Raw genomic sequence first — 72,089 nt, 5'->3', positions numbered from 1 at the left:
TCAGGATACAGAGGAAATAAGGGATGGGGAGTACAAGAGGGGTAGAGAGATGTGGAAAGTTGGAGATTCAATGATGAGGAGACCAAGCTGGCGGAGAGGGGTGAGGCTGGGCACCCAGCTCCGAATGATAGGATTTACACGACTATGCTTTGTTAAAGGAATACGTTTATACTATGGGGGGTAAATATAGAATAATCTCCTGGAATACTGACGGGCTCGGAACTCCAATAAAGAGAAAGAAAGTTTTTCAACATTTAAAGCGTTTGAAGGTTAATATAGCATGTATTCAAGAGACCCATCTAAATGCCACCGAAAGTGCAAAGCTCTGCAGAGAATGGGCATCAGACTGTTTTTACTCTGAGGCGAAAGGGAAAAAGGGAGGTGTAGCGATTTTAATCAACAAGAATACTCCTTTTACACTGATGAAGGAAATTCGTGATCCTGAGGGCAAATTCCATATTATCATAGGGCAAATAGCGGGGAAAGCTCTCACTGTGTGCAATGTGTATGCCCCAAATGTTCCAAATCCCTCTTACTTTACCAATATTATTACCATCTTATTAGAACATGCCCAAGGAGATTTGATTGTCGCAGGGGATATGAACAGTGTCCTGGATGCATATTTAGATAAATCCCAAACTCCAAGAGGATACTATTTACCGAATAACTCAGGAGTCTCACAGTTTGTCAACAGGCTGGGCCTACTTGATCCATGGAGGACATTAAATCCTGAAACTAAAGACTTCACGCATGTCTCTAGAGCGCACAATACGATGTCTAGAATAGACTATATTCTTCTCTCCACTAATCTTTTTCCTAAGGTAGAAGCGGCGGAAATTAGTCCCATGGCAATAGCAGATCATGCACCTATTTGGGTAGACATTTGGTTTACAACAGATCGTTCCGCAAAAAAACTGTGGCGTTTACCAGGACATCTAGCCACGGATAAGGAATTTCATCAATTCCTGACTGCAAAATGGGAGGAATATTCCCAGAACAATGAACAACATGCAGAAAATCCGCTTCTTTTTTGGGAAACCAGTAAAGCGGTACTCAGAGGAGAAATTATTGCTTTCGCTATAAAAAAGAATAAGCAGTTAAATCACACTATACTTTCTTTGGAAACACAACTACAACAAGCTAAAAGACAATTGGCGGATCAGGTAACCACCCAAAACACAGCTTCATATTGGGCGTGTCTATCAGCATTAAACGAGCATTTGCAACTACGAGCCCAAAGGGCATTACGGGCTTCTGACCACCTCTTTTACAGATTTGGCAATAAGTCCAGTAAATTACTAGCAAGATTAGTGGCGATAAAGAGGAAGAAATAATATATTACTGGCTTGAAAAACTCATCTGGGCAATATGTAACAACGGCTTCAGAGGTTTTGGAAATATTTCGCCGGTTTTATGAAGAACTATATAGAGAGGATAGACAGGGGAACTTCGAAGAGGAGGCAGTTTTCTTTAGTGATTTGACGCTGCCTACTTTGTCTTCTGATGACCAAAAAAAGCTGATTGAACCAATAACCGAGCAAGAAGTTCAAGAAGTCATACGCACCAGCAAAAGTAATAAATCTCCGGGACCTGATGGGTTCACAGCTGAATATTATAAAATTCTGCTATCTCATGCTGTTCGACCCATGACAGCTTTCTTCAATCATGCTTGGCAAGCGGGAGGTTTCCCGAATGATTTCAATAAGGCCTATATCACAATTTTACCCAAACCGGGTAAGGATCCACTTATGGCAGCATCCTGCAGGCCAATTTCACTTCTAAATGTTGACCTCAAATTATATGCAAGGATTTTGGCTATTCGTTTGGGAAAGGTGATACCATCTATTATATCGCCGTACCAAGCTGGTTTTGTTGGAGGAAGAAATGCTGGAGCGCATGCTATCCGTCTTTTAACCGCTATTGAGACGTCACACTATCGCCAGACCCCAGCGATGGCAGTGGGGTTCGATTCAGAAAAAGCCTTCGACAGAGTGTCGTGGGATTATATGTTTTCAGCTCTGCAGCGCTTTGGTATCCCAGATCCCCTTATTAAAGCCATTAAGATTTTATATGCCAAACCAGTGTCGCACATCTCAGCCAATGATACACTTTCAGATGGATTTCAGATCACAAGGGGGGTTAGACAAGGCTGTCCCCTTTCTCCTATCCTATATATTCTGTCATTGGATCCACTGTTACGGAAACTGGCTCTCTCACCTGATATACAGGGGCTGCAATTATCGGGAGTGACTTTTAAAGTAGCAGCTTTTGCCGATGACATGCTAATCTATTTAAGTAACCCCACCAGGGCTCTTCCATCGGTGTTGTCTATTCAAGCTGCTTTTGGAAGATTTGCAGGTCTAAAAATCAATGTTGACAAGTCTGAAGCACTGGATATTTTGGGGAATCTCCAGTCCACTTGGCCGGGACAATTCCCCTTGAAATGGGTTACAAAATCGCTCAAATATTTGGGGATCCACATACCAGCTGACTTGCGCCAACTTTACTCCCTTAATATTACCCCACTAAAACAAAAACTCATTACCAAACTGCAAGCTTGGAGAAACCTACCACTTTCCCTGTCAGGAAAGATTTTACTACTGATACTGATACTATTTAGCCCTGGTACTATTTAGCCCTGTTGCAGGTCCTTAGGCTCTTCATGACACTTTTGGTGCTATGTTGACGTAGTATTGATGTGTTGGCATGCCTTCTGATGATGTCTACCCACCAGTTTCATTAGAGATGATTTAATAGAAAATCCACACTTGGAAGCCCAAAATAGCCTGCACTGCTTCTCCCATTGACTATAATGGTAAATGAATGAACAAATAAAATAAACCAAACAAATGACTATGACCAATGAAGCAAATGAGCAAACTGATTCTGCACAAGCTTATGAGTCACTACCACCCCAAGATATCTCTCATGATAAGTGCACATCAGCATCTTCATCCACTCTGCCACCATCATGAAGAGCTTCTTTGGATTTTTGCATCCTAAATTCAGGCCCTGAACGTTTGTGCATTGAATTTTAACTGCCAAACCTTCAAACAGTCTTTAGGCTTTTTTGGATTATTTTCCATGTTGTCCCTTCATCAGATGTGTCCACTCTGTCACATATCTTTGTGTCATCTGCAGAAAGACAAACTTTTCCTTCTAACCCTTCCACAATATTGCACACAAAAATATTGAAGTGAAATGGCCTCAGGACTGAGCTATGAGGCATCCCCACTAATCACCATTTTCTCCCCTGAGCGATTCTATTCACCACAACTCACTGTTGTCTATCACTCAGCCAAATTCTACCCTTGGAACCCACCTCTAAGCTGCTCAGTTTATTCATGAGCCTTCTGTGTGGTACAGTATCAAACGTTTTGCTGAAATTCAAGTAAACTGCATCCAATGCCCACCCTTCAATTTAATTCTTTAGTCACCCAATTGAAAAAATCAAATAGATTTGTTTGACATGATCTGCCTTTCATAAAAACCATGCTGCCTGGGATCTTGCAATCTATTTATTTTATTTATTTGTTAATTTTTATATACCATTGTTTAGAATGTGCCATCACAACGGTTTACAATAAAGATAAAATAAACATAGGAAAATTATAAACTGTAAAATAACAAATAAGACTAAAATGTAATTAATCAATCAAGATTAAAATACATAACATAAATCATTGCTTCAGAGCTAAATAAAACAATTGCATAAAAGAATAAATAAATAAATATAAGCCTTCAGAAATAAAAAAATGTTATGAGTAACTTATTACGATAAAAATAACATCTAAATATATTAATATATATTTATAAATATATTAATATATTAATCCACTGCACTGAAGTTAGTTCGCTATTCTTTCCTTCGGCAGTGTCTCTATTAATTTTCACAACACAAAGTACATTTTCAAATACTCCTTTTATGAAGCAGGTACAGCATCCAGACCCTTTCAGCATGGGTGATAATATCTCAAACATATATGCAATTAAAAAAAATGGCGAGCTGCCCATATTACTCTTTGCAAATTAACTTGCCCCCAAAGGACTTTCTGCTTAATAACATGCAAAGCATCTGCAAGCTCTTTTTCTTTATTTTTTCAAAAATCTATGTTCCCATAACCTACTGCATAATGTCAAGATTGAAAACATGCAAAAGGTTTTTAGGCGGCTGAAAGTCAACAGCTTGTCATAAAACACATTCTCTGAAGCCAGGCAATCAAACTTGTGGAGACATTGAAATTGCAGGCAGGCTTTAAATAGGTATTCAGTTAAGCCTCAATGATAGCTGGATGTTTCCACCCCCACCCCCCAATCTGCATGTCTTCTCATAGGATGGCTATGCCAATAATAAGTCTTTAAGACTGATATGGACAATAAAATTATGGAAAAAATACCCCAGCAGCAATAACTTAAACTATATCCCCACTAAATCACTTATTCCAGTGAAATATTCTATAAATGAACTGGAGAGCATAAGAAGTGCAATGCTGCTTCAGATCAATGGTCTATCAAGCCCAGCATCCTGTCTCTGACAGTGACCAATCCAGGTCACTTGGAAATACCCAGCAGATCCTAAAGAGGAGATCCTTTCCCTGTTGCTCAGTCCGAGAAGTAAGAGGTGATGATCCTCAAGTACTGTATACCTGTCTATTAATTGTTAATAGACCTGTGCCAGAAACGTATCCTTATTTAATTGTGGCTATGCTACTAGCCACGTCTGCATCATCCAGGCACGCATTTCACAGTTTATTTGAGTATTGACTAAAGAAATACTTTGTTTTAAAGCTGCTATCATAAAGAACCAACAAATTTGGTATTGGCTGCAAGGGTAAACAGAGAAACATAAAATATGAACAACAGAAAAGGACCATGAGGCCCATCTAGTCTGCCCAATTTCAGTGCTGGTGTAATGCCAGAGAACCTAAGTTTCACAAAATGTTGGCACATCAGATCATGGTAAACTGAAAACTAGGCATGCCAATAGTAGTAAAGATACCAGGTTTTACTTTCATATTGCTATTTCAGTTCCATATGGAGCTTTCACCTAAGTAATGAAAAGTTAGACAAGCTTATAGAGCTGAATGGCATAATTATTATTATTATTTTTAGAGTTGCTGAGATACAAATTGGGATCCTTAATCCTCCTGAGGGTCAAAGAGGATTTTTCTCAACTGACCTCCAGTCTCCATAAGTGTGCCATTTTAATTCCCATGGCTAAATCTAGCCACCTTGTAAACCTTGGCAGCTAGACTTTGCTGCTGGGGAAACGTGTGTGTGTGGAGGTGGTGGTGGGGAGGGATGGGGGTGGAAACAATTTTCTCAGGAACTAGGATTGGGTAACTCCTTTGAAAAGTCAAAATGTCTTCATCAATAGGAACTAGTAGACTTTTATTTTAACAATTGCTTTATCAAAGTGGTTTAAAAAAATCATCTTCATTTTATCAAAGTAGAAAATTCTCCTATTGAAGTCAGCGCCCAGTAGCTAGTAAAAAGGGGAAAAATCTTGTTCTATGATCAACATTTTTTATGTACTTCTTTTCCAGCTTGGTTTTTCAATGCCTCCAATTTCTGACAACATCCTAGCTGTCAACACACACAAGTAGTCATTAGTGCTGTTGAAAGATGGTCTACAGAAGGTCAAATAATGGTCCATGACAATGCAATTATGTTTTCTGCAAGAAAGGTCATTCTTAACCATCACACTAATTATCTTGACAGGGCTACATTCATTTCTGTTCCATTCTTACAGAAACTTTTCAAAAGACTTGGTCATTAATGCTTTTGAATCCCGTGTTCTTTCCTTACATCAAGATATAACTCTTTAAAGAAGACATGTAGTCAGAAAACAAACAAAAAAAATCTGTGACTTACTCCAAATTTTTGTAGTTGCTGTAGAGTCTGTTAAGAAAAGACCTGTCCAATGTCAACTAACTGCAGTTACTAATATTCTGGATTGTGCTCAGCTGAGGCTGTAGTTACTAGAGATGTGAATCGTGTCCTCGATCGTCTTAACGATCGATTTCGGCTGGGAGGGGGAGGGAATCGTATTGTTGCCGTTTGGGTGTGTAAACTATCGTGAAAAATCGTTAAAATCGTGAGCCAACCCCCTAAAACCCACCCCCGACCCTTTAAATTAAATCCCCCACCCTCCCGAACCCCCCCCAAATGCTTTAAATTACCTGGGGATCCAGCGGTGGTCCAGAACAGCGGCGGTCCGGAACGGCCCCCTCAATTGAATCCTTTTGTCTTCAGCCGGCGCCATTTTGCAAAATGGCCGCCACAAAATGGCGGCGGCCATAGACAAAAACGATTCGATGCAGGAGGTCGTTCCGGACCCCCGCTGGACTTTTGGCAAGTCTTGTGGGGGTCAGGAGGCCCCCCCAAGCTGGCCAAAAGTTTCTGGGAGTCCAGCGGGGTTCAGGAAGCGATTTCTTGCCGCGAATCGTTTTCCGTACGGAAAATGGCGCCGGCAGGAGATCGACTGCAGGAGGTCGTTCAGCGGCGGTCCGGAACCCCCGCTGAACGCCATTTTGCGGCGGCCATTTTGCAAAATGGCGCCGGCTGAAGACAAAAGGATTCAATTGAGGGGGCCGTTCCGGACCGCCGCCGTTCTGGACCACCGCTGGATCCCCAGGTAATTTAAAGCATTTGGGGGGGGGGGTTCGGGAGGGTGGGGGATTTAATTTAAAGGGTCGGGGGTGGGTTTTAGGGGGTTTTAGTGTGCCGGTTTTCCTGCCCTCCCCCTTCCCCCGATTTACGATTTTTTAAAATCGTAAATCGATAAAATATATCGGACGATATTTTAAATCGTCAAAAAACGATTCACATCCCTAGTAGTTACTTATTCTCTCCATATACTTCAAACTGCTCTTGATCTGGATTTAAATGTACCCCAAAGGGCAGTTCCTTTTGCAGTATAATTTTGGTAAGGAACCTCATCTGCAAATGGTAGGTAAACGCTGTAAGATAACAAAGATGTATAAAACTGTTATGCCAATCTCCTAATGAAACATGCTGTGACATAGCTTTTGACACCATGATGTCATTTTGTTTATTTGTACCATTTCCATTTCAACTATCACTTCTTTGTATCATCTCTAAATCACAGCTACTCAGGATTTCCTTAATGTTGGTTCCTTCTGCCATGTAGTACAGGATTCTAGCCACTATATTGTTCCTGAAGGGAAACTAACCCCTAGATTTATCAAAATGCTATAAATATAGCAGAAACAGCATGCATGATAAAAAAAAGGGGGTGTGGTTAGGGTATTTTCTGTAAGGTGTGATACATTTATCACACCTGCACTAGTTTTTGCTTCATGTGCTGATTAATAAACCGCTGATGCGTTACCAAGAGAATATTTTTATCGAGAGAGAGAAAAGAGTATATCACTCTACTATTTATACCACTGTAAGAGGGGGCAGTTTTAACTCGGAGTGGACTTTGGGGGGTGTGGGGTAGGTTTGGGAGGGTGGTTTTACATACACAGTAGGAGGTACAAACAGCAAAGTACACATCACTGAAAATTTTCTGTCATTTCAATTGTTGAAAGATACAAGAGGATGTGTTTTGTACAATGCACTCTCTACCTAGCTTCAAACAAGCTAGGTAGAGAGTGCAATATACAAATCAACTCCTTTTGTATCTTTTATCTATTGAAATGTCAGAAAATCTTCAGTGATGTGTACTTTATTGTTTGTTCCCCATACTGTGCATGTAACCCCCTCGAAACCTATCCCCCAAAACCAACTCTGAGTTAAAAGTGTTCCCTCTTACAATGGTATAAAATGATAACTGTATGGTGAGTCTCTTTCTCTCTCACTCTCTCTCTCTCTCTCTCATCTTTTATGTTTCTCTGACATATATGAACTTTCAAGATCACAAAGTCTTTTCTTCAGATGAGGCAGCAAGATTTATTTATTTATTTATTAGGATTTCTATACCGGTATTTGGTAGAACCGTCATATTGGTTTACATCATTTCACATTAATTTACAAATAAAAAGCGTAGATCAACTAAAAACAATAAAACAATATTGCTAACTCATTTTTAAATTCAGTTACAATTTGTGTTAAAAAATTCCTAAACAGAAAACACATACCACAACCATTAACAAACCTGCCTTACTCATCATCCATTTTTTCATGTTATCTCCATGGATTAAATACCTGTTACTCATTTATTGTCACCTTCATTAAATGCCTGTTGAAAGAGCCATGTTTTGATTTTTTTTCTTAAACATTGCTATATTTGTTTCTAACCGTAGGTCAACTGGTAGGTTATTCCAGATTTTAGGGCCAGCCAATGACAGGGCTCTCTCTCTAACCGCTGTTAATTTTGCTGACACGATGGATGGAATAGATAGCACTGGCCTTTGTTGAATATATACCAAGAGAGGGGCATGTATCATAAACACTACAGTTCTCATCAATTTCTTATAGCAAAGATCTCAAGTTTTTAACTACTAATACTAAGATCAGAAATAACTGATGAGCGTCATCTTTTCTGACCTTACGTTGGACATTGGGCATCAAACTAGGGATGTGAATCGTTTTCCATATCGTCTTAACGATAGAAATCGTGTGGCAGGGCAAGAAAATCGTCTTAGGCACGATTTTTTAGTTAAAAAATCGTTAAAAATCGTTTTTTCCGATTAGTGCGCACTAACTCGAGTTAGTGCGCACTAACGGGAGTTAGTGCGCACTAACTGGGAGTTAGTGCGCACTAACTGAAAATGATACAATTTGACACTTTTCAGGTCAGTTAAGGTCAGTTTAGGAATGAATATGTATTCCTATTGGCTGCCCTCTTATTTATTCATGTTACCAAGTCTCCTACTGACAGTATATGGGGGATGGGAAATGGAAACAGTTGGTAGCTTGACAAAACAAGTAATGTGATCAGTCAATGTGACTAGAACTTGTGCCCTAACCCTGATACCAGGGGTATTGTGATCTTCCTGCACACAGTGCCCTATCCCTATTAATACCAGGAGTGTTGTGATCTTCCTGCACACAGTGCCCTATCCCTAATACCAGGGGTGTTGTGATCTTCCTGCACACAGTGCACTATTCCTGATACTGGGGGTGTTGTGATCTTCCTGCACACAGTGCCCTATTCCTGATACCGGGGGTGTTGTGATCTTCTTGCACACATCCCGATATCAGGGATAGGGCACTGCATGCAGGAAGATCACAACACTCCTGGTATTAATAGGGATAGGGCACTGCATGCAGGAAGATCACAACACTCCTAGTATTAATAGGGATAGGGCACTGCATGCAGGAAGATCACAACACCCCTGGTATCAGGGATAGGGCACTGTGTGCAGGAAGATCACAATACCCCGGAGGAGTGAGGGTCAGGCAGCTCCCCCCTGTCTGTGAAGCCAGCCTCTCACTAGTAATGCAGGGAGGGAGCTGTCTCAGACTTCACCATCCTCCCCCCCCCTTACCCACACACCATTCACTAGCTGGGACATGGGGGAAGTCAGGAGTGAGGGACAGGCAGCTCCCCCCTGTCTGTGAAGCCAGCCTCTCACTAGTAATGCAGGGAGGGAGCTGTCTCAGACTTCACCATCCTCCCCCCCCCCTCACCCACACACCATTCACTAGCTGGGACATGGGGGAAGTCAGGAGTGAGGGTCAGGCAGTTCCCCCCTGTCTGTGAAGCCAGCCTCTCACTAGTAATGCAGGGAGGGAGCTGTCTCAGACTTCACCATCCTCCCCCCCCCTCACCCACACACCATTCACTAGCTGGGACATGGGGAAGTCAGGAGTGAGGGTCAGGCAGCTCCCCCCTGTCTGTGAAGCCAGCCTCTCACTAGTAATGCAGGGAGGGAGCTGTCTCAGACTTCACCATCCACCCCCCCCCCTCACCCACACACCATTCACTAGCTGGGACATGGGGGAAGTCAGGAGTGAGGGTCAGGCAGCTCCCCCCTGTCTGTGAAGCCAGCCTCTCACTAGTAATGCAGGGAGGGAGCTGTCTCAGACTTCACCATCCTCCCCCCCCCCTCACCCACACACCATTCACTAGCTGGGACATGGGGGAAGTCAGGAGTGAGGGTCAGGCAGCTCCCCCCTGTCTGTGAAGCCAGCCTCTCACTAGTAATGCAGGGAGGGAGCTGTCTCAGACTTCACCATCCTCCCCCCCCCCCCTCACCCACACACCATTCACTAGCTGGGACATGGGGGAAGTCAGGAGTGAGGGTCAGGCAGCTCCCCCCTGTCTGTGAAGCCAGCCTCTCACTAGTAATGCAGGGAGGGAGCTGTCTCAGACTTCACCATCCTCCCCCCCCCCCCTCACCCACACACCATTCACTAGCTGGGACATGGGGGAAGTCAGGAGTGAGGGTCAGGCAGCTCCCCCCTGTCTGTGAAGCCAGCCTCTCACTAGTAATGCAGGGAGGGAGCTGTCTCAGACTGGTATCAGGGTTAGGGCACTGTGTGCAGGAAGATCACAACACTCCTGGTATTAATAGGGATAGGGCACTGTAAGAGATGACTGTAGTAGATTGAATAAAGATCTGATGTTTCTGCTCTCCTCACACCAAACAAAAACAACACACAAGCAGAGAAGCCCTTCTTACAAAGCTGAGCTAGTGAGTTAAGTAGGAGGAAAAGTAAACATACTGGTGCCAGTGTGGCTACTTAAAAAATACACTTACCAACAATCAATTACATATATTTGAACTGTGTACAGTTCCAGCCAGGACCACCATTCTAAAATGCACAGTGATTGGCAAATTCAACATGCACTAGCATTTCAGGTGCCTGCTAACAAAAATAATAAACAAACAAGTTCTAGTCACGTGAGTGCTGATCATTACATTACTTTTTTTGTCAAGCTTCCAACTGTTTCCATTTCACATCCCCCCAACCATATTGGTAACATCAATAGATAAGAGCACAGCCAGCCAATAGGAATACATACATACATATTCATTCCTAAGTGACCTTTACTGACCTGGGAAGTGTGAACACTTTGTTTCATTTTCTGTTGGTGTTCGTTAGTTTCCAGTTCCATTTCCCATCCCCCCAACCATCACCTCAGTGGTAACCTTGGTAACATCAATAGATAAGAGGGCAGCCAGCCAATAGGAACACATATTCATTCCTAACTGACCTTCAGTGACCTGGAAAGTGTTTATTTGTATCATTTTCAGTTAGTGCGCACTAAATCGAGTTAGTGCGCACTAACGGGGAGTTAGTGCGCACTAACTCGAGTTAGTGCGCACTAACACGATTTAACGATTTTTAACGATAAATCGTTAGAATTTCTATTGTATCGTGTTCTATAACGATTTAAGACGATATAAACATTATCGGACGATAATTTTAATCGTTGAAAAACGATTCACATCCCTACATCAAACCACACCCTCCATCAATCACTTTTTCACCTCTTGGCATAATAATCTTATATGGTTAACCATCCAGTTCAATCAATATTTTTGTAACAATATACGAAAGAACTGACTAAGCTTTCTTGGTCTCTTTCACTGATGGTACTTCATTTTCTATATTCATATGAGAGTCAATTTCAGCTTTCCATTTCAGGCATTCTAATTGAAATTAAATGCCAAAATATTCCATGGATTCAATTTCTTTATGCAAATCAAGTTTTCTAAACCTGGTATTTAAGATGTCCTTCCAGCTGCATTTTGGGACACACTTCAGACACAGCCTTTGCTTTGTTCCCTATTTATCATGTGATATATGAAGTAAATAGCTCTAGTATGGTACCTCCCAACAGCATTTCCAGGAAAGTCCATTGAACTTGTTGGGACTCACAGTAAGGTACAATAATGAGTGACCTTCTCTCTGGCCAAAGAATTAATAATGACTGCCCATACAGTAGTCATTTCAATTTGAATGTAGATCTACTGTATAGAGCCGTATGTACAAGGTATTTTTCCCATAGATACAACATAGGAAAAATATTTGCTATATCATGCCCCTTACTGTGGTTGTTATATCAAAACACTGTAAAACCTCATTATTTTCAGAAACTTTATTACTATATTGGCTATTAACCCTCTGACCTTGAGAATACAGATGCCACGATTTAACCTTGTCTTTCAAGCATAGACTGTGTAGATGGGGAAGCTTACTTATAATTAATGGCTATAGTCAAATATATTTTTATTTATTTTATTTAACAGTTTTTTATACCGACCTTCATAGTAAATAACCATATCGGATCGGTTTACATTTAACAGAGGGTATAACTGAAGGAACAATTCAGGTAAACAATAAATAACCATAGATAGGAATAAGTCAAAGTTACAATCAACGGGAGTCAAGAACTTGGAAGCTTAAAAACAAGCTGGAAGGAAGATAAAGGCAAGTATTAATTATGAAAGATACGATAGAGAGAACGGGTTAAAGCTTGAAAGTGCTTTAACCTGGAGGTACCAGAGTCCATAGTTCATGAAAATAAATGCCAAGGCCGGATGAGAGTGGAAGCCATTAGTGATTGTCTGGAGGATCGGAGAAGGCTTGGTGGAAGAGCCACGTCTTGAGTCTTTTTCTGAAAGTTAAGAGGCAGGGTTCCAATCTGAGGTTTGCAGGGATGTTATTCCAAATAGATGGGCCTGCTATCGAAAAAGCTCTGTCTTTGGTCGTGGAGAGACGTGTGGCCTTAGTCGGAGGAAATTGTAGAGAGCCTTTGAGAACCTCTCTAGTTGGTCTGTTAGAGGAGTGGAGTTTGAATGGGATTTCGAAGTCGAGTTGAAGTTGATGATGGATGGTTTTGTGAATTAGGGTGATTGATTTGTATAGGATTCTAAAATTTACTGGTAACCAATGTAGGTTACTGAGGATGGGTGAGATGTGTTCACCGCGGCTGGTGCTGGTCAGCAGTCTCGCTGCCGCATTTTGTAACATCTGCAGTGGTTTGGTGGTAGATTTGGGGAGGCCTAGGAAGAGTGCACTGCAGTAGTCTATTTTGGCGAATAGTAGCGCTTGTAGGACTGTCCTGAAGTCCTGGAAAAATAGTAATGGTTTAAGACGTTTTAGAACCTGTAGTCTGTAGAAGCAATCCTTGGAGGTTGTGTTGACCATTTTCTTTAAGTTTAGTCGATTGTCTAGTATTGCCCCAAGGTCTCTAACATGCTTACAGGTAATGTGAGAATTGTGAGGTGATGGTGGCGGAAAATTGTTTTCATTTGAGGAGATGAGGAGTAGCTCTGTCTTTGAGGCATTGAGGACCAGGTTTAAGCTGTTAAGTAGATTGGTGATGGAAAGAAGGCAGTTATTCCAATGGGTAAGAGCTTTTGAGATAGATTCTGTTATAGGGATTAGAATCTGCACGTCGTCTGCATACAGATAATGAATTAAGTTGAGATCCGATAACAGTTGGCAGAGGGGGAGAAGATAAATGTTGAAGAGGGTTGGAGATAAGGAGGATCCTTGTGGTACACCTACGGTTGAATTTGTTAGGGGAGACTCTTTGTTGTTGATTTTGACCTTAAAAGTTCTATTGCTGAGGAAGGACTTGAACCATTTTTGGGCTGATCCAGAGATGCCGATATCTGCTAGGCGATCTAGAAGGATGGAGTGGTTGACTGTATCAAATGCCGCCGAGATGTCCAACAGGACTAATAGAAAGGAATGTCCTTTGTCTAACCCCATTAGGATATGATCTGTAAGTGAGATGAGGAGGGTTTCCGTGTTGCGTGCTTTGCGGAAACCATATTGCGAAGGGAATAGGATATTATGGTCCTCTAGATATTCAGAAAGCTGGGTGTTTACCAGTTTCTCCGTAAGTTTGGCAACGAATGGGAGATTAGAAATGGGTCTGAAATTCGCCAGAACATTGGGGTCTAAATTATGTTTCTTGAGGAGGGGCTTGAGAGAAGCGTTTTTTAGACTGTCTGGGTAACTTCCTTGAGTTAGAAGGCCATTGATGATGCTTGTCAGAGGTCCTGAGATCGTGTTCGGGATGAGAAGCAGGAGTTTCGATGGGATATTATCAGCCGGATGGCTAGAAGGTTTCTGTTTTTTTAGGAGGGATTCGATCTCTTTGGTGGAAATATATTCGAAACTGTCGAACTTGGGTCTACTAAGGGAGTTGGAATTCTCTCCTGACTTGAGAGGTGTAGTGTTTGGAGGGAGGAGGGCGAGGGTATTTAGAGTTTTCTGTTGAAAAAATGCAGCGAGCTCATTCGCCTTGGTTAGAGCTTGTTCATCTGGAATAGATGGAGGGGTTGATTTAGTGATTTGTGTTACATAAGCAAATAGGGCCTGGGCATCGTACTGGAAGTGGTGTATTTTGTTAGCATAGTATTCCTTTTTTTTTTGTAGAATAGAAGTCCTGTAGTGATAAGAATCCCTTAAATGTTGAGAGGGTAGATGTGTTAGGGGTTTTGCGCCATCTATTTTCTTTATGTCGCAATTCCTGCTTCATCTGTTTTAGTTCGGAGCTGAACCAGGGTTGATTTCCCTTTTTTGTTGGATTGATTGTTTTGGAGACTAATGGGCACCATTTGTTTGCAACTTGTTCAGTAATCTTGTGCCAGGAGGAAAGGGCTGAGTCAGGATTAGATTGGTCTAAGTTAGAGAGTTCTTTGGAAAGCTGCTCACTAAGTATCTCCGATGGACATGCTTTCCTGAATTGAATGGTAGAGAGGTGCGGAGAGGAGAGTGTCTGTTTGCTTGTGGAGAAGGAAGATTCAATCAAGAAATGGTCAGACCAAGGGATAGGGGTACATGTGGGTTCTGTTGTGCAAGAGAAATTGGAGTTGATGAATATTAGATCCAGAGTGCGTCCAGCTTTGTGTGTGGGGCTGTTGATGGTCTGAGTGAATCCCATTGCACTGAGGGTAGTGAGGAGGGCTTCGCAGTTCGCAGAGCGGGGTATAGCGTCGGTATGGAGGTTGAAATCACCCATAATCATTGTTGGTAGGTCTCCATTAATATGTTTCACAATTGATTCTATGAGGGGGGAGGGGTCCGTTTCTAGAATTCCCGGGGGAGCATAGACTAACAGTATTTGTAGATGTTTTGATTTGACTAACCCCAGTTCCAATTTGGAGTCAGTCTTGATTGTATGTGCGGTCAGTCTGAGTTCTTTCTTGGTGGCTAGAAGAAGTCCGCCTCCTCTTTTTTTGTGTCTGTGGAAGGTGAAAATGTCATATGTATGGATAGGTAGTTGGTTGGTTAAGGCGATGTCAGAATTTTTTAACCAGGTTTCTGTGATGGCACAGATGTCTGGGTTGGAATCCAGGAGGTAATCATTGAGGATGTGTGTCTTTTTAGTTAAGGATTGTGCATTGAAGAGGGTTACTGAGAGTAGCGTGAGGCCTAGCAGTTGGTTCAAAGGTGAAGTCATGATTGGGATAATTCTTTTTTGTATGACGTTGGTGAAGTTGGTTGAGGGGATTCTTCTTTGATTGTGGATGATTGGGATGTTGTAAGTGTACATAGTGAGTGGGATTCTGGAGGAGGTTTAGACTGGGAAGCACTTGGAATGAATTTGGTAGCAAACTGGTGAAAGTCTGCAGTAAATAGAGGAGATGTCTGAGGATGGATGAGGGAAAGGTGTTTGTCTGAATGATGAGAGTCCTGGATGAATGCTGAGGGTGGCTGGATGAATGATGAGAGTCCTGGATGAATGCTGAGGGTGGCTGGATGAATGCTGAGGGTGGCTGGATGAATGCTGAGAGTCCTGGATGAATGCTGAGGGTGGCTGGATGAATGCTGAGAGTCCTGGATGAAGATGCTGACGGTGCTGGAAAGAAAGCTGTGGTGGCGTGATGAGTGCTGAGGATTTTGTATGAGTGCTGAAGGTGGGTGGAGGAATGGTAGAGAGGACCTAAGTTAGGAGTTGTAGAAAAAAAATTTTTTTTTTCCTTTATTTGGATCTATTCTGGAGCCTCGCGAGAGGCTAGTTCTGGGTCCTCCTTCTTTGGCCCCAAAAGGCCAATGCTGAACTCGCGGGGGGGCCGATCTGGGTTGATGGAGAAGCGTGGGGTGGCGGCGCAGGTGAAGAGTAATTATGGCTGCCACTTCGAGGTACGCTGTTCTGGTGCGGGTCTGGTGCGCACGAAGGGGCGCACAAAGGGGCTGGCCTCTTTGTCGCGCTCCTTCGTGCGCGCTCCTTCGTGCGCGCTCCTTCGTGCGCGCGACGCCGAGCAGGTCGTCGGATTTTAAAACCCCCGGCTTACCGCTGACGTGCAGGTAGGTTCCCCAATCGTGTGCTGTTTCTCTGAGAGGGGCGGAGCGGAGGAATCGGCCGCGTGGCCGGGGCTGGAGCCTCGGGGTGCTGGGCGTGTTTTTAAGGCCTTGCCCCGACGGGCTTCAGCGCCGGATGCGCAGGCCTAGCTGCCTTTTGTTTCGTGTGCGGCAGAAGCAGCGATCGCGCTGAAAGAGGGAGCCGAGCAGGGCGTCGGATTTTAAATATAGTCTAAAAGCTCACCTTTTAGAGACTATTTTTAAATTCTAATCACTTCTCTACAATAAATACATTTCACATAGCCCCTCATTGGTCACGTATGCTTGTTTTGACTAGATTGTAAGCTCAATGGAGAAGGGATTGTCTCTTATGTATTACAGCGATCAGTATGTCAATAGCATTTTAGAAATGATAAACAGCAGCAGCAGTAGTAGTAGTAGTAGTAGACATAATAAGATCACTCATTCTGGTGAAACAGATCCTGGAAAACTATTATAGTGTTGTAATGATTTAATTAGTTGCGGGCACCTGCGCTTTAAGTAATAAGAATAAAGGTTTGGGACTTTTTTGTTAATGAAAGCTCTCTGGAGTGAGGCAAAGAAAAAACAGGCAGTGAAGAAGACTGCCAAGTGAAGCTACATCACTCAGAAGTCTCAGCAATCAGCTCCTGAAAGTACTGGCAGCAGGAAAGAAAAGGTGTGGAGTGTTCCCTGCTTGTATAAAAATAGAGGGACTGGCAGAACTCAGCAGGAGAGAGGAGACAACCTCTCTCCTGCTGAAGAGAGAGGAGACTCTTCAGCATGGAGGAGGCTGCTGCTGATGAGGTAGGGGTGTGCATTCATTTTCGACATATTGGCGATCTGCAACTTATATGTCCCTATTCGTTGTATTCATGGGGAAGCAAAACGTATCGCGACTCCCCACGAATATAACATATCATCCGCTCCATACATTTGGCGCTGCGTGCTTTTCTTCGCCGCCATTTGCAACCGTGTATCCAGAGCCAAAAACCAGCCCTTTCCTGTGAGTCATCAGTGACCTCACAGCCCTGTCAGAGAGGGTCGGACAGGTTGGCACGGATACCAGAATGCAACGTATCAGCGATAAGATTTTTTGAAATGCACTGAATGCAGCCAATCGCACTGTCATTCAGTGCTCGGTGACACTTTTCCTGATGACCCAGCACTATATATACTTAAGCACGCAGCATGCCACAACTTTCTTTGCAGGGGTGGTGTGGGGAGGTGGTTTCTGCGGAAGGTGGCTGCACTCAAAGCTAGTCTGAGTTCTGAAATCTGTATTGAATTGCTAGCTAGGCTAGTTACTTAAGAGAAAAAGATATTTATTCTTTATTTGGCTGCAGTGCAAAATAGCCCTGTTTGTTATTTAAGCAGTTTATTTAGATGATCTGAGACAGTCTCTCTGTGCCAGGGAGAGAAGCTGCTAGCAGTGCCATTTTGTTTAATTCACCCTCTGGGTTAGGCTGCAAGCAAGCCACATTTGGGTATTGTGGGTGGGAGAGATATATTCAGTTTTTAGCTAGTTTGCTAGAACTTCCATTGGAAAATATATTTCATCGATTTTCCTGCTGTGCCAACAATTCCAGCTTTTTTAAACTTAATTTGTTTAATTGAACTCACTCAGTCTCTCTGTACACTGGGCATCAGTGCCAGAGGGCTGGCAGTTTAGCAGACTCAAGTTTATTATTGGGACAGTCTGAACATAAGAACATAAGAAATTGCCATGCCAAGGGTTCATCAAGCCCAGCATCCTGTTTCCAACAGAGGCCAAACCAGGCCACAAGAACCTGGAAATTACCCAAACACTGATGCAATTAATAGCAGTGGCTATTCCCTAAGTAAATTTCATTAATAATAGTTAATGGACTTCTCCTGCAAGAACTTATCCAAACCTTTTTTGAACCCAGCTACACTAACTACACTAACCACATCCTCTGGCAACAAATTCCAGAGCTTTATTGTGTGTTGAGTGAAAAATAATTTTCTCCTATTAGTCTTAAATGTGCTACTTGCTAACTTCATGGAATGCCCCCTAGTCCTTCTATTATTCGAAAGTGTAAATAACCGATTCACATCTACTTGTGCACACCACACCCAGTGGGCACTGGGTAGTTTAGCAGACTCAAGTTTATTATTGGGACAGTCTGTGCAGTGAAATCCCCAGTCTACCTCTTTTGTAGTTACAAGCAAGCTCTGTATGTGCACATCACACGCATTGCATTAGTGCATATCAAGGCACTGTGACAGTGGGCACTGGGTAGTTTAGGAGACTCAAGTTTATTATTGGGACAGTCTGTGCAGTGAAATCCCCAGTCTGCCTCTTTTGTAGTTACAAGCTCTGTGTGGGCACACACATTACATTAGTGCATATCAAGGCACTGTGCCAGTGGGCATCCAGTAGGCACTAGGCAGTGACATTAAATCCATAATGTCAGGGAAAGCTAGATGTGGTCGAGTGATTAGGACTGGCAGAGGAGGCACTTCAAAACACACTAGTGCCAGCCCCCATTAAAATTAAACAGGGACCAGTTGCAATCTAAACTCTTTGGAGGGGCAGGCAGTTCCATCTGGAAAAAAATGAAATCTAAACAAGATGCATTGCCACCACCTGTTTCTGACCATGTAGTTTTGGAGGTGAGGGAAGGGGAGACTGAGTCATGCTAGACAAAATTTTGACACCCAAAAGCAGCAGTGGGACAGAAGTATCAACTAAGACTTAGCTTTGACAATGTAGCGCAGTCACGGTTTCCTTCTGATTCAGATTAACAATCATCTTGTGTGGGATTCTCATCAAAAATGGAAGAAGTAATAGTTGACGAAGTTTTAGAGGATCAGTTAGTCCTGTGTTAGCCTCCACTTCAGTGCAGCAGGGGAGAGATGAAACTGATGAGGAGGAGGAAGAGCAGTCAGTGCAGGCACAGAGGGTGACTGAGGCCCCTGGCATTGCTTCTCAGTGTGCACCCACTACTTCAGCTCCAGTGCCAACATTCACCCCCAAGGCTATAGAGAAGGGAGGATCACGAAAGACATCTGCGATCTGGAGCCACTTTAAAGTGATGGATGACCCGCATTTTGCTCAGTATAATTACTGTGGCAGGGCTATTGGCAGAGGCAAGCAAATGGGACATCTATCTAATTTTGGCTTGACACATCATATGAAGAGGCAACACCCAACAACAGTACTGCCATCTGGGGATGGTGGCAGTACCAGTCAGAGGACCCCTTCCAAGCAGCATAAAGTGGTTCAAAAGCAGCAGAGTCAGCCCACGCCCTCATCACCTTCTAGCAGTCATTTGGCAGGCCAACAACCCCCTGACATGTGGCAGAAGCGACAACACACCATGGAGGAAATGGGGTGGAGTGCGATAATGCTATCCCGGGGTAGGAGGCAGGCAGCCTCAAAAGTTGTAACCAGGAGCATTGGGGAAATGATTGCCCTTGATGACCAGCCCTTGCAGTTAGTGGAGAATGTGGGTTTCAAGTATTTTCTGAAGGTCATAGTTCCAAATTACAACGTCCCCTCCAGAACCACATTTAGCAGAAATGTCCTACCCAGCCTGTATAAGCAGTGTCGCAGTCGCATCCAAGCGCTGCTAGCTAAGGCAGAGGGGAGTGTGCATTTCACCTGCGATATCTGGACCACCATGAATGCTGCACACTCTTACCTCTCCCTGAAAGCACACTGTGGGACCTGGCTGAGGCAGGGGCAGGCAGCAGCTTATTGCTGAACAAGTATCAGGGTGGAGGTGGGCTTTACTACACTCCCACCTGACGGACCAGGCCCATACCACAGCCAATATTCTAGCATGAATCAGACAAATGCTGGAGGGCTGGCAACTACACCAGCAAAACAGGAATCCTCATGCAGGGTTCTTTGTCACAGACAATGGTGCAAACATGGTTATAGCAATAAACAACAGGCACTTTAAGATCATCCGATGTTTTGCACACACTCTGCACCTGGTAGTGAAGTTAGCTCTGGGGCTGGATTACAATGACCAAGAGAATGAATACCTGCATAGGTTAATACAGAGGTGCAGGAACATAGCAGCACACTTCCACAGAAGTGTGAAGGCGGGGAGGGTTCTCTGACAAAAGCAGACTGATTTGGAGATACCTCACAAGCGTCTCATTCAAGACATTGCCACCCAGTGGAATTCCACCTTTATGTTGCTGGAGAGGTAGTGGAGCTGCAGACACCCCTTCATGAAATTTCTGGTACAATGGACATAGGTGTGCAGCATCCCCTAGGGCATCATGATTGGTTAGTCATGAATCAGCTGGTAAAAATCCTGCAGCCCTTCAAGGATGTCATGGAGGAGCTGAGTTCCAGAAGTGCCACCTTGGCTGACATCATCCCTATAGTTAAATTCCTGGATGAAAATTTGAAGGCCTTTAAATAGGAAGAGGGAATGACAGTTGAGGTGCTGCTTTGTCTGGACATTTTGCAGCAGCAGGTGGAAGAGAGAGATTAAGGCCTTTAACAGAACAGAACACATACATGCTCACCACAGTCTGTGATCCCCGTGTGAAAGGGAAACTCACCCTACAGTGCGATTGTCTCTTATTGGTGAAGGACCTGCTGTTATCAAAAGTCCATGAACAGGAGCACCATGGGCAGAGACAGATTAGGAGTGAAGCAGAGGTGGAAACAGCGGGCACTTCAGAGGGTTGGGGTAGTCCAAGCAGGAGCAGCACTCTGTCAGTGACAGCTAGTACCTCCTCCTCCTCCTCCTCCGCTTCAGAACGCCCAAGGCATGTTGCCCATAAAGATTCATCTGTTGTGCTACGGGCTAGAGAGAAAGCAGCTGGCATGAGTGAATCTCATCCCACCCAAGCAAAGGAGACACCAGCACAGCTGTCAGTGATACGGTATCTCTCAGAGCCGACAGAGAACATGCAGACAGATCCGCTGGCATATTGGGTACACAAGTCCACTGTCTGGCCACACCTAGCTAAAGTGGCTCAGTGATATCTGTCATGTCTACCAAACAGTCTGCCCAGTGAATGTGACTTTTCAATGACAGGGGATATCATGAGCCCTTACCGCTCAAGGCTGGCACCAGAGTTGATGGAAATGTTAGTGTTTTTGAAAGTAAACCTGCCTTTGCTTGGGTTTCCAAATTTTCCCTGTGAATGGTAAGATGAATAAAAGCAATTGAAAGCCTTGCAGCAGCTCCAACTGCCTCCTATGCTCCAGATAATGTAAGCACTGCAGCACATGTACCTGACCTGAAACGCTGTGCCTGTCCATCTAATGTCCAGGCCATACATCCCTACAAGGGCCTGACCTCTAACGCTGTGCCTGTCCATCCACTGTCCAGGCCGTATGTCCCAATAAGGGCCTGACCTCTAACGTTGTGCCTGTCCATCCAGGCCTTATGTCCCTAAGTGGGCTTGACCTCTTTCCTCGATTGATGTGCCTGTTTGTCCAGGCCTTATGGCCCTACAAGGTTTTGACCTCAATTGCTGTGCCTGTCTGTCCAGGCCTTATGTCCCTAGGTGGGATTGACCTCTGTCCTCGACTGCTGTGCCTGTTCGTCCAGGCCTTATGTCCTACATAGGCTTGGCCTCTGTCCTTGACTGCTGTACCTGTTCGTCCAGCCTTATGACCCTAGGTGGGATTGACCTCTGTCCTCAAATGCTGTACCTGTTTGTCCAGGCCTTATGTCATTACAAGGTTTTGACCTCGATTGCTGTGCCTGTCTGTTCAGGCCTTATGTCCCTAGGTGGGATTGACCTCTGTCCTCGATTGCTGTGCCTGTTCATCCAAGCCTTATGTCCCTAGGTGGGATTGACCTCGAATGCTGTGCCTGTTCGTCCAGGCCTTATGTCCCTATGTGGGCTTGACCTCTGTCCTCGATTGCTGTGCCTGTTCGTCCAGGCCTTATGACCCTAGGTGGCATTGACCTCTGTCCTCAAATGAAGTACCTGTTTGTCCAGGCCTTAAGTCCCTACAAGGGTTTGACCTCGGTTGTTTTGCCAGTTCATCCAGGCCTTATGTCCCTCAAGGCGTTGACCTCGAATGCTGTGCCTGTCCATCCAGGCCATATGTCCCTAGGTGGGATTGACCTCTATCCTCGATTGCTGTGCCTGTCCATCCAGGCCTTATGTCCCTAGGTGGCATTGACTTCTGTCCTGACTGCTGTGCCTGTTTCTCCAGGCCTTATGTCCCTACGTAGGCTTGACCTCTGTCCTTGACTGCTGTGCCTGTCCGGTCAGGCCTTATGTCCAGTCCTAACAGCTGAATCCTCATTGCAAAGGGAAACCTCAGTCTCTGGCAAATTCAAACTAGTAATCCTTCACAGCATGGATCCTTAAATAAAACAAAGTTTTCTTTAGTTTCAGGGCAGAGAAGAGAACTTCCTCCAATTTCTGACGGTTTTGAAAATATCGTATGATGTTTTCAATCGTCAGAAGCCCGATTCACATCCCTACAGAGAAGGGTTACCAAAATGATAAGGGGAACAGAACAGCTCCCCTATGAGGAAAGGCTAAAGAGGTTAGGACTTTTCAGCTTGGAGAAGAGACGGCTGAGGGGGGATATGATAGAGGTGTTTAAAATCATGAGAGGTCTAGAACGGGTAGATGTGAATCGGCTATTTACTCTTTTGGATAATAGAAAGACTAGGGGGCACTCCATGAAGTTAGCATGTGGCACAATTAAAACTAATCGGAGAAAGTTCTTTTTTACTCAACGCACAATTAAACTCTGGAATTTGTTGCCAGAAGATGTGGTTAGTGCAGTTAGTATAGCTGTGTTTAAAAAAGGATTGGATAAGTTCTTGGAGGAGAAGTCCATTACCTGCTATTAAGTTCACTTAGGGGCGGATTTTCAGAGCCCTGCTCACGTAAATCCGCCCAAAACCGGGCGGATTTACGCGAGCAGGGCCCTGCGCGCCGGGAAGCCTATTTTACATAGGCCTCCCGGCGCGCGCAGAGCCCCGGGACTCGCGTAAGTTCCGGGGTTCTCCGAGGGGGGCGTGTCGGGGGCGGGCCCAGTCGTCACGGCGTTTCGGGGGCGTGTCGGCAGCTTTTTGGGGGCGGGTACGGGGGCGTGACTATGGCCCGGGGCGGTCCGGGGGCATGGCCATGCCCTCCGTACCCGCCCCCAGGTCACGGCCCGGCGCGCAGGAGGCCCGCTCGCGCGCGGGGATTTACTTCTCCCTCCGGGAGGCGTAAATCCCCGGAGAAAGGTAAGGGGGGGTGTAGACAGGGCCGGGGGGGGGGTGAGTTAGGTAGAGGAAGGGAGGGGAAGGTGAGGGGAGGGCGTTAGAGGATTCCCTCCAAGGCCGCTCCGATTTCGGAGCGGCCTTGGAGGGAACGGGGGTAGGCTGCGCGGCTCGGCGCGCGCCGGCTATACAAAATCGATAGCCTTGCGCGCGCCGATCCAGGTTTTTAGCAGATACGCGCGGCTCCGCGTATCTACTAAAATCCAGCGTACTTTTGTTTGCGCCTGGAGCGCAAACAAAAGTAGGCTATTTGCGCGCCTTTTAAAATCCGCCCCTTAGAGAATAGCCACTGCCGTTAGTAACGGTAACATGGAATAGACTTAGTTTTTGGGTACTTGCCAGATTCTTATGGCCTGGATTGGCCACTGTTGTAGACAGGATGATGGACTTGATGGACCCTTGGTCTGACCCAGTATGGCATGTTCTTATGTTCTTATGTTCTTGCTTGTTAAGTCATGATCTGGTGGCAAATGCTTAAATCCTAACAATTTGCATCATTATACACTCTAGGGGCCAACCAATTCAGGGAGCCTTTTCCTGCTCAAAGGAAAGGGAACTCTCCCTGGTGTAGCAGCCTATCTCTTAGCACTTGTTGACCCATCTTCAGAACGAGAAAAGAGCTCCAAGGTACTTAGACTGTGGCAAACACAGTGAGACCATGCTCATAGTGATACGCTGCTCCAGGTTGCCTTGCTTTGAAGGCTCGTGCTTCACTTTAGGGGCCAACCCATTCCAAGGAAGCCCTTTCCTGCTCAAAGGAAGGGAACTCTCCCCGGTGTTGCAGCCTATCTCTTAGCACCAGTTGACTCATGTTGAACCGCTCTTCACACGGCACCCTGCTCCACGTCGCCATGCTTTGAAGGCTTGTGCTCCACTCTAAGGGCCAACCTATTCCAGGGAACCCTTCCTGGCTCAAAGGAAAGGGAACCCTCCCCGGGTGTAGCCAGTCTGTATCTACCCTCTGACCCATGTTGAACCACTGTTCACATGCACCCTCCTCCATCTCTTATGTTCTTATGTTCTTATCTCGGCCTTGAAAACTCTCGTTTGTATATCAGCTAAGTCCACCAGATTTTAAAAGACCAGCGAAAGCTCACTAGATGCCAATGGAAACACACCATTCTAGGGGGCAAACCCATTCTAGGGAGCCCTTTCCTGCACAAAGGAAAGGGAACTCTCCCTGGGTATAGCCAGCCTGTATCTACCCTCTGCCTCTGTGCCTTGCTGCCATAAACCAGATGACTCACTCAAGTCCTTGTGGTGTTCTTGCCATTATCATGGTTGCTCAGTGTGTTGTGCTAGTCTTTCTGCTTGCTATGTTCCCCCTTTATTGTGCTGTAAGATGTTGATGCCACTTGTCTTGCCACTTTGCCTGTCATGCTGCCTTCGATGGTTCAATCATCTCTTATCGGTGCTCTCTTTTGAAGTTGTGATGTGTTTTTAACACTCTCGCTGCTGCTTTGCTCCTCTATTAAAACACTCTTCTTGCCACTCCTGGTACTCCTTTGCCCCTTTAAAATACCTTACGCTATTCATGCCACTTTGGTGCCACTTTGCCACAGTCTAAGTACCTTGTAGCTCTTTTCTTGTTCTGATGATTGCTCCTCAGAAATTTCATCAAAATTGATAATAAAACCCCAATTCTGCAGCCAAAAATAGGCTGTAAATACTTCCCCCATTGACTTTAATGGGAACTGGAAAATGAATGCACATATCAACGTATCGGGGTCGCCATTGAACGAATGCAATATATTTGCCCACCGACGAATACGAATACCGAATCGGACAAATCCGTACCCTCTGCACATCCCTATGATGAGGAAGAGCTGGAATGGGACCAGGGACAACTCTAGCCTAAAAGATAAGCTTAAGAGTTTCTTTTTCTTTAAAATGTATTATGAAGAAGCCATGATATGTTGCTAAACTGTAATTCGTAAAAAGGATTGTTTGCTTTAATCTGAAGTCTCAAGAAGGGAAGAATAAAGGCTGCAACTTTGCAAAGTTTTTATTTTTTATTTTTGCTTAAATTCTGGCTTAAAAAAAAAAAAGACCCTGTCTGAGTGGTGATTGTGCTGCACTTCAGACCTACCTGCAGGCCAATTATATGAGACAGAGAGAAAGAGAGAGCAGAACACTGCAGGAAAGCCACAGTATTTCCAAAGGTTGTTTATTTGGTTTGTTTAAACCCTGGCTTAAGAGATTGTGTCCTGAATGGTGTTCCATTAGCAGACCGATACAATAACATGTGCTCAGGCTAGCGCACAGGTTAACCTGCTGTTGGAGACATGTTTTGTAGGGGTGTGCATTCGTTCCTTACGAATCGGGAATCCGCAACATATAGGGCCCTATTCATTGTATTCGTGGGGAAGAGAAACGTATCGCGATTCCCCACAAATACAACAAATCTTTGCCGAATTATTTGGCCGCCTAAATGAGCCAATTTAAACAAACCCCCCACCCTCCTGACCCCCCTAAGACTTACCAAAACTCCCTGGTGGTCCAGCAGGGGGTCCGGGAGCCATCCCCTGCACTCACACCCTCGGCTACCGGTTTCAAAATGGCGCCGATAGCCTTTGACCTACTATGTCACAGGGACTACCAGTGCCATTGGTCAGCCCCTGTCACATGGTAGGAGCACAAGATGGTGCTGATGGCCATGTGACAGGGGCTGACCAATGGCACCGGTAGCCCCTGTGACATAGTAAGGGCAAAGGCTATTGGCGCCATTTTGATTACTGGCAGCTGATCGCCTTTGCCCTCACTATGTCACAGGGGCCAACCGTCGGCCCCTGTGACATAGTGAGGGCTAAGGTGATCAGTGCCATTTTGAATACTGGCAAGTCTTGGGGGACCCTCCTGACCCCCACAAGACTTGCCAAAAGTCCCTGGTGGTCCAGCGGGGGTCCAGGAGCGATCTCCTGCACTCGGGCCATTGATTGCCAGTAATCAAAATGGCGCAGATAGCCTTTGCCCTTACTATGTCACAGGGGCTACCGGTGCCATTAGTCAGCCCCTGTCACATGGTAGGAGCACAAGATGGTGCCGATGGCCATGTGACAGGGGCTGACCAATGGCACCGGTAGCCCCTGTGACATAGTAGGTCAAAGGCTATCGGCGCCATTTTGAAACCAGCAGCTGAGGGTGTGAGTGCAGGAGATGGCTCCCAGACCCCCCGCTGGACCACCAGGGAGTTTTGGTAAGACTTAGGGGGGGGGGGTCAGGAGGGTGAGGGGTTCTAGTTAACTTAATTTTTGCGGGGAAATGAATAGGAATTAATGGATATAAGTATTGGGGGGGGGGGGGGGCCCTTGCCGAATGCAACGTATCTGCCCCCCGATGAATACGAATCCTGAATGCAATGTATGGCGTCCCTCTGCACATCCCTAATGTTTTGGATGTGTGTCCGTAACCCCTGATGCAAGAAGGGAATCATTGCATCCAAAAGGTGCATCCAAACTAGGGCATAGCTAGCTAATAGTGCTCATCACATGTAAATTCCATGTTAATGAGGCTATTAGGTATTACCCCCCCCCCTCCCCAGGTAAAAAATAACCATGTGGCCAATGGTCACATTTTAACCCTCAAAAATTAATGCCAGCCCCGGAGCTGTTGTTAAGTTTTGAGTAGCCCCCAAAATTGAACAGAAAAGCAGAAAATACTTTTTCTCTGTTGTTCCTCTTACTTAATATCATGGCGATATTAATTCAGAGGAACCACAGAAAGCAGCAACTTGAAAAAAAAAAAAGTCTTGATGGCAGTCAGGTTAGGAAATGGATGCTCAATTTATAATCATCCATTTTCCTAACTTGAAGCTGTGTAGGGGTTAGGAAAACAGATGCTCTTAAAATTGAGCACAGTCACTTCTCCTGGGTACCTGATGCCAAAGAGGCGCTAAGGATGCACAATTTCCCCTAGCCCCTTCTTTTTAACGCAGCGGCTCATTTGTCTACTGCATAGCGCACAGGCACGCCTTAGGAAAGCGAGCGCTCATGATTGAGAGCCCGTTTTTCCCACACAGATATTGCATCGGCTTGTAAGAAAGTGACAGTGAGAGAAGCAAGCTGCAGAAAAAGCCAGAGCATTAATGCAAACTGTTCTTATCTTCTGGGATTAAAAACTAGCTGTAAAGGAATGTTTTGAGCTGTGTGTGTCCTCAGCTGCATGCTCCTCTGCAAGCCAATTAAGTAAGAGAGAGCCTACTGGGAAGCCAGAATACTAATAAAAGATGTTCTGTATTTTGGCTGATTTAGGGCTGGCCTGAGTTATGCATGAACTGAACTGTACACTCCCTGCAAGTTAAGAAAAAGAGAGAGATGGCAGGAGAAGACAGAGCACCCAACTAAAAGTTATTTGGTTTTGGCTTACATGTGTGAGCTTAAAGGGACAATGTCATGAACTTTGTATGGTCTAGACTGCCTACTCACCTGGAAGTTATTTAAGAGAGAGGTGCAGGAAAGACCACATTTTAACCACAGTGGTGCTAGGCTTTCTGACTCTCTACCTGGTCAGTACTGGAATAGAGGAATCTTTTTCCTGATTAAATGCTTCTGAGTGCTGTGGTTTACTTCTTTATTATTACTGAAATTTGGGGAGTTATGCAGACAGCAGTTTGTCCTTATAGTATGCTTGAGCCATGAGTGTCTCTAAGAAACCTGGTAGAAGACTGGAATGAATGCTGAAGTTCCTGGTAAGCTGGGCAAACCTCACCTTCAGCAACTGAATGAGTAATTTCTACACTAACCCTGAAGAGCTGGAAATGGGGCTTGTTGGGTTTGCTTTTTTATTTTAAAGGCTAATCAAATGGATTGTAATTCCCATCTTGGGGCAAACATAAGACCCTCTGATAGAAGGGAAAATCAAGGAACTTATGTAACTGGTCCTCAAGTTGAATGCTTTAACCTTCACTTTGGGGTGGTAAGGGTCCAGATTCAGTCTGAACGGGGAGGAAGAATAATCCTCTGGGGCCCTCTGGTGTGTCTATCTATGCTTTACTTTCAATATCCACACTAAAGGTAGAGGACATCCAACAGGTGCCAAACAGTTCAGAATAACAGTTCAGAATAACAGTTCAGAATAACAGTTCAGGCAATAACAGCAACAAGGTAGGAAAATCAGGAGTAATGTTCAAATAAAATAGTCTTTACTGCAACTTAAATAAAATAATCCAATCTACAATGCCAAAAAATGCATCAAACAGAACAGTATCAAAAATATAATAGCAATGAAGTTGATTGTTAATTTGTCCATCTTAGGCGTTACCTCCTTCTCACTTCTCTTGCACCATTATCCATGCAGGAAAACTGCTCCCCTTGCAATGTAGGAAAACTGGAATGGGATTCCAGCATAAAGTCAATCAGCAAATAGAAGAAAATCCCCAATCACAAAAACTGCAGGACAATTGTCCCCACGTACAAAAACATCCAACTGCTATTGGTCCACATTTAAACTTTTCTTCAAACTGGAAAATAAACTGTATAACTGTCTCAATGGGTTTAGCCCTTTGAATCCTTGTATCAAAATCTTCTTATCCTTACTTCTTCTCATCACTCAGCAATCAGACTCTTGTTTCAAATCCTCACTCTTGTACCAAGTTCTTAAGGATACCGGGGATATGCTCTTCCCTTCAAACTGGTCAAGTCAAAGACCCAAAAAATCCTTCAATCCCAACTCTTTCACTGTTCAACTACAAAACCTGATGAGCAGAGGCCCATCCAGAAAGTACTCAGCACTTTTCCTTCTGAGACCCTGTGGAGTAGGGGATCCAAAGCTATCCAAAAAGTATTTGAAATTCTGGGAGTATATATAAAAATACTAACTCCTTTGCCTTGAAACCTTGTAGAAATCGCTAGTTGCTTTCCAGTGGCGCCTTCAGCCCGGTCTAACCCTCTCCTGAGAGCTAGGAATGAAACTCAAGCTCTGTTCTCTTCCTGTTCACCTTCCTTTGAAGTTCTGGGCATGCTCCTAAGCAATATATATCCCAGAAGCCATACCTTCCAAAAGATGGGGATATCACACAGGGAGGAATCCAAAATATAAAAACCCCTCCCAAAGCCATTAAATATTCAAATGACAAGGACAATATTAGTGACCGCTTAGACCCCCATCACACTTACAGGTAGACTGTCTTGTGTGCTTGGAGGAAAAAATAAACTTATTATTGTTTGGAAGCATCTATTTGTTCTGGACTCTAACTAAATTCTAACACAGAGAGGTAAATTTGAAGAGCCACGTGTGGGCGCACATGTGCACGCGCCAATGGCCTCAGCCATTTTATAACATACATGTGATTATGCATGTTATACACATGTATGTGCACCCTAGTTTATATGCATGCGCGCATGTGTGCGCAAAGGCCGCCTGGACTGCGTAAATGGGGGGAATTTCATTAGATACGCATACCAACGTTAGAGCCCATTTTCAAAGTTCGTTCCTAGTTCACCCAGTTAACCAATTGCCCTTCCTAATCTCCCCTGTTAGTTAGCCTACATTTTACCCTGTTAGGCCAGACCCCCTAAACCTCGCTAAGTAGCCTATAATGTTTTATGTTCTTACACACCATCCATAGCAGAAGAAAAGTTACATGTTAGGGGACACCAGTGCACACTTGTGCACATAAATTCGTACGCACAGAATTCATTCCTCTGCCCCTGGCCCGCCCCTTTTCCCAGAAAACATTTTTGTGTGCGTAACGGGAGATAGTTGCGTTGTCTTGGGCCTTTTAAAATCCACGCATGCAAGACTTTTAAAATCGACCAGTAAGAGTACTTCTTTTCTTAAGCCAAAATGTTTTGGAGGAGAATGGCATTCCTAAGGGCCTACACAGAAGTACACGTGGGACAAGGCACACGAGGGAAAATAGAAATGCTTAAACCAAAACCATAGCCCTAGGCAGGGGTAAGGAAGCGTTGATGAAAGGATAGAGGGCACTGGTACCTCCTGGGCTGTCTGTTTTCCCCTCAAGATCTAGAGCACTGGATGTGCACAACCCCAACCCTAAACATCTCAGCTTAATGAAATGTGACTACCAGGTTGTTTTCTCCCTCAGGAATAAGCCTTACACAAGTGGCCCAGTACGCTAGTAAGCAGGATCTCTGCAGCTGTCAGTGATAAATCCGATAGTAGATAAAATGATCTGTTCTTTGGATGTAAAAAATAAAATCCTTTTCAGGCCAAATTAATTTTGCTATAATGTTCCTCCTATTGGTCCCTCAGTTAGGTTTGAGTAGGGGAAATACTCAGTTTGTTTAACAGTGAAAAGGAGCACCTAACTTGCTTATGAGAAGTCAAACTTGCTGTTTCTCCAGTATAGACGGATAGATTGATTTCCTTCTAGCAGAATAACATGGCAGGAGGCTTTGATCCAAAATCCTTGGGAAAGGAGACTGGGGTAAGAGTGGAGCTGGGTAGGTAAGGGGATGGGAAAAGAAAATGATGTTTCCCAGTAACTATGCCTGGATTTCTAATTAAATTCCTGACACAGCAAGCTTGAAAGCACATTCATAATTACAGTCGACCTTTAAGACTGAAGGAAAAATCAGGTTAGAAGAGAAGCAGTCTTGGTTGACTATGAATAAAAGAGATAATTAAATGGTAAAAATGGATTATTCATGTTACATGCTTTAATTATTTTTAAAAAGTATGAGATACAAAAGCCATTAAATACAATTATAGAAGAGTAAGACGGTATTATGGTGGGTGAACAAAGCAACAATGTTCAAAGTGAATTGGGACGAGATTAGAGTTCCTCTCCTAAGCTTGGAGCCAGGAAGTAAAATGGTGAATGCAGGCACTCTTGTATGAGTGCAGATCAATAGAAGAAGCAAGCTTCACTGATTTTGTCCACAAATTTTCCCTAGAGGATAACTTTAGGGCTAAGTAAAAATATATATATATGTGTGTGTGTGTGTGTGTGTATATATACGTGTGTGTATACATGTCTGTGTGTGTGTTTATATATATATATATATATATATATATATATATATATATATATATATACGTGTGTGTGTGTATATACATGTGTATGTGTATATACGTGTGTGTATACGTGTCTGTGTGTATATGTTTATATATACACACACACACACACACATAAACTGCTTTCCTTTCTGCCCCATTAACAGGGGAACCAAACCAGGGATCTTTGGTGGCTTACCAGCTACTCCCTGGCTTTTGCCATCATTCAGGCCCCACCCACCAGTAATATCAGTAGGCAGCAGAATAAAGAATTTGCTTTCTTGGAAATAAATTAGTTCTTAATCTTTTCAAAACTGAGGTTTTGCTATTGTTTCGTCAGGAAACTACTAATATTCTAGCTAACTTTATCTTTGAAGATACTGTGATACCTTAGCAGTATTGGTACATTTCATTATGGCCTTATGTGCTCTCCCTGGCTCAGAAGTCATTTTTTAAACTTCAGCTTTTACAATCCTTGAAGCTTTTTCTACAGATCTCTTATTTCTGTCTAGTCACTCAGTCGCTAGTCTTGACCTCCTTGGACTATTGTAATTCTCTTTTTCTGGACCTTCCAAAGGTAACCTTGAAGGCCTTACAATTTATCCAAAATTTGGCATCCCATTTAATTTCAGGAGGTTCAATGTACGATCACATCTCCCTAGTTCTGATCAATCTGCACTGGCTGCCTGTCATTTGGAGGGTCCGATTTAAGATCCTGGTATTGATTTTTAAAGCTATCCATGGTCTGTCCCGTAGTGTGTTGGTTATATTATATGTCATCACCATCCTTCTTACAATCTTCATACCTTGGAACTTTTGATTCCCATTTACCCTGATAATGTGGAGGATTAACCGGAGGGGGGAGGCAGGGGGATCCGCATACACACAAACTTTCTTACATACAAATCACATTAACATACTCACATGTTCACTTTTATACTTGCTGTCACAAACATACATGCTCATTCTCATACAAATACTGCAAATATTATAACAGACTCTAGAACACTAATACACCACCTACGGGGAAAACAGACCACGCCGTACTACAAATCCCTACAGAGAAACCACATGCTAATGGAAATATTGCACCTCAGTCATACATGCAGAATACAGAGTGACTCTTACCGAATAACTGAAATGGAAAGCTCGAGAAACCAGACTGAACAGTGGAATTCTGAAGAAAGAGCAAAATATGAATATATAATGCACATTTCCAAAGATAGCATATGGCAATTACTATAAAATCAAAATAAAATGAGTTTGTTTTTTTTTACCTTTGCTGTCTAATCTTATTTTTCTCATCGGTTGGTCCTGGCCTATTTTTTCCATCTTCTCTTCTTGTTCTTTTCCCAATTCCTTTTTATGGGTCTTTTTTTCTTTCTGTTTCTTCTTCCCTTTCTCCCTCAAACATACACACAGGTATTCACTCTCACATACAGACTCTCACTTACACACACACACACACACACACACACTCTCACTCTCACTCTCATATGCTGTCTCCATCTCACACACACACACCAGGCTCTCTTTCTCACATGCTTTCTCATACACATACAGGCTGTCACCCTCATATGTTCGCTGGCTCTCACAAACAAGCATTCTCTTTCACACACACACTAATTGATTCCCAGCCTCCCCCTTGCTTCTAGGCCTCCTTCTCGAGCCACCATGGGATGAAGTCCATGCTGGCCCTGCTGCTGGACCTCCTTTTCTGGGCTGCCACATGATGGGCTGCTACAGGGCTGTTTCTTTGGACATCTTATAGAACTAATTGGGTGGACCATGGCCTACCCCATGGCTGCAGAGACACTGACCCTCCTTCTCAATATGGGGCCAATGTGCCATTTACTTCCTGCCTGCATGGGGCCGACACGCCTCTTACTTCCTGCCTGAGCAGTTCCTGCAGTCTTTTTCCGGGGACTGTTTCTACAGGAAGGAGCACCAGGAGTTTTCAGATGTTGGCCCAGAGACCCAGCAATTACTGCAGAATTCCAGAGTATCCGGGCCAAATCTGAAGAGTTCCCAGGTATGGCAATCATTGATCCTCAAATATGGGGCTATTGGAAGTTCCATCTCTTAAGCAGTTTCACCTGAAAACTTCGTGCCAATGGACTTTTGCAATAGCAGGACAAAGTCTCTGGAATGATCTTCCAGAGACTTTAAGAAAGTAAAACTATTTGCTAAGATTTAAAAAGGCTCTTAAAACCCATCTTTTTTTCCTTGGTCTTCAGGATAGATTAATGGGGCAATTATTTCCTGTTTTTTTCCCTGGGTTTCTGGATTTGTTTGGGCTATCTTGGCAGGGTGGAGGGGAGTGGGTTAAGCTCATTTAAATAATATGTGTATATTGTTTCATGATCAATGATTATTAAGTATGTATCCTCTATTCCTTGCTGAGGATGGTAGATCAGTGGGTTATAAATGTTATAAATAAATAAAACCAGCTGAACATCAGAATTGACAGCTTCACCAGCAGCTGTCATTTTTCTTCTTCTAGTAGCCTTGCGCAGAAGAACTTAGTCAGGGATCCTTGAGGGCTCTCCACCAGCCCTGAGGCTTCCTCTGGCTGCACTGTGACTTGCCTTTGAGTCAGTGGTGGAGTGAAGAGCTGGCTGAACACCTGAGGCAGCAGTTTCACTAGCAGGCTCTTACCTCTTGTCTGCCAGTGACCTTGTGCAGAGGTACCCAGCAAGAGATCTTTAGAGAATCATCACCAACCCCCGGGCTTTCTCTGATGACTCCATGGCCTGCAATCATCCAGAACCTGCCCACAGGTGATGTCAACTGGTAGTGAGATGAAGAACCGCTGAATGCCAGAGGTGGTTCATGTCAAAGGTACGAGTCTAAGGGGATCACCCCTCCGAGAAGTCTCCTTGGAGAGTGCGCCATGAATAGGAACTACGAGTTCCCTGAATGATCCCTTTTTCTGGTTCATCGAAGTGATGAGAAATAGGAGATCTTTTAAAATCTTTTCAAGCATTTGATTAATTGAATAACTTTGATTTTATTTGGTGTGATTGATTCAAATCTAAATTTTGTGTTTATACTGACTTATTATACATGGATAGTATATTAATCAGTGGAGAGTTGACAAGAGAATTTTGGACTTAATTTTACATGTAGTTTTAGACTATTTTAATCATTGTACTATTTTAATGATAGTATTATATATTTATTATTGTTTTGATGTCTCAGTAATGCTAATGTCTATTGACTCCAGCTTCTTATCATAGGCTTCATTATTGGAATGGTTTAATTCCAGCAAACAAAATTGCTTTGTTAATTTAGGTGGTTTGTCTCATTGTTCAACCATCATTCTCTTTATGGGCTATTGGGCTATCTGTACTATGGGCCTGATTTTAAAATGCATTTACATGCTTAAAACTGGATTTCACACTTGTAAATTCACTTTATCCATGTAAATGTGAAAATTGCTACAATATATGCCTTTGAATTGCCCATGTCATACTCACGTGTAAGTGCACTTTACACACATACATTGATTTAAAAAATTGCTATATGTGTCACTCCTTTGAAAATTATCTCCTATATCTTTAGTATATTTAACAATGAGAGTTTTATGCATAGAGGGAAGTATGCAAAAAATTCAAATTCTTCCATCTGGAATAGAGAGTGGAATAGGCCTTGTCCTGTCAAGATTCCTTACACAGACCCTATGTATAACCAACACTCCTGTAACCCACCAGATCTGTTCCTCTTATTCATATTGGCTCTGTTTATTTACAAATTGCTATAAAAATTAAGTGTTTACTCTTGGTGTGTTGATTGCATATGGTATATTGTGAAATAAATGAGGGGGTTACCCAAGAAGGGGCACCAGGTGGGTATTGGGGTTGGGTACTCACTTACCTCCCCCCTCCCCATCCAAGGCAGGAGACCCCACAAGTGTTTATCACGCTATTACATCTTTTGTTAACTGCCTCTCCCTTAGCCCGGGTAACTTAAATTACCTTGGGTAGGAGGGGAGGGAAGAAAGGTTCACACATGTATTTGTATGTAAGCCTACATACATGCATATGTTGTGGAGTTTATGATATGCGCAAGTTTTTAAATACTTGCGTAGATCTTCTCGCGGGCCTATACACACTTAAATGCTGGTTGCGCATTTCTTCGAAAGTTTTCTTCAATGTCTCCAGCATGGTCAGTTCTTTCTGCTCTCTTTTTTACACTTTTCTCTTCTTTATAATATCAGAAATTAACTTTCTCAGGGGCGTAGGGTGACTGCTGTAGTTGGTGGTGCACCAGAAAATTTGAGGCTGCAAGTTGCCCTAGACATGGGCGGATTGCAGGAAAATATCAGCCCGGGGGATTTTTTCAAAACTGTCCCATGGGGTATCTAACGCACTCATGCACTTTCCCTGTAGCACTTGTATCTTCTGGCTGCGGCAGGATGGGCTCTGCCTTGGCCTTGCAGGCCTCCAGGGCCGGGGCTAGCTTTTTTGCTGTCTTGTGCAAACAACTACTGTGCTGACCCCCCTCACCCCTGACATCATTCGGTCTCTGGCCTGTACCCATCAAAAAAAGCCCAGCTCCTTCCAGCAATCTATATATTTAAAAACTTACACCCCCAACCCAAATGGAACCCATGGTCAAGAGAAGGGTATTAAGTACTAGAGATATGATTTGGCCGAACCTTTTGATTTGGCTTTCGTTATCAGCCCGCCGCAGGAAATTTTGTTTTCTGTGGTTTGGGCCGATTTTTTTTTTTCGGCTGTCCTGATCCGAAAAAAAAACAACACCCCAACCCTTCAGATGTAATTAATTAAAATTCACCACCCTCCCGACCCCCCCAAAACTTGCCTAAAGTTACTGATGGTCCAGTGGGGGTCCTGGGAGTGATTTCCCGCTCTCGGGCCGTCAGCTGCCAGTAAACAAAATGGTGCCAGTGGCCCTTTGCCCTTACCATGTGACAGGGGCTATTGGTGCTATTGGCTGGCCTCTGTCACATGGTAGGAACAATGGACAGTCAGTGCCATCTTAAAAAATAGTGTGGTCCATCCATTTCTTCTACCATATGACAGGGGTCGGCCAATGACACCGATAGCCCCTGTCACATGGTAAGGGCAATTGGCGCCATTTTGATTAGTGGCAGCCGACGGCCCCAGAGGGGGATATCACTCCCGGGACCCCTGCTGGACTACCATGGATTTTAGGCAAGTTTTTGAGGGGTCGCGAGGGTGGGGGATTGTAAGTAATTAAATTTGAAGGGTTGGGGTGAGTTTGTTTGGGGTTTTTTTGTGTGCCCTTTCTCCCCCCTACCCGAAAATGATAAGAAAACCACATGAAATTTTGTGGGTTTTCCTATCGTTTCAGGGACCCCCTGAACCACGACGAAATAGGAAATATCGTCTATATTTCCTATTTTGTCGCAAACGAATGCACATCCCTATTAAATACCCTAAGCAAACCTTACAGCTTTGCGCACGCACGCACACACAAACACATACACTCTTCAATTATGCATTTATAACAAATTTTACATGAAAAAAGAATATTCAAAAGTACAGTCTTCTGAGGCAAAATATCACTTACAACATGCATATTATATTTACATGCACTGCTGTGATGCCAACCAGAAAATCCTACAGAAAAAGACACTTGGAACTCCTATGGAATTCCATTTTTTGTAATGTGTGCTTGGTGTGGGCTTGGCCCTCAGAAAGCCATGAATAAACAGAATTATCATTACAATATAGTAAACTCAACAACTCAACATGAAAAAAGTATGTTCAAATTCTGGGGTTACATCACAAAAAAAAAAGTCCCCCTCTAATGCTAAACATTTTGTGAAGAAACACAAACCCCCTGTAAACAAAAAAAACAAATAAAATGGTGCCTAGAACCATGCCATGCCATATAACAGAACTAACTCTCAGGACTCAAATAACAGCAGCCTTATGAAAAAGAAGCAATGCAAATACTACACCAGGCCTTAGAGCATTAAGATACCACCTACTGGGATAAAGAACAAGCCAGATGGCTACAAATCTCTAAAGAGAAACTACATGCTAGCAGCAATACCGCACCTCAGTCACACACAGGCAGAACACAGACCGACCCTTACCTAATACAGAAATAAAGGACTACAAATTAGAAATAGAAACATGCAAAGCCAAAATAGAAAGCCGAGAAACCAGACCCTGAACAGTGGAAGGCTAAAGAGCAAAATACAAAATGATAAGAAATGCAGACATATTCCAATTACTAAAATCTCAAAAGATTTTTTTTACCTTTGTTCTCTGCTCTTTTTATTTTTCTAATTAGTTGGTCCAAGCCTCTCCTGCTGCTTTGCTGCTGCCACCCTCCAGCTGTGCCGGGAAGTTTAAAAAAAAAAAAAATCATATGATGAGAGCGACTGGCCCACTGGGAGAAGCCTGGTTAGGGCAATCTGTCCCTGGCCCTAGAACACAGTCCACCCCCCTACATTACCCTGTAAGCACTACTTTCTTTGATGCAAAAAGCCTAGCAATTTTATGCCTACAGCAACCCAGTCTTTAGAGGGAAAATTAGCTAAAACTTAGCCATCCCTTAAAATAATCATCTAATCTATCACCATCAGTTACAATAAAATATGTGAATGAAAAAATATTTTCAACAAGAACATTCAAAACCATTTTTCTGCATGCAAATGAAATTAATAAAGAGCATAAGAACATAAGAAACATAAGAAAATGACATACTAGGTCAGACCAAGGGTCCATCAAGCCCAGCATCCTGTTTCCATCAGTGGCCAATCCAGGCCATAAGAACCTGGCAAGTACCCAAAAACTAAGTCTATTCCATGTAACCGTTGCTAATGGCAGTGGCTATTCTCTATGTGAACTTAATAGCAGGTAATGGACTTCTCCTCCAAGAACTTATCCAATCCTTTTTTAAGCACAGCTATACTAACTGCACTAACCACATCCTCTGGCAACAAATTCCAGAGTTTAATTGTGCGTTGAGTAAAAAAGAACTTTCTCCGATTAGTTTTAAATGTGCCCCATGCTAACTTCATGGAGTGCCCCCTAGTCTTTCTACTATCCGAAAGAGTAAATAACCGATTCACATCTACCCGTTCTAGACCTCTCATGATTTTAAACATCTCTATCATATCCCCCCTCAGTTGACTCTTCTCCAAGCTGAAAAGTCCTAACCTCTTTACTTTCCTCATAGGGGAGCTGTTCCATTCCCCTTATCATTTTGGTAGCCCTTCTCTGTACCTTCTCCATCGCAATTATATCTTTTTTGAGATGCGGCGACCAGAATTGTACACAGTATTAAAGGTGCGGTCTCACCATGGAGCGATACAGAGGCATTATGACATTTTCCGTTTTATTCACCATTCCCTTTCTAATAATTCTCAACATTCTGTTTGCTTTTTTGACTGCCACAGCACACTGAACCGATGATTTCAATGTGTTATCCACTATGACACCTAGATCTCTTTCTTGGGTTATAGCACCTAATATGGAACCCAACATTGTGTAATTATAGCATGGGTTATTTTTCCCTATATGCATCACCTTGCACTTATCCACATTAAATTTCATCTGCCATTTGGATGCCCAATTTTCCAATCTCACAAGGTCTTCCTGCAATTTATCACAATCTGCTTGTGATTTAACTACTCTGAACAATTTTGTGACATCTGCAAATTTGATTATCTCACTCGTCGTATTTCTTTCCAGATCATTTATAAATATATTGAAAAGTAAGGATACCAATACAGATCCCTGAGGCACTCCACTGCCCACTCCCTTCCACTGAGAAAATTGTCCATTTAATCCTACTCTCTGTTTCCTGTCTTTTAGCCAGGTTGCAATCCACGAAAGGACATCGCCTCCTATCCCATGACTTTTTACTTTTCCTAGAAGCCTCTCATGAGGAACTTTTGTCAAACGCCTTCTGAAAATCTAAGTGTACTACATCTACCGGTTCACCTTTATCCACATGTTTATTAACTCCTTCAAAAAAGTGAAGCAGATTTGTGAGGCAAGACTTGCCCTGGGTAAAAGCCATGCTGACTTTGTTCCATTAAACCATGTCTTTCTATATGTTCTGTGATTTTGATGTTTAGAACACTTTCCAGTATTTTTCCTGGCACTGAAGTCAGGCTAACCGGTCTGTAGTTTCCCGGATCGCCCCTGGAGCCCTTTTTAAATATTGGGGTTACATTTGCTATCCTCCAGTCTTCAGGTACAATGGATGATTTTAATGATAGGTTACAAATCTTTACTAATAGGTCTGAAATTTCATTTTTTAGTTCCTTCAGAACTCTGGGGTATATACCATCCGGTCCAGGTGATTTACTACTCTTCAGTTTGTCAATCAGGCCTACCACATCTTCTAGGTTCACCGTGATTTGATTCAGTCCATCTGAATCATTACCCCTGAAAACCTTCTCCATTACGGGTACCTCCCCAACATCCTCTTCAGTAAACACCGAAGCAAAGAAATAATTTAATCTTTCCACGATGGCCTTATCTTCTCTAAGTGCCCCTTTAACAGCAAACCTGTTTAAAATAGAAATGAGAAAGAGGACCATAATGCCATAAAAACCAGTGATAAGTACCATCATTTTCACAGCAAGAATTCAACTTACAGAAGAACTGAACCTTTAAAATATAGACAAACCCTCACCAAATACAAAATAGAAATGTGCCACAAAAAACTGTACTGGAAATTAGAAGCCTGACTGTATTATTATTCCTCGCAAAACATCAAGCATTAAAATCAAGAAATATAAAACATCATTCATAATATTAAAACCAAGATAATAAAAAGAATAAATGTCAACACAGCTGAAAAACATCCAATAATTGTAAAAAAAACTTGCATAAATTAGTTCTAATATTTCTGAAACATCAATAAAATATTTCAAAACATCTGATGAATAAAACATCCAATAATTTAAAAATGTTTTAATTTTTCCCTCAAAAAAACAATAAAATGTTGACACATGCCCTTTCTTACAAGCAGGCTCCCACTCCCATACATACATACACACATGGGCTCTCATTCTTACGTGCAGTTTCCCACTCCCAGATACCCATACATTCCCTCACATCCACACACAGGCTGTCACTCCCACTTTCTCTCTCTCTCACAATCACATCTAGGCTCTCACACACACACACACACTCACTCCCAGGCAGGCTCCCATTCTCATACATACACACAGGCAGGTTACCATTCACACACACCTAGGCAGCTTACCTTTCTCTCTCTCTATCACACACACACACACATACCCTGAGATAGGCTCCGCATCAGGTGTTGAAGGCCACCAGTACCAAGAAGAAGAGCCGGCGGCCGAGAAGAGGGAATCTGTTCTCCTGCTGCTCCTCATGTGCCTGCTCCGCGCTATTCAAAACTCGTGGTTTGAAGGCCGGCCACAGAAAAGTGGGAGAACTGGCTTCTTCCTTGTCTCAGCCACTGGCGAGATGGAGTTTGCTGATGGCCTCCCGGATCTCTTCCTCTTCCTCTTCTCGGCTGTCGGTGAGATGGGGTCCACCAGCACCTTCGCCTCTTCCTCTTCTCAGCCACTAGCCAGATGAGGTCCTCCGGTGGCCTCCCTGGCCTCTTCCTCTTCTCAGCCACCAACGAGATGGGGTTCGCTGGCCTACCAGGCCTATTTATCTTCGCAGCCACCGCTTTCCTGAGTTGGTGGTGCCTGTGCACTACTGTGCACCATGAATGCTACGCCCATGCACTTTGTAAGTATAGATCCAGAAAATATGCGATAGTTACTAATTTCTTAGAGACTCTGGCCAATCTGGAATTGTTTTTTTTTAAAGTATATCACTGCTTTTCAAGTAGCAGAATGTTGGAATACCTCAGTTTCACCATATGTCCAATTACTTTTAGAGGGCATTCCTTGATCCGGAACCAGCTTGGCAGACTCCCTCCTTGGGCAGGCTCCATTGGGCCTTGTATACTTGGCACCTGCTGCCTCCAACTGGGGAAGGTGTTAGTGGATGGGATTTCCCTCCCTTCATCCCAGGAAAACCCAAAAAACAGATGAGAATGTAAACAGATCTGTTAGCATTAACAAATATGTACAAGCTTTATAAAATTACATAACTATATATATATATATTTCTACAAGATATCACACTTAAATTACTAAGGCATATTAGTCCCTATAAATTATCACAATGCAGAGGAGTAAAACCCTTCTGGATTCCCCTTATCCTGCTACATGGATTTTCTTCCCCCTTTTTCCCTTTCCCTCTATGCCTCAAGTTTCACCCATGCGTAGGTATGCAGCTGGGCCAGCAGATGCTGCAAGTCATATGGAAAGGATCTGTTGTGTTCACTCTGACCCTTGACGTCTGGTCATCTCTGCTCCACTGCTGGGTCCACATTCTCCTGGGGAACCAAACTCCACCTCCAGTCAGCCACTTACAATAATTTATGTTGCTGGGGATTATAGCTCAGCTAGGCTTGTCCCTTGCTCAGTGATTTTAGCTCTCAGAAATTGTAGCTTGGTTATTTCCATAGCCTGTTGACAATTTTTCCCCACAAGGCTGAGATATAGACAGGATGTGAGGGGGGGGGGGGAGAGAGAGAGCAGGTGCTTGCCTTCCTGTGTTGCCAAATATCCAAGTTGTTTAACCCTCGCCATTCCTGTCCCCAGTTATTTCGGGTGAGATCCTGTCTGCATGATACAATTGCCAACTCAGATTCCTGTTTTAGGCAAAGTCCTATAGCTTGGTACTTTTCCATTACTTGTTTGTGAAGTGATATCTGATTATAATTCACCAGTAAGTGTCAGGGGGTTAGCCTTATGCAAATCCACAGCTTTATACATCTTCAGGCTTCAGAGTAGGGTTCTGGTCACCTTTTTCCTCTTGTGGTTTTCCCAGGTTGAGTGCTCAGATTACACTGCCTCTTATTGCACTTCATTTCAATGACAGGATGCTCCCTCCCCCCTCAACCCTGGAAAGGGGGGAGGGGAAAGGGTTCACGAGCAGTGGATACTATGGCATCTATAAAATCTACATATTTCAAACAGAGTAAATCAGCCCCCTGTTATAATGAAGAACTTCTGGTCCACAAAAAGGCAAGGTAGGAAACTTGAGAGGATTTGGTGGAAAACATAGATTATAGAATAAATCTAAAAGAATACATTAAGAAAATCTGTGTGTAAAAAAATACCTGTTTTTCAGAAAAAAATCTTCTGATATTAAATCAATGGTTATTTTTGCAGCAATGAACACATTTAAATAGGGAACATAGTAGGACACAATGAATATAGCAACTGGAAAGCTGTCAGCAACTCCTTTAGCAAATGCCTTTGTGTAATGTTTTAAGATGAAAATGTAGGACTATTAGAGACAAATCGGATAGGTCACTTATTGATCCTTTAGAATCTTTTCTTCACTTAAATCTCAATGCAGATGATTCTTCTATCCTTTGATCCAAAAACCGGAGGTACAAATGATTATTTTTAAACCCAGAATTTGCTTTTATGACTCTGGTCCGGCCTAATTAATTAAAGAATGAAGTAATGGCCTAATTATACAACTTCAGCATATTGTTAAAGAAGAGGGGGTTATGTTTCCCCATAGAATGTAAATAGGAACATTATAGAGCTAGGTTAATTCAGGGGAAGCAGCATCACTTAAGAGTAACAGGAGCGTCCATCCCATAAAGAGTGGATCAGTAGGCTACCACTGTAAATGGTGACTCTGTGAATCACTGTGAAGAATTCTGAGAAGGAAAAGAGGCGTCAAAAGCTTGGAGGGAGCTGGTAGAGGCAGCTAGGGGGCTGCACTCAGCCTGAGCTCCATTTGGTTCCACAGGAGAGGAGTGTTTTCTCCTGGCAGTGGCAAAGGACACAACCCTGGAAGAGCCTATCCTTAGGTAACAGGGAGAGGATTTGTTCTGGACAAGCCTGCCAGTTCTGTATGTGTAATTTTAGGCCACAATAGGAGGATTACTATTTTCTTGGGACTAAGAGGCAGAGGGTTTGGGCAGAACATCAAAAGATTCCAGTGTCCTTGAGTAATATTTAAACTATATAAGGAACTAATCTGCTTTATGGTGAGAGCTGGAATTTTAAGAACTGTTTCCTGCTGTGATTTTTGTAATCTGGATTATGTATAATTTTGTATGTGTGCTGAACTGTGATTTTCCTTCAGTAAAATCTATTTTGGCGTACAACACATGTACAGGCTGAGGCAATAAGACGCTTGTTAAAACGGGAGCTCATATTTATTTATTTATTTAAAAGGGTTTATATACCGCTTTTACAACTAGGAAGTCAGTCAAAATGGTTTACATATGATCTATTCTTCCAAAAAGGAAATCAAACCTATGAATCTCTCCAAATAGCCACTCACAATTTTTGTAAAAAGTGAATCTTTTTCAATAATATAGAAATTTTAACTTCTTAGTGTGTTTCTTATGGCCGCATCATCAAGCCTGACAACGTGCCTACCTGATGTTCAAACGGAGGCTGTCCGGTCTTATAATCATTTGCGGTCAAAAGCATAAGAAATAGAATTTTAGCAATACAACAATTGTTTCTTCACACGGTGATATTTCATTTATACAAAACTTTTTCAGCTCGACAAATGGCCGATGTTTCGCAGGACTCTGCTTCATTAGGAGCTGACAAGGTTAGTATTTATGTAATGGTTTGATCACTGGTTCATTTTAACTCTGTTCATATACCTATGTTACACAGAAAGATATTGTTACCATGAGATCAATATTCTAATAAATCACTTATCTGCTGTTGGCCATCAAACTCCAACCTTTCATCCAGACCAGTGTGGTCTCACCAGCTTCACAAAAAACGAAGGAACAGAGCCCATGTAAACGTCGGCTGTCAGCTTAAAACTCCTCAACCATCCAATCAGGGGATACATTAGCGTCATGACGTGAATCTGACGTGTTATGAGCTGTCAGTCATTCATAAAAAAAAAACATTCAATTCAAGCTCTGCATTCAATCCTTTCGAATGCAAAGTGTCAAGTTTACGTATCCACTTTTGTTCAGCTTGCAACAATTTATTATTTAAATCTCCTCCCTGCCAATGTGGAAGTATCTCTTCAATCACACAGACTTTCAATTCATCAAAAATATGTCCCATTGAGCTGGGGGCGGAGTCAAGATGGCCACTTGCTAGCAGCGCACGTCGGAGCTCCCGCTTTCCTTTTTTCCTAGAGAGAGAAAATTTCATTTAATATGCCCCTGAAGCAAAAGGGGAAACTGAGGACATATCCCTCAATGCCCTCTTTCCCCGCGGGACAAAGAAAAATATTTAAAAATGGCGCGGGCCATCCAGTGCTCTTACCATGTGACAGGGGCCGGCCAATGGCACGGATACCCTGTCACATGGTAAGGGCAAAGGGCCATCGGCGCTATTTTGATTAGTGGCAGCCGATGGTCCAGGAGTGGGAGATCGCTCCTGGGACCCCCACTGGACCACCAGGTACCTGTAAAATGGTTTTGGGGTGGTCAGGAGGGTGGGGTGGGTTTAGGGGTTATTTTTGTGTGCCGTTTTTCTCGCCCTCCCCCAAAACGATAAGAGAACCCCCACGATCAATATTGTGGGGGTTCTGACGATTTTGAAAATATCAACGATATTTTCAATCGTCCGAAGCCCGATTCACATCCCTAATGTATACTACCCCAGTCAATTTATAAGTAGTGTATTGTCTCAGCATTATACTAAGTCGAGGATTCCTACATTTAATGCTATTGGTTGTCATCATGTTTGGATATAAGGAACATGATCCGCATGCTTTATGTGAGTCATCTTTTTGTCTCAATGGCTGAATGGTTGAGTCTGAGTGTACCAATTGGTCCTTTAAACTAGAACCTTTAGAGGTATATTTTAAAAACATACGTGCGCGCGTACTTTTGTTCGCGCACCAGGCGCGAACAAAAGTACGCGCTGGATTTTATAAGATACGCGCGTAGCCACGCGTATCTTATAAAATCTGGGGTTGGCGCGCACAAGGGGGTGCACATTTGTGTAACTTGCGTGCGCTGAGCCCTGCGCACGCTGCCTGTTCCCTCCGAGGCCGCTCCAAAATCAGAGCGGCCTTGGAGGGAACTTACCTCCCCCCCCGCACCTTCCCTTCCCTTCCCCTACCTAACCCATCCCCCCCCCTACCTTTATCGGAGAAGTTATACTGCCTCCGGGCAGTAGTAACTTACGCGCGCTGGCGCGGCAGGCCCCGACACGCCCCCGGACCGCCCACATGCCCCCGGACATGCCCCCGATCCCTAACCATGCCCCCTGGCCACGCCCCCTACCACCCCTTTTTGCAAGCCCCGGGACTTACACACGTCTCGAGGCTTGCGCGCGCAAAATAGGCTCGGCGCATGCAGGGGGGTTTGGGGTAGGTTTTCGGGGGGTATGCGCGTATCTTACGCGCGTACCCCTTTGAAAATCTACCCCTATGTGTAAGTAAATCTTGGTCTAGATTCAAATTTGGCATAATTTTGTTAAATGTGTCAGTTCTGAAAAATCACATCTCTCATCATTGGCGCCATATGAGAGAAGGGTACAACACAAGTTAAAACCTCTTCTTCATCTTTGGTGCACGGTAGAAACATCCAATCTCGATTTGTAAATTTGGCTCTCAAAAAAGCTCATCTTACACAACGTTTCAGATATCCTTGTTCTAAAAACCGACGACTCAGATTGATTGCTTGATGTTGATATTCTTCCATTGTAGAACATAAATGACGAAGCCTAAATAATTAACCCACTGGCAAATTCTCTTTCAACCTCTGTGGGTGGACACTGGAGAATTGTAATAGAGTATTGCTACTCACCGGTTTACGGAACAAGGTGGTTTTAAAACCTTTTTTTTTTTTTGAATTGTTATATCCAAAAATGTGATTTGTTGAATTTGAAATTCCACTGTGAAACGTAGACAGGGATTACAAGAATTTAACCACTCTAAAAAATTGTTAAAAAGTTCCCGAGTTCCTTGCCAGATCAACAAAATATCATTGATATAGCGCTTCCAAGCAAAAATATATTGAAAAAAAAGTTGCGTGGAATTGATCCATTTCTCTTTAAATACACCCATGAATAAATTTGCTAAATCCGGGGCCATGGTGGCACCCATAGCAGTGCCACAAAATTTGTGAGTGGCAATTTGGAGAGATTCATAGTTTTGATTTCCTTTTTGGAAGAAGTGATTATTTTGAGTGGGAATCACATTGTGCTCTTTTGGTTTTTTGTTACATATGATCTATATATAATTAAAAATTTACAAAAGAACATAACTATAAAAACAAACACCAGGAAGGAGAATTAACATAAAAATATAATTGTAAAAACATAATACAAAGATGGTGAATTAAATTTAAAAATTAAGTCAAGCTGTGAAAAAGAAATCAGGGAGGAGGAATGCGCCAGGGATGGTAAACAGTGAATAGATAGTGCCTAATGTTGAGTTGCGAGAGAGCTAAAGGCCATGGAGAAAAGGAATGTCTTTAATTTTTTTAACTCATTGTGTGATGTTATTTGCCTTAGTTGATCTGGGATTGCATTCCAGAACGATGGGCCAATGAAGGAGAAAGCACATCTTCTAGTGATGTCTAGTCTAGCTAGGTGGACAATTGGTATTTCCAAGAGATTTTTATGTAAGGAACACAACGGTCTGTTGTGGACATGTTGAGGAGTCATTATGAATTAGATTGAGTGTAATGGTCAGAATTTTGTATTGTATTCTGTATTTGACCGGAAGCCAGTGTAGCGAGTATAGGATTGGGGGTATGTGTTCTTTTCTAGAGGTACCTGTCACAATGCATGCAGCAGTGTTTTGGATTAATTGTAAGGGGCGGAGTGTATTTTTATGAAGGCCAAGATAAAGGGCGTTGCAGTAGTCTATACCTATGAGGATAAGGGATTGGAGAACAGTACGGAAATTGTTGGTAAATAACATAGGACAGAGACACGTTATTCCCGGGGCTTTGAAAAAGGGGTGGGAAGGGGCGGGGTCGTGGGTGGGGCGCTGGTCCGGGGGTAGGAAGGGGGCATTGGCGTGGGCGGGACATTGGTCTGGGGGTGGTCCGGGGGCGGGACCAAGGCCTCCGGCACAGTGAACATGCCAGAGGTTTGTGTGCAAGCAGCCAGCCGGCGTGCGCAAATTACACCTGCCCAGAGATAGGGGGGGATTTAAGTAGGGCTGGGGGCGGGTTGGTGAGAAGCTTTCAGTGTTTCTGTCTTCAGTTTCTAGTTTAAAGTGAATTGTTTAACCATTGTGGATGGTGTTTATGATGCTTGTGGGTTGTAAGATTTCTGCGATCTTTCTAGTTACTGGGTAGATTTCTTACAAAAAGATAAGATGGATATTTGGAGTAGTTGTGAAGACAATAGTCTGCATGAGCCTCCTTGCAAAAGCCTATTTGGGCAAAACAGAGCTTTAATCAGATAGTTACAGAGCTGTAAGAAAATGAATTGAATGCAGGGTCGCTGGATGATTGTATACCTGTCAAAGGACAAACTGGCACTGGGATGGCTGCTTAGTTATAAAAAGACGTCAATATGAAAAAGCTATAAAAAGATGTACTAGTTAGTAAAGTTATAACAAGATGTATTAATGTATGTAATAATTTTTGTATTGTGGCATGGTTGTATGTTATGTAACCCAGACCACTTTTAGGGTTACCAAGAGGTCTTGTAACAGTCTAGTGCAGTTAGCAAACTAATTAGGGGAGTATCCATTCATGGACAGCCCTCCCACAGGCATGAGCTGCAATGGATACCCTTGGTCCTGAGATTCTATAGCAGAGCTCTGCAATAGGTTCTGGGGGCAGTATTATTTGGAAGCCAGAGAGAGAGGTTGTATTTTCCTAAATTGGATTTTGGGCCTACCTGGAGCCTCAGAAACCCTCCGAGGCCCCTTCAGGATAGGTCAAAGGGGCTCCACTGCTGTACTCTCCCCATGAGGTGCAGAGTAGCTGCTCTGGAACTAATTTTTGGGATTTTGAATCTTCATTTACAGGAGCCCTGATGAAGGCCTGACCTTTCTGAAGCCAAGGGAATGGGGATCCCTGGGTTGAAGATGCCCAGTGTTTAGAGAAGATCTGCCTAACAAAGGTGTTGACCCGTTGCAGCAGATTCCAGCAATTATCTAAGTTGGGGAAGAAGATTTATTTTCCAACATCTGGGAGGAAGTGTTTTTTCTGCCCCTCTTCCTGCCCATCAAGGGGATTGGCAAGAACTGCAGGGATCCCACCAGGGATCCCACAAGAAGATCAATCTACTAACTGTGAGTAAAAGATCTACATTCAAGGGAGGACACCCAACTGGCATCCACAGCAAGCCCTGAGGGATAGAGATATTAACTCTGTACCAAGATAAATCTTTGTGCCATTGGGAGGGGTTTCCCATCCATCCAAGGGAGCCTAGCCCAGAGGGACCACTGCACAATCTAATCCAGAAGTGTGGATGGATTCTTGGCCTGATAAAGACTAATGCAGAGATAAAGGAAAAAGAGCCTGTAATTAAGAAATTACAGAGACTGTGGTGATGATTTCTCATATTTAATTGTGCCATTCACCAAAACTGTATCAGTAAAGCATTATTTTGGACACTGCCTAGATGGTCTGAGTATGGTTTGTTTGGCAGACAGCAGAATGAGGGAGCTCCATCACAGTTCACTAGTCACCCTGTACTGTGACTGGAGAGGACTCCTTTCCACCCCAGTCTGAAGGACCCTCATCTCGGGATGGGAGGAGAAGTAAAAGCTATCCAGGGTCCCTGCTATGAAGAGCTTAGAAATAACTTTATGTCCCCCTCCTTACTCGACTTGTACTTTAAGGAGTTGTTACAGTTATCAGAAGATTCATTGATTATGATGCTATATGTGTTGCGCTGGAGGTGGACCCTTGGCCTGGTGCAGGATTGGTATGGCCCTCCAGTCGGACCCGGATAGCGCCTGCCACCAGGAGGCGGAGCACAGGAGGAGACAGAGGCTAGCTGGAGCTTCACCAATAGCAACCTGGGGTTCCCTCAGGTTGAGTCCTTGGTTACCCGGGCCGCCTGGTCGTAGGTGGGCCTCACAGGGTCACCTAGAGAGGAAGCGCAGGGGCGTGCCCACTACAAACAAGGGTGCACTGGCGATGTTCAGAGCAGAAGGTCAGAACAGAGAGTCCGAGTTTATAGCGAGTATCAAGGCCAGAGAATCAGTCCAAAATGGCGGTCCGCAAGCACGTGCCTAGGGGCGGGGCCGATGCCACAGAGGACGCCGAGCCCCTCCATGAAGCCTGGTAGGAGCTGGAAGGCCCGGCAGTCGCCACCGCGGGATGCCACGGTCGAGCCGAGCTAGCAGCAGCAGCGGGGGAGGATGACCCAGGTCCCGTCGGAGCTGGGCTGAGGTGAGCACGCCTCGGTCGAGGCTTGTCTGGGTGAGCCTGATGGAAGTCTCACAATAGATTCTTATCGAGGATATTCTGTGAGGATTCCCAAGAGTTCTCTTCAGCCCCAAATCCCTCCCAGGCAAGAAGATATTCCCAGCGGCTTCGACGCCAATGGACGTCGAGGAACTCTCTTACCTGGAGGGTAGCGTCAGGTTCAGCGGAGACCTGCGATGGAACTGGTGGACCATGACAATACCTGGGGCTTCAGGAGAGACACATGAAATGTACTGTTGATACCCATATTGCGAGGAAGCTGAAGCTGATAAGTTACTGACCCTATACGTCTGAGGACCGGGAATGGGCCTATGTATTTCAGGGCCAATCGCTGGGATGGAAGCTGTAGTTTGATATGTTTGGTGCACAGCCAAACCTTCTGGCCAGGTCGGAACAAGGGTGCAGTGCGACGATGAGCATCCGTGAATCTTTGGGCACACTCTGCTGCATGGGTTAATCTTTCTTTGACTTGGTTCCATAAGCGACATATTGTCTATGCTGTGGACTGAGCCACAGGAGAGGGAACTGAAAGCGGCACTGGAAGAGGCAGTGTGGCTGATGGCCAAAGACCACTGAGAAGGGTGAAACATCAGTGGCAGAGGCGACATGAGTATTGTGGGATAACTTGGCCCAATCATTCTGTTGATCGTTGATGTAGGACTTCAGGAACGTTTTCAGTGAGCAGTTCGTCCTTTCTGCTTGGCCGTTCGCTTGAGGGTGATAAGCCGACGTCAGGTTCAGGGTCATGTCAAATTTGGTACACAAGGATTTCCAGTATTTGCCAGTGAATTGCGGTCCAGGATCAGAAACAATTTCTCTGGACAGCCCATGCAAGCAGAATACATTCTTTAAGAAGAGCTTTGCCAATTAAGGAGCTCAGCAGAGGTACGAAGTGACCCATTTTCGAAAAACGGTTGATAATAACCCAGATGACCATGTTGCCCTTCTAACCAGGGACACCATTCTTGAAGAGCGAGCTTTACAGCTAAGAGTTCACGGTCCCCAATTGTGTAGTTTTACTCTGCGGGGGAAAATTTGTGTGAGTAGAAAAAGCAGGGTACTAAGACCCCTTTGGAGGAGTATTGGCTCAGGACTACCCCTGCCCCAATGGCAGAGGTGTCAACTTTGACGACGAAGGGGCGGTTAGGATCTGGATGACATAGACAGGGTCTGGTGCAGAAGGCTTCTTTCAAAGCATGGAATGCCGATTACGCCTTGGGACTCCAAACTTGAAGGTTAATACCCTTCCTAGTCATGGCCGTGAGTGGAGCAACTAGCGTGGAGTAGTTAGCGATGAAGTTCCTGTAATAATTCATAAATCCTAGGAATCTTTGTAAGGCACAGAGGCCTATGGGCTGGGGCCAATCTCGAATTCCTTGGAGTTTCTCAGGATCCATGGTAAAACCACGATTGGAGATGATGTAGCCAGAAATGGGAGATGAGTCTGTTCGAAGATACACTTCTCTAATTTCGCGTAGAGGTGATTGTCTCTGAGGCGTTGGAGGACTGTTTGAACATGTAAGCGGTGACTTCAGGTCTTTGGAAAAGATCAGTATATCATCTAGATATACCACGACAAATAAATATATTAGGTCCCGGAAGATCTCATTCATCAAATGCTGAAAGACCATGGGGGCGTTACAAAGTCTGAAAGGCATTACATCTTACTAGAGATGTGAATCGGAATCGGAATCGGTTCGGATTCCGGTTCTGATTCACATGTGGGGTTTTTTTCATTGGGCCCGATCGCGGTTTTGTTTATCAGCTGCGCCCGAGCTGATAAACAAAAAACCCACTCCGACCCTTTAAAACTAATCCCTTTGCTTCCCCCACCCTCCTGACCCCCCAAAAAACATTTTACAGGTACCTGGTGGTCCAGTGGGGGTCCCGGGAGCGATCTCCCACTCTTGGGCCGTCGGCTGCCAATAATAAAAATGGCGCCGATGGCCTTTGCCCTTACCATGTGACAGAGTATTCGTGCCATTGGCCGGCCCCTGTCACATGGAGGGAGCACTGGATGTCTGGCGCCATCTTTAAAAATGGTGCGGGCCATCCAGTGCTCCTACCATGTGACAGGGGCCGGCCAATGGCACGGATATCCTGTCACATAGTAAGGGCTAAGGGCCATCGGCACCATTTTGATTAGTGGCAGCCGACGGCCCGGGAGTATGAGATCGCTCCCGGGACCCCCACTGGACCACCAGGTACCTGTAAAATGTTTTTTGGGGGGTCGGGAGGGTGGGGGAAGCAAAGGGATTAGTTTTAAAGGGTCGGGGTGGGTTTAGGGGTTATTTTTGTGTGCCGTTTTTCCCACCCTCCCCCAAAATGATAAGAGAACCCCCATGATCAATATCGTGGGGTTTTCCTATTGTTTCGGGGGAGCCCCCGATTTCTGACGATTTTGAAAATACCGACTATATTTTCAATCGTCCAAAGCCTGATTCACATCCCTACTACTTACTCATAGTGGCCGTCCCTAGTATTGAAAGCGGTCTTCCAGATATCCTCTGGCTGTATCCTTACCAGATTGTATGCGCCTTGGAGATTTAGCTTTGTAAAGATCTGAGCTCCTTGTAGGCGATCACAAAGTTAGCTAATGAGTGGCAGAGGGTAGCGATCCTTGCAAGTCACAGCGTTCAGCCCACGGTAGTCGATGCAAGGATGTAAACTGCCATCATTCTTCTTCACGAAGAAGAATCCGGCTCCTGCCAAGGAATTGTAGGGTCTTATGAAACCTTTACTCAGGTTCTCCTTAATGTACTCAGACATTGCTTTAGTCTCTGGCAGCGAGAGAGGGTAGTTTCTGCCCTTGGGAGGTGTGGTGCCTGGTAGGAGCTCAATGGGACAATTGAATTCATGGAGTGGAGGCAGGATGTCAGCATTCTGTTTGGAGAAAACATCTTGGAAATCTGAATATGGAGCAGGTAATCTGGTAAGGGTTGTAGACTTCAGAACGGTGACTGCTGGGGCCACCTGTCATAGACAGCGGTTCTGGCACTGGGATCCCCACTGGATCAACTGGAGCCACGGAACTCCTAGGATTACCAGATGCGTAGAATGCTTTAGGACGTACAATGAGATCTCCTCTTCATGAAGGGTTCCCACGGAGAGGCGGAAGGTCACGGTGCGATGAGTGATGTGTCCGTGGATGTGCTCTCCCTGAATGGATGTGATATGGAGGGGTACCTCCAGAGACATAAGAGGAATCTGGAGTAGTGTAACTATATCGTCTAGAATGAAGTTGCCACTCGCTCCAGTATCCACGAGCGCAGTTGTGGCAAAGGAACGTGATTCCCTGGAGAGAGACACATAGGGAGTAATAATTGGGGGCCAGTAACAGTGGTGCCCAAGCTCAAGACCCCCTCCAGGTTCAGGCTCTGCAGTTTCCCGGACGTACAAAGCAGGATTGTTGGAGATGGCTGGAACCACCACAATATAGGCAAAGGCCTTCCTTCTTGCGATGAAGGCGCTCTTCAGGAGACAAGCGCCTGCGATTGATCTGCATCGGCTCTTCTGGTGAAGGAGGAGGTGCTGGTAAGGCCTTCATCTGAGTACTCATAGAACGAACTGGGCATGAGGCCGGTGGCTGGGAGACCTTTAACTCCTGGTGTCGCTGACTAGGGCGATGATCAATCTTGCCAACCAGGGAAATCAAGTCATCTAGAGATGTGGGAATCTCACGAGCAGCCAGCTCGTCCTTGAGGGCAGGAGACAAGCCATCCAGATAGATTGCCCATAGGCAGTCCTCTTGCCATCCCAATTCGGTGGCTAGTGGCTTGAATTCCACTGTGAATTCGGTGAGCGAAGGCAAGCCTTGACGGAGGTGGAGAAGCTGATGACCCACAAATGCCTGTTGGCCGGGGTCCTTGAATGTCCACTTAAAAATGGTCATGAAGTGGGAGAGATGATGGAAGATGTCATCAGAATGCTCCCAAAATGGAGAAGCCCATGCCAGGGCTTTCCCTTCAAGGCGTGAGAGGATGAAGGTAATCTTGGTGGTCTCACTTGGAAACAATGCAGGCTGCAGTGCAAATTGCATAAAGCACTGATTGATGAAACCTCGGCAGAGGTGTGGATCCCTGTTGAAACAAGGTGGAGCTGGAAGGGCCAATGATGCCCGTAGAGGCGGGGTTTTAGCCCAACCCTCAGAATTGGCCATGACGAGTCTTGTAGCTGAGACTGTAGTCTCTCCATGGATGAAGTCAATACTTCAATAGTTTGCTGTTGTTCTCGGACATGAGCAGCTAGGCCCGGAATGGCCTGCAAGGCGGGAGACTCTGTCGAGTCCATGGCCTTGGCAATCTGTTGCGCTGGAGGTGGACTCTTGGCCTGGTGCAGGATTGGTACGTCCCTCTGGTTGGACCCGGAGAGCGCCTGCCACCAGGAGGCGGAGCACAGGAGGCTAGCTGGAGCTTCACCAATAGCAACCCGGGGTTCCCTCAGGTTGAGCCCTTGGTTACCCGGGCCGCCTGGACTTAGGTGGGCCTCGCAGGGTCTACTAGAGAGGAAGCGCAGGGGCGTGACCACCACGAATAAGGGTGCACGGGCAATGTTCAGAGCAGAAGGTCCAAAGGTCACAGGAGGCCAGAACAGTGAGTCCGAGTGTATAGCGAGGATCAAGGCCAGAGTATCTGTCCAGAATGGTCAGCCGAAGCAGGGGTCAGCACCTGTAGTCAATCCGGGAGTAGTCAGGTCATGCAGAGGTTGGTTCCAGGCAACGATCAGGAGTGGTCAGAGAACAAGCAGTGGTCAGTACCGTGAGATCAGTCTGAACGGTACTACCAGGGATGGAGAGACGAAGGAACAGGAGACGTTGGAACAGGAGACACAGGAGACGCTGGAACAGGAGACACAGGATACGCTGGAACAAGAGACGCTGGAACACAAACTAGAGACACCGGAGTGTACGACCCAATTGCCAAGGCGAGGAAGTGGGGTCTGACCACTTCCTTAAGTATTCCCATCAATCAGGGCACGCCGCGGAGCTGGGTCCCACCCTTGGCCCTTTAAGAGGCCGGGCAGTCCGCGTACGCGCACCTAGGGGCGGGGCCGACACCACGGAGGACGCCGAGTCCCGCCGTGAGGCCTGGTAGGAGCTGGAAGGCCCAGCGGTCGCCATGGGTTGCCACGGCCGAGCCGAGCTAGCAGCAGCAGTGGGGGAGGACAGCCCGGGACCTGTCGGAGCTGGGATGAGCTAAGCAGGCCCAGGTGCGGGCCGAAAGCGCATGAGGCGTGCAACAATATGCAGTATGACACTGTTGCTATTGCTGTACAGTCAAAGATGAAATGATGATAATATAATTATATATTTAAACTTTTGTATGTAACAACAATTTTTAGTACAAAGCAATGTAAAATAAAAAGTTTTATGGAATGTAATATCCCTTAGAATTTCATATGTGGATTATGACATTTCAGTGCAAACCAGTATCAGAAACTATCCAATGTGTCAGAAGATTAATTTTGCAGTGATCTGTCATGGCTGGATTGCTTTTTAGATGATTATCATCCAAAGCACGTGGATCAAAAGGAATTAATGTTTACATTATAATTGCTCCCATCTCTAGCAGTACTGCGGTGACTGCTATGGTTAAAATGATCTCATCTGGTGTAGCATGGCAATTAATCCATTACCATCCAGCATAATGCCGCAGTAAATTGTTTTAGCTTGCAGCACAATTTAGGGGGTGTGTGTGTGGTGGGGTGGTGGGGGGGGTTGATGTGTGTTTGTGTGGACAGTCCCCCTAGTTCTTCTTTGCAAAAACTGTAGCTGCATTTCTATAGGTGCAATGGGATAAAACCAGAACTGGCTCGGTTTGCCCCTTATATCACAGAGCAGTGTTTCTGAAACTGGTTCTGCAGAACCACCTAGCTTGTTTGGATTTTAGGGTATCTAAAAATCTTCCACATTTTTATGACCTGCCCCTTTCAAAGTCCCTGGGGTAGACATTTCTCTCTCACATCTGTCCTCCCCTTCCTAGATCTCTCGAGATGGATTGCTTTCTTTAACATCTGTCCTGGCCCTATTGGGGGAGTACTCACTCTCTCTCACATCTATCCTGGCCCTTCCTAAGTCTCTCTGGATTTCTGGGTTGGAAATCCCTCTCTGACACCTGAAATACCTGTAATTTTTTACATTTTGTATTATTTGCTTAGGTACATTGCTTTGGAAGATTTTATTGTAAAAACTGGAAAGTGATTCATACATTTTATAAATAAATCTACAATGAACATGCATGAGATAGATTTATGTGCACTACCTCCATTGTAAGAAAATCTATCTCGTGTATATTCAATGTGAATATCCTGAAAACTGGACTGGCAAGGTGGTACTCTAGGACCAGTTTGAGAAACACTGCTATACAGCTTGTTGGCAACCCTAGTCTTCCCAGAATTATTTACTTTTTTTGCAGTGCAGTCTTCTGACGTTTGGCAAGGTAACTAACTTTGACAGCAGATGACACTTGCCGTTGAGGCAAATGGTTCTTAATTGATACGTACTCCACTTCCCCATGCTCTTCTCAGGAGGATCTGCCAAACACATTTTTAAACAAATTTCTTTCTCACTCCCTTCCTTATTTTTTAACTTCTTGTTTTGCTGCATATCATTCTGCATATTCTGGTAATACAGTATTTACTTAAAGAAGGAGAGATGGGGAGGTGTTAGAGAGAGAAATATAAAAATTGCCTTTGCTCTAGGGATTCTGAGTTGTGAGATCAAAAGGAATATAGCATCTCATGGTACCATATCATCATGTTATCTGCCCTGGTAACCTGTGTCACTGCTATCCATGTCTTTCAATGCATTAAAAATCAGCAGGACATGTCTTGCATTTTCACTCTACAATATCATCTTCTGTGCATTATTTATGACTCGGCCAAAATGTCATGCATGACCTATCTGTTCATCAGTGCCAGGTCACTGAAAGCGATCTAACATACATTCACTATTATAGCAGATTGGAGAGCTATAGCACCACATGCCCTATTTTTAACTTTGTCTTTGTAGCTTGGCTGGAAGAAAGAAGCACATTGATAAAACTAGGCATACCCTGACTGAGCTTCAGAAGATAATGGCTGATTCATGGCCGTCAGCGAAGTGTTAGTGTGAGGATTAGAATTATTAGTCAACATATTAGCATAAGAGCATGATTAATAGTATGTGTGTACCACATTAATTATTGTCTACTGTCCATGTGCAGGATCAAGATTACATCTGTGGGAGGCATACAATTAGTTATTTTTTTCCATACTTTGAATTCAGCTGGAAATAGAGGTACCAATGGTAATGGCTTTATCAGCAACTATGACACTCTCGATATTTTGAAAGGTGGAGGAAAAAAAGACTACTGCTAATAAACACGTATGTAAACTACGTCTCAATTGCTATTGAGATGAAATAAAAAAAAACCCTGAAAAACTTAGATAAACTCAAATTGTTGGCGAACTGGTCCAGAGAGTTGTTTTAATGTATTAAATGCTTGCTAAATAAGCTTTCAAGCTTAGTAGCTAAGAATTCAGTCTTAGCAGCAGCAGATTTTGCATCCTTTTTTTGAGGATAAAATTGATAAAATTTGCAGAGAATTTAATGCCTCTGTCGTGTACTTGATCAGACTTTATGTGGCGCTAGTTTAGAAAAAGTTGTTTAACGAGGACTGGGATTAGTACATTTTTACCTTTTAAGGAGGTTTCCCAAGTAGGGATTGATACCATTTTTCTATGAAGAATTCTTCCACCTCAGCTCTGGATTCTAGCTTACCAAACTGATAAAACTTCCATATTTTGTCTAAATATATGGCTGGTACTATAAATACAACCTTGACCCAAGGGAAGATGGTTCTGATATTAAAAAAATGCAAGAGTATGTCTGCTACTGAAGAAAGTTGTGTTGGATTCTTTAGAGCTGAAAATAATCTACCCGGCTCAATCCAATCACTTGTTATGCTCATTTTTAGAATTTCTGAGAAATCTTTTGTTATGATCCAGCCCATGGCCAGTGCCACGAGCCACCTCTCATCTCACTTTTCTGTGGCAGGGAGCCGCCAACGCCCTCACCGCTTCGCAGCCTGGACCACCGCCATTGCTACCTCCCGGCAGGCCAGGAGGCCTCCACTGGCTGGTGCTGCATCGGGGTTCACCTACATGGCAGAAGGCCTCCGGTGACGCCTATCGCTCCGCGGCCTGGAGGCCGCAGCCCCTGGACTTTCCTGTGGCATGGAGCCACCATCAGCCGCCTCTTCAGCGGCTTGGAAGTCGCTTCCTGGCATCAGGGCCTTCCTGCGGCCCAGCTCAGCTCCTGCTCCACAGCAGCTCCTGCCCAGCTCCCTCCTAGGGGCGGGCCCATGTCTCCTAACCAGATTCAAAGGGCCAGTAGGGAGCAGTCCCACCTGCTCTACCTGGACTCCTCCCTGAGCGTCTTCCTTATTCCAGCCCTATAAAAGGTCTTGCTCATTCAGTCCTTGATTCGGCAAGGGGCTTAGTCCTCCCAAGGACTCCTCGTCTCCAGCTCTTGCCTGGCATCTCTGATCTTCATCCATAGATCTTCTCGTATGTTCTGTTCCAGTCCTGATGTTCTGATGTCTCGTCCTGGTCCTGATGCTCCAGGTCCTGAACTACCCATGCCTCCGGAGATTCCTTGTTTTTAATCTGAGTTCCAAGTTCCACGTTTTAACTGCTCCGGAATCCAGTCCTGACTCCGGAGGATCCAAGGGGTTGCTTCATTCCTGTGCTATGAGACCTCCCGAGCCGGTCCCGCTCCCCACGTGGTCCACAACCAGCCATCGGGTTGTGTAGGGCGCGTTGGGGACAGTGTGGTCCACGACCAGCTTCTCGGCTGTGTAGTGCGCCTGAGGGCCTTGCTCGCCCCCTCTATGTCTTTGTCCTAGTTTTCACGTCTGTTCCAAGTCTTCACACCTGCTCCAAGTCTTCAAGGACTTTCCTCATCTGTTCCATGTCTTCACACCTGCTCCAAGTCTTCAAGGACTTTCCACGTCTGTTCCAAGTCTTCACGCCTGCTCCAAGTCTTCAAGGATTTTCCTCATCTGTTCCATCTTCACACCTGCTCCAAGTCTTCAAGGACTTTTCTTGCCTGTGCTAGCTTCCCAGACTTGGACTGGTTTCACCACAAGGGCACACACTCTCCTTGTCCTGCGCTTGAGAGCTCCCTGTAGTGCTCCATCCCATCGCAGTGCAACATCTTTCTTAGGACTGAAGTAGGGATTTTTTTTTTTATGTAACTAAATCCACACAAAAAGAGGAATACAGGGAACAATACTTGGTGAAAATGAAGGAGATGAAGAAAGAAATCAGAAAAGCAAAATTTCAAGTGGAAGAAAGGATTGCCTAGGAGTTAAAGAGGTAACAAAACATTTTTCAGATATATAAGAGAAAGAAGGAAAGCCAGAAGTGATATAGCGAAATTGAAAGGTGACAAGGAGCAATGTACCGAGACAAACAAAGAAATGGCAAAAATATTAAACAAATACTTCAGTTCTGTGTTCACTAAAGAAGACCCTGCAGAAGGACAGTTGTTGGATGACAAGACCATAGAAGGGATTGGGCTAGACACAACTCCTTTTACCGAAGAGTATATATGGGAAGAGCTAGAAAAACTGAATGTGGATTAGGGATGTGAATCGTTTTCCATATCGTCTTAACGATAGAAATCGTGTGGCAGGGCAAGAAAATCGTCTTAGGCACGATTTTTTAGTTAAAAAATCGTTAAAAATCGTTTTTTTTCCGATTAGTGCGCACTAACTCGAGTTAGTGCGCACTAACGGGAGTTAGTGCGCACTAACTGGGAGTTAGTGCGCACTAACTGAAAATGATACAATTTGACACTTTTCAGGTCAGTTAAGGTCAGTTTAGGAATGAATATGTATTCCTATTGGCTGCCCTCTTATTTATTCATGTTACCAAGTTTCCTACTGACAGTATATGGGGGATGGGAAATGGAAACAGTTGGTAGCTTGACAAAACAAGTAATGTGATCAGTCAATGTGACTAGAACTTGTGCCCTAACCCTGATACCAGGGGTATTGTGATCTTCCTGCACACAGTGCCCTATCCCTATTAATACCAGGAGTGTTGTGATCTTCCTGCACACAGTGCCCTATCCCTAATACCAGGGGTGTTGTGATCTTCCTGCACACAGTGCCCTATTCCTGATACTGGGGGTGTTGTGATCTTCCTGCACACAGTGCCCTATTCCTGATACCGGGGGTGTTGTGATCTTCTTGCACACATCCCGATATCAGGGATAGGGCACTGCATGCAGGAAGATCACAACACTCCTGGTATTAATAGGGATAGGGCACTGCATGCAGGAAGATCACAACACCCCTGGTATCAGGGATAGGGCACTGTGTGCAGGAAGATCACAATACCCCGGAGGAGTGAGGGTCAGGCAGCTCCCCCCTGTCTGTGAAGCCAGCCTATCACTAGTAATGCAGGGAGGGAGCTGTCTCAGACTTCACCATCCTCCCCCCCCCCTTACCCACACACCATTCACTAGCTGGGACATGGGGGAAGTCAGGAGTGAGGGTCAGGCAGCTCCCCCCTGTCTGTGAAGCCAGCCTCTCACTAGTAATGCAGGGAGGGAGCTGTCTCAGACTTCACCATCCACCCCCCCCCCCTCACCCACACACCATTCACTAGCTGGGACATGGGGGAAGTCAGGAGTGAGGGACAGGCAGCTCCCCCCTGTCTGTGAAGCCAGCCTCTCACTAGAAATGCAGGGAGGGAGCTGTCTCAGACTTCACCATCCTCCCCCCCCCCTCACCCACACACCATTCACTAGCTGGGACATGGGGGAAGTCAGGAGTGAGGGTCAGGCAGCTCCCCCCTGTCTGTGAAGCCAGCCTCTCACTAGTAATGCAGGGAGGGAGCTGTCTCAGACTTCACCATCCTCCCCCCCCCCTCACCCACACACCATTCACTAGCTGGGACATGGGGGAAGTCAGGAGTGAGGGTCAGGCAGCTCCCCCCTGTCTGTGAAGCCAGCCTCTCACTAGTAATGCAGGGAGGGAGCTGTCTCAGACTTCACCATCCTTCCCCCCCCCTCACCCACACACCATTCACTAGCTGGGACATGGGGGAAGTCAGGAGTGAGGGTCAGGCAGCTCCCCCCTGTCTGTGAAGCCAGCCTCTCACTAGTAATGCAGGGAGGAAGCTGTCTCAGACTTCACCATCCTCCCCCCCCTCACCCACACACCATTCACTAGCTGGGACATGGGGGAAGTCAGGAGTGAGGGTCAGGCAGCTCCCCCCTGTCTGTGAAGCCAGCCTCTCACTAGTAATGCAGGGAGGGAGCTGTCTCAGACTTCACCATCCTCCCCCCCCCCCCTCACCCACACACCATTCACTAGCTGGGACATGGGGGAAGTCAGGAGTGAGGGTCAGGCAGCTCCCCCCTGTCTGTGAAGCCAGCCTCTCACTAGTAATGCAGGGAGGGAGCTGTCTCAGACTGGTATCAGGGTTAGGGCACTGTGTGCAGGAAGATCAGAACACTCCTGGTATTAATAGGGATAGGGCACTGTAAGAGATGACTGTAGTAGATTGAATAAAGATCTGATGTTTCTGCTCTCCTCACACCAAACAAAAACAACACACAAGCAGAGAAGCCCTTCTTACAAAGCTGAGCTAGTGAGTTAAGTAGGAGGAAAAGTAAACATACTGGTGCCAGTGTGGCTACTTAAAAAATACACTTACCAACAATCAATTACATATATTTGAACTGTGTACAGTTCCAGCCAGGACCACCTTTCTAAAATGCACAGTGATTGGCAAATTCATCATGCACTAGCATTTCAGGTGCCTGCTAACAAAAATAATAAACAAACAAGTTCTAGTCACGTGAGTGCTGATCATTACATTACTTTTTTTGTCAAGCTTCCAACTGTTTCCATTTCACATCCCCCCAACCATATTGGTAACATCAATAGATAAGAGCACAGCCAGCCAATAGGAATACATACATACATATTCATTCCTAAGTGACCTTTACTGACCTGGGAAGTGTGAACACTTTGTTTCATTTTCTGTTGGTGTTCGTTAGTTTCCAGTTCCATTTCCCATCCCCCCCAACCATCACCTCAGTGGTAACCTTGATAACATCAATAGATAAGAGGGCAGCCAGCCAATAGGAACACATATTCATTCCTAACTGACCTTCAGTGACCTGGAAAGTGTTTATTTGTATCATTTTCAGTTAGTGCGCACTAAATCGAGTTAGTGCGCACTAACGGGGAGTTAGTGCGCACTAACTCGAGTTAGTGCGCACTAACACGATTTAACGATTTTTAACGATAAATCGTTAGAATTTCTATTGTATCGTGTTCTATAACAATTTAAGACGATATAAACATTATCGGACGATAATTTTAATCGTTGAAAAACGATTCACATCCCTAATGTGGATAAGACCATGGGGCTGGATGAGATACATCCCAGGATACAATAAGAACTCAGACATGTCCTGGCAGGTCCACTAAATGACCTGTTCAATAAATCCCTGGAAACAGGAGTGGAGTCACGAGATTGGAGAAGAGCAGTTGTGGTCCTGCTTCATAAAAGAGTGGTAGCAGAGAGGAGGCTGGAAACAACAAGCCGGTTAGCCTCACTTTGGTGGTGGGAAAATTAATGGAGACATTGCTGAAAGAAAGGATACCGAACTATCTACAATCCGGTAAGTTGCTGGATCCGAGGCAGCATGGATTCACCAGAGGAAGGTCCTGTCAGATAAATCTGAATGATTTTTTTAATTAGATGACTAGAGAATTGGATTGAGGAAGAACATTCGGTGTCATCTATTTGTTTTTCAGCAAAGTTTTTGATACCATTCCACATAGGAAGCTTGTGAACAAAATGTGAAGCTTTGAAGTGAGCAACACGGAAGTGGAGTGGATTACAAACTGGTTGACTGATAGGAGACAGCATGTAATGGTAAATGGAACCTACTCTGAAGAGAGAGCCATGCTAAGTGGAGTGCCACAGGGATTGGTATTGGGACCGGTTCTGTTCAATATCTTTATGAGCGACATTGTGGAAGGAATAGAAGGTACAGTTTGTCTATTTGCAGATGGTACCAATATCTGCAACAGAGTGGACATGCCTGAAGGAGTAGAGAAAATGAAAAGTTATTTATGAAGGTTTGAAGAGTGGTCAAAGATTTGGCAGCTGGGATTCAATGCAAGAAGTGCAGTGTCATGCATCTGGGATGTTGTAATCCAAAACAGCTGTTTGAGATGGTGGGGGGCGGGATGGCAGATAGAGGCTGATGTGCACAGACCAAGTATGGGATCTTGGGGTGATAGTTTCGGGTGATCTGACGATAGTGATACAATGTGACAAGACAATAGCTAAAGCCAGAAGAGTGCTGGGCTGCATAGAGAAAGGAATAACCAGTAAAAAAATGGAGATTGTGATATCCTTGGACAGGCCTCACCTGGAATACTGTGTTCAGGTCTGGAGCCCTTATCTCAAAAGAGATAGACAGGATGGAGGTGGTCCAGAGAAAGGCTACCAAAATGGTGTGGGGTCGGTATCAGAAAACTATGAGGAGAGACTGAAGGATATGAATATGTATACCCTGGAAGAGAGGAGGCGCAGGGGAGATATGATACGGACCTTCAGATACCTAAAAAATTTAATCTGCAAATATCAAACCTATTCCATTGGAAGGAAATTAGTAGAACTAGGGGTCATGAAATGAAACTCCAAGGAGGACACCTCAGAACCAACTTCAAAAAATATTTCTTCATGGAGAGAATAGTGGATGCCTGGAATGCCCTTCCGGAGGAGATGATGAAAACCAAAATAGTGAATGAATTCAAAAGGGCATGGGATAAATACTGTGGATCCTTAAAGACTAAAGGATGGAAATGAGGAAAAGAGTGCATAGGGTAACTTGATAGTGCGGTGGTTATTACCCTTAACCAATAAGCCTTGATACTGTTGATGCAACTCCATCATTGCTCTCTGCTTTAATGGCAGGACAAAAGGAGAAATGGATTTGTTCAGCAACTGAGGGCCCTGACTTTTACAGTCTGGGGAAACAAATTTGGGGGTAACTTGCTGATGCGGTAGTTACTACCCTTAACCAATAAGACTGATACTTTGATGCAACTCCAACATTGCGCTCTGCTTCAACAGCAAGACATAACAGGGAATTGTATTCAACAGTCATCTTGTGCTCCTATCATGTGACAGGGGCTGACCAATGGCACCAGTAGCCCCTGTGACATAGTGAGGGCAAAGGCTATCGGCGCCATTTTGATTACTGGCAGCCAACGGCCCGAGTGCAGTATATCGCTCCCGGACCCCCGCTGGACCACCAGGGAGTTTTGGTAAGTCTTGGGGGGTCAGGAGGGTAGGGGGTTTGTTTAAATTTGCCTCTTTAGACGGCTGAATAATTCGGCGAAGATTCATTGTATTCGTGGGGAATTGTGATACATTTCGCTTCCCCACGAATACAACAAATATGGCCCTATACGTTGTGGATTACAAATACGTAGGAAATGAATGCACACCCCTAGTTTCTATGTGATAGCCCTCAGGGTTCTGTGTTGGCACCTATATTTTTCAATATTTATTTGGCACCTTTTGCAACTGTAATTCAATTGCACAGTTATGGTTTCATGTTTGCAGATGACCTGCAAGTTATCACCTATCTAGATCTAGACACCCCAAAGAACTTGAAAATTTTAATTTTTGTCTTGATTTAATTACAACCTGGATTTTAGAGCACAAATTAAAGCTATATCCTCAAAAATTGGAATCTACTGTATGTGGTTGAGTAGATGATCTAGTATTGTTAAATGTTCTCCTAAAGTGGCAGGCATTGATACCTGTAAAGGAAGTTTTGAAAACCCTAATGGTGCATGTGGATACTCAATTGACTATGTCTCATCTGGGATCAATCTTAATTTTGTCTTCTTTTTATTACCTTTGGTGTAGTCATTGGGTTAAACCATTTTTAGAGAAAGATGATATGTGGACATTAGTTCACTCTCTTGTCATGATTAAAACTAACTACTATAATGTGATCCTTCAAGGTCTTCCTATCACCACTTTAAAAAGACCACAATTAGCACAAAATATGGCCACAAAATTGATTGCTAAAGAAGTTTGATCATGTTACTAAAACATTGGTTGTGTTATGACTATGGCTGCTGTGCAGCCTTCTCACCACCAGAGGTCCCCTATGAGCACACTCCCCTGGCTGGCCCAGTCTTCCCTGACTATCTGCTCTATGTCCAGAACTCCCTATTTAACCCCGCCTAGCCTATGTCTCGGTGCTTTGCTATCGAGTTCCTTTGGGCTGCTTGCTTTAGCCTTCTGTGCTTTCGGGCTTCCCTGCCTCACTCTGTGGCCTTTGGACCTCTGCTGATTTTGCTCTGTAGGCCTTGCCTGCCTTCTTGTCCCCTCTGTCCCTGAATCCCTTTCTGTTGTTGCCCTATTCCTCTCCTGCTTCCTTGCCTCTCTGCCTGTCCTGGTTTGTCTAGTCCTGTCATTGTCTGTCTTACTTGCCTTGGTTCCCCTCATCCAGCTCATGCTTCCCTGCAGTGATATCCTGATTCCATGCATACCTGCACTCAGTTCCAGTATAACAGACCATGCTTACTTGCATTCACATCCATGCGTGCCCACATGCTGTTCTAGTGTTTCCTGAAGTTCACCCTTATCCCCACACTCTCAGCTCCAGAGACTCTTCTCAGCCAGCACCATAGACCCGTCTCTGCCAGCACCAGACACTCTTCTCAGCCAGCACCCAGCACCAGAGACTTCTCAGCCAGCACCCTGCACCAGAGACCCTTCTCCGCCAGCACCCAGTTCCAGAGATCCTTCTCCGCCAGCACCCAGTTCCAGAGGGCCTTCTCAGCCGAGACTCAGCTCCAGGAATTCTATCATCCTGCACCCGACTCCACTCTACCCAGCCTCACCAGATTATCTGCGTCACACGCCGCATAATGCAGGTGCTCCTCTTCCTTCCTGCCCGCGCAGCCCTGGAAGAAGGAGGAGCATCAGCCACTGCAGGTGCTCCTCCTCCTTCCTGCCCGCTCGGCTCTGTAAGAAAAATGTTGCCGGAGCCGCGCGGGCAGGAAGGAAGTGGAGCATCAGCCACATGCAGAAGAGGAGCAGCGCGGCCCGAGAAGACCAGGGCCGCTGTAGAGCCCATCCTGTGGTGACCTGTAAAGAAGAGGCCCAGAGGTGAGAGAGAGGCTGAGGGCCTGTAGAGTGTGTGTGTGTGTGTGTGTGCGTGTATGAGATGAGTTGAGAGATTGTGTGTGAGAGTGAGTTGAGAGACTGTGTGTGGGAGTGAAGACCTGAATGTTTGCAGAGACAGCATGTGAGAGCCTCTGTGTGTGTGAGAGAGACAGCATGTGAAGTGAGAGCCTGTGCTTGAGCAAGACAGCATGTGGGAGTGAGAGAGAGAGCCTGTGTGTGCGAGACTCAGACAGCATGTGCCAATGAGAGACTGTGTGTATGAATGATTGTATGAGAGAGAGCATGTGAGAGTGAGAGCCTGTGTGTGTGTATGTGTGTGTGTGTGTGTGTGAGAGAGAGAAGAGAGAGAGAGAAAGCATGTGAGAATGAGAAACTGTGTGTTTGAGGGAAGAAGACAGATAGAGAAAAAAGAAATAGAAAAAAAGACAATATAAAAGGAATTGGCAAGAAAATAAGAAAGGGAAGGTAGAAAAAAAGCCAGTGACCAACCAATTAGAAAACTAAGATCAGACAGCAAATGTAAAAAAAATAAATTAGTTTTTACTGATTGGCACATGTAATCTTTGGGAATGTGCAAGAGTAGCACTTTCTCTATGCGGATCTCACAATGTACGAGATCAGCATGGAGGAACTGGAAGCCCATGGGGCTTGCACAGAGGAGGCAGCAGATTGGGCTTCAGTGCCAGTAGCAGCAATCAGCACCTCCCCAATAGCCAAGCGGCAGCAGTGACAGCGGCAGCAGAGGAATGAGAGAGGCTCTGGGGGTTGCTGGCAATAGAAACAGAGGGGGTCTCTGTCTTTAGTGTGCATGTGTATGAATGGGAGACTGCCTGGGGGTGTATGTGTGTGAATGCATGGGTGCCTGCCTGTTGGTGTGTCTGTGTATGAGAATGAATGAATGTCTTCCTGGGGTTTGTATGTGTGAGAATAGGTGCCTGTCTGTGTGTGGTGTATGTGTGTGTGTGTGAGAATAAATTGGTGCCTGCCTGGGGGTCTGTGTGTGTGAGAATGAATGTGTGCATGCCTGAGGGATGGGGAGGGAGTGGTGTGTGAAAATGAATAGGAGCCTGCCTGGGGTTCAGTGTGAGAATGACTGGGAGCTTGCCTGTGTGTGTGTGTTTGTGTGAGAATGATTGGGAGCTTGCCTGGGGGTGTGTGTTTTTGTGTGTATGTGAGGGAGCCAGTGAGTGTGAGAGCATGAGTGTGTATGAGAAAATCCAAGGGAGTGAGTTTGTGTGTGTGGGTGTGGGTGTGTGTGTGGAAGGAGAGTGTCTTAGAGCCTGAGAGTGTGTCAGTGTCTGTGAGAGCAAGAGGTTATGGTGGGTATAAGAGCATGAATGTGTATGTATGTGACAGTGTATGTGTGAGAGAGAATGGACATGTGAGTCTGTGTGAGAGAGGATAACCTCCTAATCCTTGACAATATCAGGCTGACTGGAAATCAAGAGCTCCCAATTATGGACAGCAGGGGCTTTTAAAAATCCTTATTAGTTTTAATTATTGTGTGTTATTTGATATAGGTGCTGTTTTGAAATATTTTATTGGTATTTGGGAAATTGTAAAACCCCCTCCATAAACCTGCCCCCCATATGCCCAAAGCCCCGCCCCTGCCCCACCCCACCCCGCCCTGCCAGGCCATGGAAAAATGGTCTTGCTTGAAGCCGGTCCCTGGTGCAAAAAAGGTTGGGGACCACTGCTCTAGCCTTTATGGATCCACAGTGTTTATCCCATGCCCCTTTGAAATCCTTCACAGTTTTAGTCTTCACCACTTCCTCTGGAAGGGCATTCCAGGCATCCAACCCCTCTCCGTGAAGAAATACTTCCTGACATTGGTTCTGAGTCTTCCTCCCTGGAGTTTCAACTTTACCCTGCAAGAGGCATCCATTTCTAACAAGCCTGTTCAATGAAAGAAATCCATCCACACCAGCCCACAGCATCCTCCTTCAGTCAGTATCTCCTGCAGAGCTGGGATCCAGGAGGAGGAAGGGGGGTTACTGTTACGAGTGTGGCTGCTGTGCAGCCTCCTCACCACCAGAGGTCACCCATGAGCACACTCCCCTGGCTGGCCCAGTCTTCCCTGACTATCTGCTCCATGTTCAGAATTTCCTATTTAACCCCGCCTAGTCCATGCCGCAGTGCTTCGGCATCGAGTTCCTTTGGGCTCCCTGCTTTAGCCTTCTGTTTCATGTTCGGTGTGGTCTTTGTCATAGTTTGCTTAGTCTTGTCTTTGTCTGTCTTCCTTGCCCTGATTTCCCACCTCCAACTCACACTTATCTGCATCCAGTCTCACGCTTACCTGCACGCTATTCTGATTCCACCCATACCTGCACTCAGTTCCAGTGTAACAGTTCACGCTTTCCTGCATTCACATCCACGCATACCCACATGCTGTTCCAGTGTTTCCTGAAGTTCACCCTTACCCCCACGCTCTCTGCTCCAGAGACCCTTCTCAGCCAGCACCAGAGACCCTTCTCAGCCAGCACCAGAGATCCTTCTCAGCCAGCACCCAGCACCAGAGACCCTTCTCAGCCAGCACCCAGTTCCAGAGACTCTACCCAGCCTCACCAGATCATCTGCTATTACTCCTATCCTCCTGTCCTGTGTCACTCCTGCAGGTGGTGTTCACCACACCAGGCTACAGCCTAAAACCATAACGGTTGCCTATTGTTCTATGGATCCATATTAAGATTCTTTGCTTAGGTTTTAAATGAATCTAGGATTTAAATGAATCTAGGATTTATCCTAGTGTTTTATAAACTTTATAGTAGGAGCTGTGCAGTTTATAAAATACCATGTATTTATGCTCCAAATGAATACACGTTTCAGAATGTACCTATATTTCCAATTAAATGAAAGCACTTATTTTTTCTGCCTGTTATATAAACATACACACGTACACTTTAGGTGTATAAAAACATGTATATGTAGAAACAGGTATTTTATAACATTTAAGACCTCTCTTTCACTTGCAGGACTTTAGAACAATCCTTCAGGCATTAGTTTTCTCAAAGTTAGACTATTGCAATTCTATCCTACTAGGTCTCCCTTCCTCCTATACCAAACCGCTTCAGATGGTACAAAATGCGGCAGCACGAATATTAACAAACACCAGAAGAAGAGATCACATCTCCCCTATCCTAAAAAGCCTTCATTGGCTGCCAGTGCACTTCAGAATTCTCTACAAATCCATCTCTGTTATCTACAAAATCATTCATCAACATACTTCTTTCGACCTGCAAATTCCTCTCCTCTTACACAATTCTTCAAGACCTACCAGAGAAGCATATAGAGGTTCACTCCAGGTTCCTCCAACCAAACCCACTAGACATATTACCTTGAGAGATCGGGCCCCTTCTACCGCCGGTCCCCCTTTATGGAATTCCATCCCCCCAGAGCTAAGACAGGAACACTGCCTCCCAACCTTCAGGAAGAGACTTAAGACTTGGCTCTTCAAACAAGCTTTCCCGGACTCCAGCTAATGTCCTTCAACTTCAAGTTCTATAACACAACCAGCTCATTTAACTGTTCGTTGTAAATATTTAAAATGCTATTAACCTTTTCTTTTTCCTTCCTCTCCCAGTTTAAGCATCCCTGTTTTTTGTAACTGCTTTCTTCCGCACTACAGTTCCAGTTTGTTTTTTTCTTTCTATGCACCACTGTTTTAATGTAAACCAGCATGATGTGATTTTATCATGAATGCCGGTATATAAAAACCTTAAATAAATAAATAAATACATGTACAGAAATACTTTCCTGCATGTGTATTTCACATCACCAGTTTGCCGTTATTTCTGCCAATTCACCCACTCCATCTCCAGTTCACCTAGATTCTCTAGCACTTCATCCTGAATCCCCACCAGTTCACTCAGTCCTCCCACCCAAAATTGCAGACAGGACAAGTCCAATTTCGATTGTTCTAGTCAATTAGCAGGTGTAAAATTGCACAAATAAGTAGATAATTTATACATAAATATCTCATAAATTAGCAACTTCCGTGCATACCTCTTGATCCTACCCTGGAATGTACGGTAAATGTGCCAGCAAAACTGAAAATGTACACGTACTTTTGATATTTATAAAACAGCATGTATATGAATACAGGTTACATATTCACATATATGCTAATTTTCCCACAGAACCCTTTTAAAAAAGTACTCAGTAGAGGCCAGCTGAATGATTTGGTAAATGTGATGATCTCATACAGACCAAATATAATCTGTCCCTCTTCTCAGAGGGAATTATTGAGATTATCCTCCCCTCAAGATGTCAGACTGAAAAGCCCTAAAGCAGCTTTTAGCTATGTCGGACCTATGTTATAGAATCAATTTACTGTTGAAATAAGGGCTGAAACAATTATTTGAAGTACAGGAAGGCAATTAAAATGCAACTTTTTCATCAAGCATTTAGGAGTTAAATTCTGCATTTTACTGTTATTTTATTTTCTCTCCCTCTCTGGCAGAATTATGTTGTGAAACTGGAGTTTTATTGCTTTTTTTCCATTTTAGATTAGTGGTTTAGTATGTCTGTTTTTAAGTGGTTATTTTATGTATCTTTTGCTGTCACCATATGTTTTAGTATGAAAAAAAAAGCTTATTATTATAAAGTCTGTTAAACCTGAATGTAAACTGTTTTGCTAAGTTAATGTAAACCGCCTTGATTAATGAGAAAAGCGGTATAACAAATCAAATATACTAAAATAAAATGGGAAGGCCTGTGGCATTAGTGCCACACAAGAGAAGCAAAAATAAGTTCAAGGAAAGGGAATAAAAGGAAGAAATTGTTGTGCATGCATATTTCCTGTTCTTTAATTCTGAACCTTGGCACCATCTATTAGATATGGATATAACAGAGGCAGCATTTGCCAAGACCTCTGATTATTTATAGGCACAGAATAATAGCATTTAATTTCCTCTTCATTTATTTCTAGAGAAAAATATATAACAAGACAGTTAGTAGACAAAAGTGCTAGGAGCAGAGAGTTTATTATGCCTTTAGTTTTGTTTAAAAAAAACAATTGGAAGCTGTTTAGAACATGAACTTCAATTCGTAGGGATGGTAACTTCGAAACAAGCACGCAGGAGCCCAGATGTGTGCGTATGGACATGCGAGCGGTCATACGCTGGAATTTTAAATCATGTGCGTAGTTTTGCGCATATGGTTTAAGATTCACCTACTGCGCCTATGTGTGCTCTGATTTTAAGATATTACTCATGCAAACATACTTCGCGTGTCTTCCTTAGAATTTTGGCTTTAACGTGCTCAGATAAGCGGATTTTGAAACATGCTTGCCTAAAAGGCATTCCCAGTTTTACCTAGTCTATCTCGAGGTCATCCAGACTCCTCTGGTTCTTCAGCCTGCACTGTCTTCAGTTGACCTGGACTCCTCATCCTATCAGGTGAGGCCTAAAAAGCCATGTTTGCAGACTTCCACCTCATCAGGAGCAGCAGTAAATACATGCAGCTAAGAAGCTGTCACGTGGTGCAGCCACCAGTTTTAAAATACAGATTTACACGTGTAACTGTTGGCCTTGCCCCAGAATGCCATTCTCTGCCCTTTTCCCGTCCATCCCCCGCCCCTTTTTCTTTGTACGTGCTCATGCATATACTCAGGTAATTAGAGAGTTTTAAAATACACATCTCTCATGCACAGGAGTATAAGGTGAAAGCTGAAGTTGATGGTGAACTGAAAAATCTGAAGCTGCCATGTGCCCTGGAACACAGTACTCCCTCCTAAATTACTCTGTGAGCACTGTTTTTCTTTGATGCAAATAACCTATCAATTTTATGCTCACAACAACCCAGTCCTTAGAAGGAACGTTAGCTAAGTCCATTTCTTAAAATAATCACCTAATCTACTAACAACAGTTAAAATAAAATAAGTGAATGAAAAAATATTTTCTGCAAGAACATTCAAAACTACTTTCATCATGCAAGTGAAACTAGTAAAGAGCAAACTTCTGTTTAAATTAGAAATGAAGAAGAAAGGACCATAATGCACTAAAAGCCAGTGATAAATACCATCATGTTCACAGCAAGAATTAGTTACACAAGAACTGTTACACGTGCCGT

This window comes from Rhinatrema bivittatum, chromosome 5 (assembly GCF_901001135.1).
Source record: "Rhinatrema bivittatum chromosome 5, aRhiBiv1.1, whole genome shotgun sequence".
Taxonomy (NCBI): Eukaryota; Metazoa; Chordata; class Amphibia; order Gymnophiona; family Rhinatrematidae; genus Rhinatrema; species Rhinatrema bivittatum.
This window is presented reverse-complemented; position numbering follows the sequence as displayed.